Here is a 72,089-nt window from a genome sequence, read left to right as displayed (position 1 = left end):
TCTTTAGGCTTCACAGCTCCAGCTTTCTTTCATGTGGTTTCATGAAATTAGGAGCACTACAGCTGTCAGTAATGTTGAAATGCATGAAGAAAAAGAAGGAGTCAATAGATCATGTGAAGGTAATTGTAATTGAATCTCAAGACTTTCAATTTTACTCCCTTTGTTGATCCCCATCACAAGACATTTGGAAGTCTCCAGTGCAATTAATCTAGATTGAATTTGCTGCTGTATAAATGCCTCCCAGCTAGCTTTTTTGGTTGAAGTTAGGCCTTGATAGAGTAGGAATCTATGAAGTTTTATGACAGGTAATCAAAAGGATAATGTTAGATTTTATTAAAGTTCATTTTTATAGCTACAAGTTCCAGCATGGGAGAAAGAAAGAGAGGGAGAGGTAGAGGGAGTCCCATGAGGGAGTTGTAGGCTACAATTTCCAAGCATGGATTCTGTGGGAAACGGACAGAGTTCACCAGCACTGGCTAATCTCACTCACCTACAGCTTATTTTGAGGGGAGCCACATAAAGATGAAATCACCATGATATTCTCTGGATCATTCAGAATCTGTGAGTTCTCTCCGAGTTTCCCATCTTGACCACACCTCTTTGCCTGGGAGCCTGGATGAGCTGCACAGTAAAAAAAACCAAAAAAAAAAACAATTTGCATGATATGATCTGAAATAAGTGTAAACACAAGTAGAGTTTCAAAGTCCTTTTCACAGCAAATTCTCTTTTGTTGTGCTAAGGCAACATACTGCTTTTTAGCTGAAAATGTTGGCACTATGAGGTGCCAGATCCTTGCCTTCAAGGTAAATATATAAAATACAAGTACATTCCAGTGTCATAATCCTCTCCACAAGAACTTGTAATCTAGTATACCAAGACTAATATGGATCTGAAAACTCAGTTGTCTTGCCAGGGTATAAAAGTACAAAAAAGTTTGTACTTTTTACATGCTTTTTTGTTTTTTTGATCCAGACTTAGACATTCTTAGAAACTATCAATTGGAATGAGTTAGTCATGGCTCACTTAAGTCCTATTTGTTTAACACAAGAGGTGACATCCTAGTGGGGCAGCTGTAGTCCTGGGCAGTCTGGACAACAGCCATGGATTTAGTGTGTTTCTGCTGACTCCAGAGCTGCTCCAAGTCCAATTTACAACAGGCTAATCTATCCAATATAGATGATACCTCAATCATCCTTAATGCTGACCCATTCAAATCCATGGGATGTAAGGTAATAATGACTAACTCATTTCATAAGTACTTTCTAAGAGTGGCTAAGTCTGAATCCAACAAAAACAACACACATAAAATTATCAGCACAAGGAAAGGGTGAGTGGCAGTATTCATCTGAACAGGGAATAAGACCAAACAGGACCTGATCCAGCTGCCCAGATTGCCCAAAAGTGCCAGAATAGCCCAGAGTTTCAATCAAACTCTGGAGTATGCCATGACTTTGCCTAAAATGGGGCAAAATCAGAGTATAGCAAAAAACAAAAACCACCAAAACCCTGAGATACTTACAGGAATTGACTATGCATTGTGAAGATTACCAGTGTTCCATTCACTGTTTTTGAGTTTTGCCCATGTAGACAAGTCCCGAGTCTAGATCCAAATCATTCTTTTTTTCTCTCTCTTTCTCTCTGCATCAGAAGAATTGTTCTCTCTACTCTGTTTATACCAAAGCTGACATATATCTAAGTAGGGTTAAACCCTTGTGCCAGCTGAACTGCTGACTTGAAGGTTGGCGGTTTGAATCTGCAAGACAGGGTGAGCTCCCATCTGTCAGCCCTAGCTTCCCATGTGGGAATCTCCATGCAAGATGGTAACACATCCGGGAGTCCCCTGGACAACGACTTTGAAGACAGCCGATTCTCTCACACCAGAAGCGATTTGCCTCAATTTGCTTCTGACATGATAAAAAAAATACATCTAAATAAATACCCCATCAGCAAATTGAATGCATTGCACATTCATTCAAAGAATCATTCTAAAATAAGACACATAAAATTACTCATGTGTATATCATAGCAATAATCACTTTAGAAGACATGACTTATTTCTGTATATAAAAAATCCCTCTTTTAAGATGATGCCACTAGTAGTTTGATATTGTCAGGACCCAGGCTGCAGAACACCAATAACCATGCGCAGAGGCCAGACTCTATCTAATATCTTTATTAAAGAAATATATAAAAACAATAAAAACAAGTGAAGAATATAGTTCAGAAGCAGACCTTTCAGATGAGGTCAAATATAGTCCAGAAATGTATTGTCCAATATAAGATATTAGAGTTCAAAGTTTTAATCCACTTGACCGAAACACACACTTTGCCAAGCAATAGTGTGGGGAAATGACAGAGTCTTTAAAGTCCAATGTACCTTGACAACAAGGCTGGAAAATAAACTTGATTCTTGGCAAGATCAAAGACTTGAAACGAGGCAAACATGAAGCATGAAACAAGGTCCGTGGCAAAACGTGAAACAAGGCAGGCTTGAAACTTGATCCGGGAAGCAAGGAACTGGGGTTACGAAGTCCACACACGATCTCTCTCCTCAAGCTGATCAATTGACTCCGAAAAGTTCCCCTTGCGACAAACACCTATATTGGGTCTCGTTTTCCCGCCAACAGAACACTTTCCCTAGAGAACGAGAAGCGAAACCCAACTCTGTCCAGATGCATGCAACTCTGTCCAGATGCATGAAATCCTTAGAATTTCCCAAGGGAAGCAGACCTAATCAGCTAGTTGTTTGGCAGCGGTTCTCAGGCTCCAGCGATTAGCCTCTCTGACTCCTCTATCTCTAGTATAATTGTCCCTCCGGGAAAACGGGGGGGGAGTTCTGCCCAAGGCCTGTTTGGCTGAATTCTTGAGGGCAAACATCCTCCAGGTGGAGAGGCTCCGGCTCTGGCTGAACCGGCGAAAATCCCATGTTTTCCTCTTCGTCTGCCACAATAGTACTAGGAACAGGACTACAAGGCCCATGAGTCATCACAGATATGTTGCCGATATCTACAGAATTCCAGGATTCCAGATGAAATTCTTCTCAGTCCTACTTGGAGATGCCAGAAATTGGCTTTTCATGTTCTATGTAGACAGTCTATGGCGCCTCCTTGAGCTTATATTATCACTTTAGAAGTTGGTTTTTTCCCCAAAAAGCCACATGGCTGCTTGTCCCCACCCCATCCACTGTGTTGGCCATTCTTGCTGTTCTCTCCCAGTCTCCTCTTCATAGCAGCCAGTGGGCACAACATGGGTCCCTGTCAGTCACTTGTCATCTGGGGTGCCATAGTGATGGGGGGGGGGGGGGGAGAATTCACCCCTTTCTCTCTCCCCTCCCTTTCCCGATCTCATGGACTGATGTCACATCTGGAGCCCATTGCAAAATAGAGATCAAGAGTACAATAAGTGGCATCCCATGTCCCCAGCTACCTGAATCCAGAGAACATGGGATGACCAGTAAACAGTTGTGACCAATTCAATTTCAGAACTAGCCCATCTGTTTACATGGGCTAAAAATCACAGGTTGCTCTGACATCTGGGTGAAAATTCAGAGCAACCTAGGACTTTGATTAATGTGGGTCAAGACTGTGTTAAAGTGGCCTTGCCCTGCATAACCTTGAATCTGCTCCTTGTGTGATTTCACTACCACAGAGTTGATTTGGGGGCCCTTTGCCATGTACATGTGTCCATAGTCTGGTACTCAGATACACACAAACCCATTCAGCAATTGCTGGATGAATTCCATAATCATTTCCAGTGGTTAACTAGCTAAATCAAAATGTATTGGCTATGTATGTACATTGGTACTCAACCATTTTTATCATTTCAACTAAACCAGTTTGTTAGCATAGCACAGGAGTTTTCACCATCCACTGCACTGTATAACAATATTGTAGGACTGGTAGAATTTAAACTGGGTAGCTAAATTCAAATACAAGTATTTGGCCTTGATGCTAATAACAAAAATTTAAAATCTAGAAAGAGAAAGAAAATATTTGGCTTACTGGGAAATGTAACAAGAACACAAGTGGTCTGATGTAAAAGATCAAAGCATCATGAGAACACAGATATTGCAAGAGTTCATAATGGTGATTCAGAGCCAGCAGGGATTCCAACTAAGGAGGCTTGGATCGAGGCCCTTTCTCTCCATTACATAGATTGCAGTGCTTGGCTGGCTCAGAAATTGATTATCGTTTCAAACTGCCTGATAACAAAAGTTCTCTGAGAAATTTATGAAACATTTAAAAATATATCATCCAAACCACAAGTGATAACAGCACATCATGAAAGCAAGATAAAACAAGCAGAAAACATTAAAAACTCCACAACACATAAGGCCAAAGTAAAGCCAGAACCCAAGTAAAAGAGAGCTCTGATCTAATAGAACTGAAAACAGCTACTGAAATACCACTGGGAATAATATCAGCAAGGTTCTCCAAAGAGGGTGTTCTGGCAATGACATGGACGTTCAAAGCAAAGGTTCGGCTCCTTTCACATGATACTATTATAGTGCAATGATTTCACTCTAATGTCTATGGCTATTTCCAATGGAATCCTGAGATTAGTAATTTGGTGACTTTGAGCCCCCTAACTGAGAATTCTAAATGCTCTTACCTGAACTGCAAATCCCAAGATTCCATAGGATAAAGCCTTGAAAATTAAAGTAGAACCATAGTGCTACGTATATCTATATAGTATGAAAGGCAGGGCTGTGGAACTGAAATTGGACAGAGATGGACTGGATAGAAATATGCCAACTCTGATAAAATGGATAATATTAAATGCCTAATTTGTTGCATATTCATTGTTATAAGACATTCAAAAATGATGAACCTACCTGGAGGATAGGACTCAGTACCTTGGATAATGCCTTTCAAATTCAGATTAAAATCTGGTATAATTTATTGCCTCATTCACATGGAAGCCATCAGCCCACCATGCCAAACTTATTGACTATGCTAGCTAGGGTGGCATCCGACTGGCCACTTACTCTGGGGCCAGCCTGGAGCATTATGCTCAACTGTGATGGTAGTCACATGCACTGGACCAAACTTTCTGAAACCTCACTCGGTGTCAGCCGAGCCAAGCTGAGCTAACATTATTGTTTATGATCTACCCCGTTGTCCTCATGGCACTGCCATCACTCCTTACCAGTGAAGGAACTGAGGCCATAACGGATGCCTATGCAATGCACCAAGAGATGGTAAATCATCCCCTTCCTTCTTATTAATCACATGGGCACCCCATTCTGAGCTCAGCAGACATGACCTTGATGGTCAGGCAATTGTAGGGAGCCAGTGAGAACAAGCAGCAGCAACACAAGGATAACCCACTCCCTTCCCTGCACTGATCAGTACAGGGCAGTGGTTCTCAACTTGTGCCAGATATTTTTGCTTTCAACTCCCAGAAATCCTAACAGTTGGTAAAATAGCTGGGATTTCTGGGAGTAGTAGGCCAAAACACCTGGGGACCCACAGGTTGAGAACCACTGGTATCGGGAGTGGGTGATAGCAACTGTGGATAATGGATCAGTTTGAAATGGATGCAGTCTAGCCATCCGGGTGGCCACAAAACCTGGAGACAGTCTGGGATTCCCTGTAAATGTCAGAATATCCCATAGCTTCATGTCGTGTGGAACAAAAGCAATTCAAGAGCTAAGAACTCCAAATTCTAACAAGAAGTTGCAACGTGACAATTGCTAGCACCAGCTTTGGAGTGAGTATGGTGGTTTTTTATGCATGTAAACACATTCCTTGGTCTGATGGGAGTTGGTGTTTAATAAAATCTAAAGCATGACTAGTTTCCCCCCTATGGCATATCTTCTTGCCTATATTGATTCAAACCAATTGACAATTCAATGATAAACTGCATACAGAAGTAACCACCGCCCCTTTCAGCTTTTCCAGAGATTTAGCAGGCGATTCTACTGAGTCTCAATGTAGTCAATCACAATTACTCTCAGGAAAGAGGGAATTAATTGCTTAATCAAGCACTTAAACTAATTAAGGTTTCCAGCCTTAATTATGACCCAGCATTTAATGGGTGAATAAGTCTTCCTATGTTCTTATAAGCAAATAGTAACTTTAAAATCCCCATTGTAACAGACGTAGCTCATGCGTACACTTAACAGCTGGAAGCATAACCTGATTTTTTTAAAAACTAGTGCAGCACTTTGACATTATAAGGTCATCTGGATCAAGAATAGTTAGAGTTTACCTGAGGATAAAAGGAAGGCTATCTGCAACCTGGGGAAACATATGCACATTTACAATTTTGGTCTACAAGAGGGAATAGCACTCATCTTTCACCATGATTCACTGTGGAATTGCTCTAGCTCAGGCCAATCAAAGCTGGTGATTTATTTAAAATCGTTAAGATCCACTCTTGTTCTCATCTGTTTTTGCTTTCCCAGAGCTGCTTATCTAGGTATGCCCCACAGGATGCTTTATATCCTTCAATACACCACACATGACAATCAGAACTTGAATGGCCAAAGAATACTGGAACAGCTGGGAAAATCTGCAGTAGTTTGCTTTTGACTGGGCCTGTTAGGAAAGGAAATATTTCATCACTCCTCTCCCCACCGCAGCTAAATGGATTGTGTGCATTGTGCAAACTACTGCTGCATTTTGAACTCAGTTTGACACAAATAAAATAAGCATGGGATAAAGGGGGGAAATGGGATAAGAGAGAAACCAGGACAGTTTAAAAACAGTTGGAAAAAAAACCTGAGAGGACTGAGTATTAATCGGGTTTCTCTCTGCCAAATCAGGACATTTGGAAGGAATGCTACCGGTCTGCATAACTTGATTGTCTGGATAGCCCTATGTTAACTTCCATTTATTGTTTAGAATCTTAAGATGAGATGTTTCTGGTTTATTACATATTTTTCATGATATATATATATATATATATATATATATATATATATATATATATATCATGAAAAATATGTAATAAACCAGAAACATCTCATCTTAAGATTATATATATATATATCGTCTTTTATTATTCAATGAGTCATATTATTCAATGAATCTGTATTGGCATATCCATACTCAAGTGACTCAGAATGAATCTGGAAAGGATAAAGTAACAGGAATTCAGTTCAAATTCCATATCCATGAACTGCATAGTTTCTACCAGGGATCGACATTTGTCAGAGCTTGAAAATGTGAGCGGAGACCGTCCAGTCTAACTTTAGTAGAAATCTACTATAGTTAGTTACACAATAGTTGCATTGCACAGTCTTCTGCTGAATTCCTCAGTCAACTATGCAACCAACTGTATATTTTCCACTGTGTCTACTTATTATACCATTGGGCCACAGAGAATGCATAGTTGATGTTTTTGAAATCCCAGTGACTAAAGAAGGCATGGATAAATATTTATGCACTACCCAAAAATGTGCAACTGTGCAGTCCCAATTACAGTAGAATTACTGAATCAATTGGGCTCGGGCTGTGGCGCAGGCTGGAGAGCAAGCCAGCTGTAACCAGCTGCAATGAATCACTCTGACCAGGAGGTCATGAGTTCGAGGCCCGCTCGGAGCCTATGTTTGTCTTGTCTTTGTTCTATGTTAAAAGGCATTGAATGTTTGCCTATATGTGTAATGTGATCCGCCCTGAGTCCCATTCGGGGTGAGATGGGTGGAATATAAATGCTGTAAATAAATAAATAAATAAATAAATAAATAAATTACAGAATTATGGCTCAACACATATGTAAAAACAGTTGGTTCATTGGCTATACTCTAGAGTTAGGACTGCCAATAGGATTTAGACCCAGGTGAAATTATTACATTTATGGAGTTCTACTTTATATATTAATTGCCAAATGCCCAAAATATATAAAAGCACTTATAACTGCATATGATACCAGCCGCGTTACCAGAATTCCAACATCTTGCCTTTGTCCTGCTATCTATCTAGTCAGTTGGAACAAATGTTCCAAGTTATTATATTTACCAACCAATTCTGAGCCACTTGTGTCCAGGATGGCCCAATGTATACCCACCCTGTCACCAAGACACGGCAGTGAGCATCATCTTCCAAATGATGGCTTTCTGGATGCAACAACTATGATGGTCACAGTACTAGAGAGTAGAGACCAAGTGGCCGTTAGTGAGTCTCCTGTCAACAAGATGATGAAAACCGGGGGCCGGGCTGTGGCGCAGGCTGGTAAAAAGCTGCTGCAATAAATCACTCTGACCATGAGGTCATGAGTTCGAGGCCAGCCCGTGGCGGGGTGAGCACCCATCAATTAAAAATAAAATATAATAAAATAAAATATAGCCTCTGCTCGTTGCTGACCTAGCAACCCGAAAGATAGTTGCATCTATCAAGTAGGAAATAAGGTACCACTTATAAAAGTGGGGAGGCAAGTTTAACTAATTTACAACATTGGAATGAGGAAGTGAGGAAGTGCCATCAGAGTGGATGATGAAGCAGCTGCTCCCCCGTGGCCAGAATCGAACATCCCCTCAGGAGAAGGTTAAATTGCCTCTGCGTCTGTCTGTCTGTTGTCTCTGTCTTGGTTCAATGTGTTCATGGGCATTGAATGTTTTCCCTATATGTACATAATGTGATCCGCCCTGAGTCCCCTTCGGGGTGAGAAGGGCAGAATATAAATACTTTAAATAAATAAATAAATGAACTCTTTGTGTTAATCCACGCTTTAAAGGAGTTATCAAAGGCTATCAACCTATAGAGGGATACCAGATGACATCTTGCTAAAGGCACTTAATTTTTAGAATAGAATTCCTGCCAGCCTTCCTGATGAATATGAAAATGTGGAAAAGAGAGGAAGGTCCAGATGGTCTACCAGGCATATCTGATGACTATAAACAGTCTAAACACCTGCTACAAGAGTATGAATGTAGGCTCTATTCAGTATTTTAGATGAATGCATACACTTTGGGAGAACAATAAGCATGTGAAATCCCATTGGCCTACTATATTCAATTGTAGATTATACTGGCAATCTGATTCATAGAAGGGAATGTGTGGAGAACTTTCCTCCACACATTTCCTTCCATGAATCAAATTATCAGCATAATCTACTACTGAACATTACTCTGTTCTGATACTACAGCTGGTCGGACTATCCTGGAACATGTGACTCTATATGCTAGGAAAGGGGAAGGGACAATGATGGCTAAAAAGCAACCATACACCTTCCATTTCTCTTGATTTGACAGGGATAATCCCAGTTAATCCTCTGTCATTCCATTGTTCAGATGCTTTTAAAATGCCCCAGTGTCTCCCTCCTTCTCTTACTTTCCCACTTCATCATTGGCTTACTTTAACTACTGCAGATTAGTGCAAAATGTAAAAATGTTTAAACTGAAGTAGCTCAGTGACAGTGAGAGGAGAAGAGGAGTTGGAATCTCATCCTTTCCTCAGGAGAAAGCAATCTGCTGCAGCCTCTCCTAACTTGTATGTCCTTCCTCATTATTCATTTTGTCATTTTGGCCCCACTCCCATATTGCTTGGCCACACATGCCCCAGTTTTTATCTGTGAAATGAATGAGAATATGTTTGCCTTCCATAAATTGGAAATCACTTGAAGGCAAACAACAACAATGCAATAAAACTCTCTCATGTGAAGAGATCAGGCATTTTTTCTTTGCCACACACAATTTAGGTTGCCTGCATGAACTGGGCCCTAGATCCTGACTTCTGCAGTAAACCCAAATAGATGAGATCCACAAATCATAAACTCACAATTTGTCTCTCTGCTCAACAATTATTTGGTTTGTTCTACCAATACCAGTTTACAATGTCAATATGCTATAATAACCACATTCTTCTTCTATGGTTTTCTGTAGTCTACACAAAATCAAAAGGCTTGTTTTTTTATTTGAGGAATGAGGGAGAGAGTTGTACAGTGCAAATAAAGAAGTTGAAAGCCTGATTTAGCTGTCCTTGTAGTTGCTTTATGTAAGAGAAGCCCCTCTTTAGTATTGCATAATGCCACTTTCTCTTTATTTTCACAACTGCGTATCTATTATTCAATGAACAGAAGAGACTGGACGCACACTTTCCTCTGAATGAGTGAGCAATATACAAAGTGCAGTATCAACACTCAAATGTCAATGGTTGAAACTGCAGAGTTCTTTTTTTTTACCATCACAAATACAGTTTTTAAATAAGTGGTACTGTGTTTAGAGAGGGCCTGAGAAGTGATGGTGAAATTTACAAGGCTTGCCTCTTGGATGAGACTTCCTTGCATTGATAGTTGCCTTGGGCATAGATCCTCAGTGCTGCAGAGATGGGGTATATTAGCAATAGCTTCCTCGTTATTTGCTTCCACTGGACCTGCATCCATTTGTCCCAGTTTGGCAAGGACTGTCCCAATTAATCCTCTGTTGCCTCCTCATTTTTAGCTGCTTTTGGAATGTTCCAGTTTCCTTTACTTCCTCCCACTTTCCTTCTTTGTTCTTGGCTTACTTCAAACCATTTAAAGTGCAAAGCTCTGTGCTGTTTTGTATTAGCAACTTCTGTCATCTAGACTCATTCTGATGTTTCTGGGCAGGCATATCTCAATTTTTATCTGTGAAATTCTGTTGAGTATGGGACTGTCTTCTGCCCTGTACCATTTTGGCTTTCCTTCTGACTCTCAAATGAGTTGGATGATACTCCCCAACACCTGAAAAAAATGCTGGTTTGGTAGAATGTAGGATTAACATCTTGTTCATTGCCTCAAGCAGCAAATGACTTGGTCTGTCCTACCTGAAAGAAACTTGAAAAGCATTGGCCACAGTAGTCCACACTCTTGTTACATCCCGAATAGATTACTGCAACACGCTCTACGTGAGGTTGCCTTTGATGACTGTTCAGAAGCTTCATGTAGTCCAACGGAAGGCAGCCTGGTTCTTTACTGGAGGGAATGTATAGGGAATATACAACCCCGCCATCATGCCAGCTCCTCTGGCTGCCTGTCTTCTAATGAACACAATTCAAAGTGCTGGCCTTAGCCTACAAATCCCTAAACAGTTCCGGTCTAGCTTGCCCATCCAAACACATCTTCCATTATGAGCCAATTAGAGCATGAAGATCAGATGGGGAGGTCCTGCTCTCAGTCCCACCACCATCACAAGTGTGATTGGTGGGGACGAGAGACAGGGCCTTCTTGGTGGTGGTTCTTCAGCTGTGGAACTCCCTCCCCAGTGAAATCAGAGTGGCTCCTCCCTCCAGGTGTTTAGAAAACTACTAAAAACTTCAATGTGAGGCATTGAATTTTTGCCATTTATTTGATGTGCACCGCTTTGAGTTCCCCTAGCAGTGAGAAAAGTAGTATATACATGAAATAAATAAATAAATAAATAAATAAATAAATAAATAAATAACCTTTTATATAATTCTGGGACCATAACAAAATGATGTAGGGTAATATAAACAACAAAGTTACTTTTTGAACTATAGTCCTCATCCAGTATGGTCAGAATGATCATGGTGAGTTGTGAAAAGTACATTTTCCAAGCTTCAGCATGCACATCCTGAAACTGCTTTGCTGATGCAAAATTAATACATGCAGTGTATTAATCTGCTGTCCTGTTTCAGAAATTTTAAATTGTAAGTTGCCAACAAACTCAGGCATCTCCTCCAAGAATTTATGCCCCCAGATACATTTTATTGTATTTTCTCCCAAAACAGCTCCAATAACTGTTCCTCCATACTATGAATATAGTAGAAATTCAGATTCTTGCTTCTGGAGAGTCCTGTCCACTCGTTTTCTTTTTCTTACACAGACACCTTTCATTCTGTCTCAATTAGGGATGCCTCATCGTGTCACATAAATGTGGAGGCAAATCTGCTTTGGTTTTTCACTTAAACTTTAAAGAAACTATCCAAAATATCATTTGCCAACCTACAGGTTTAGTATCATGGTGATCCTCCTTTAAGTTTGGACTAAAATTTGACATGGTTTCAGCATCCTGATATTGCCATTGGCCACCATTGGTTTCATACTTTTATGTGACTCTGAACTATGATGTTCAGAGTCACATAAAAGATCTTGGAGTCCTTGTGGACAACAAGTTAAGCATGAGCCAACAATGTGATGCCAATGGGATTTCGGCCTGCATAAAGAGGAGTATAGCATCTTGATCCAGGGAAGTCATATTACCCCTCTATTCTGCCTTGGTCAGACCACACCTGGACACAATACTGTGTCCAGTTCTGTCCATTGCAATTGAAGGGAGATGTTGACAAGCTGGAATGTGTCCAGAGGAAGGCAACTAACATTATCAAGGGTCTGGAGAACAAGCCCTTAAAGAGCTGGGCATGTTTAGCCTGCAGAAGAGAAGGCTGAGAGGAGACATGATGGCCATGTATAAATATGTGAGGGGAAGTCACAGAGAGAAGGGAGCAGGCTTGTTTTCTGTTGCCCTGGAAACTAGGAGGCGGAACAACGACTTCAAGCTACAGGAAAGGAGATTCCACCTGAACATTAGGAAGAACTTCCTCACTGTGAAAGCTGTTTGGCAGTGGAACTCTCTGCCCTGGAGTTTGGTGGAGGCTCCTTCTTTGGAGGCTTTTAAGCAGAAGCTGGATGGCTATCTTTTTTTTTTGGGGGGGGGGTGACTTGAATGCGATTTTCCTGCTTCTTGGCAGGGGGTTGGACTGAATGTCCCATGAGGTCTCTTCCAACTTTATGATTCTATGATTTTCAGAGTTACTCTGACTGTTCATTTTAGCTTTGGCACAATATAAATTCTTAAATTCAGTAACAACTTAGGTAATGGACCTCATGAAAGCCTCTATCTGATCATTATTGTCCTGGTTTATTATGCTCAAATCTACACTAGGAAACCAACTTTCCATTGGATGTGTAATGCGTGTGCATTAAAGTCTGAGTCAGTCATGTAATCTGATGCATTCCTTTCCTATAAATCTCAGAAAATATGTCAAAGATGAATGCGCTGGCCAGGACTGCATTGGTCTGATATTGCATATTTTATTAAACTGTTATTTTAATATAATTAATGTTTTCCATGTGTTCCATGGAGGCTGGCAGCAGCTGACATTTGTGATATGTGTTTAGAAAAATATCTGCAATATTATGCAAGACTTCATTGCCTTTCTCAGTTTCCAAGTTCTTCTGCTCCTACCAGGCATATAAATCTTCGCTTAGTTTGGTCTTACATGCAAGAAGGGAAAATAACCTCTTTCCTCCCTGTTGGAAAAGATTACAAGAACAGTTGCATCTTTCTAATTTTGTCTATTTTCAGGTTTTGTAATGAAAATTTTGTCTTAACATTAACTCACTGTTTTCTGTTAAAAAAAATTCTTATGGCAGATTGTATTCAATCAGTGTTTTCTGCAAAAAATACAGCCTTCACAAAAAGTCTCAAAATGAGTGAAATTCTCATGGAATTGTGATAATTTTCTTGAGAGAGTGACTCAATGTGTCAAGGCACTCTTAATGGGCAACTATGGATGGGCAACCTTTCTCTTTATTTTATTTCATCTTAGTATTTTAATTGAATGTGTGTGCAATAGAGAGAAAAAGATAGAAGCCGCTTTTCTCTACTACATGTCCAAGTTTCTTATCAACCTTTAATGGAACGCAATCAGGTAAACTGGTTACAGGAACATCTACGAATGAGTATATTATACATAAACTAAATTCATCCCACTAGTTACTGGTTAGCTTGCAGGCGAAGTACAAAATGTTGGTTATTATCTTTAAAACCCTACATAGTTAGGGATCAGGTTACCCGGAGGACCATCTTCTCCTGTATAATCTGCTCCTTAGGACACTTTGGTCCTATAGGGAAATGTTACTTCAACTAGTCAGAAACCAACCTTTTCATCAAGAACTGTGGAATAACCTTCCAGAAGAAATTCAACAGCTAAAGACCTGTCTGAATGTAAACTTAAGACTTATGTTCTATCTATGTATTTTAACTGTGTTGAACCCCAGAACTGTGAGAAGAGATGGGGAATATTATTATTATTATTATTATTATTATTATTATTATTATTATTATTATTATTATTATTATTATTAAAGTAGGTGGTCAAATATGAGGAATAGGGGCCCTCTATGACCCTCCAGAGGCCTTTGGTAGACCACTCCCTACTGCTGTGTTAAAAACACACAAATGTCATCCAATGTCCACATTTTGAGGTGGTCTGAACCATGTGCCTTAATGAGGGCCTTTTCCCAATAGGAAATGTCCCAGAATTCAATGCATGAATCACTTCCTATGGTGGGGGGGGGGCTTACCCATGGTATTTATGATAACTGGGGTACATGCTACAGTGTAGATATCAATTCTTATTGATGGCTATTCAGATGAAATTATATAATTGTTATGCTGATGTAATTTCATAAATTCAGCTGTCAAGTCTCATTTTATAATCGACTGTAATCAGTGATTCCTTTATTGATTGATATTGTATTATTTTAAATAATTTTTCACATTTTAGATTATTATAAAGTACTAATTCACAATCAAAACAAATTTCTCTTCTTGGCTCTTTGATTGAATTTATATGGCAACCTACCAGCAACCTTTCTTTGGATAAGTTCAGTAGGGAGTTTTATATCATTAAAGCATCCTATTCACCATTAGAATAGTATAACTGCAGCAAGAAAACTGATCATATAGAAAATGTTGAGTTTTAATTTGTTAATTATGTGCTATATTTTGAACTTGGATTTCCTCTCTTTTTGAAACTGAATAAACATGTGCCCCCAATGGCTCAGCGGGTTAAACCGCTGAGCTGCTGAACTTGCTGACCGAAAAGTTGGCAGTTCGAATCCAGGGAGCAGGGTGAATTCCCACTGTTAGCCCCAGCTTCTGCCAACCTAGCAGTTTGAAAACATGCAAAAGTGAGTAGATCAATATGCACCGCTTTGGTGGGAAGGTAAGGGCGCTCCATGCAGTCATGCTGGCCACATGACCTTAGAGGCATCTACAAACAACGCTGGCTCTTCAGCTTAGAAATGGAGATGAGCACCAACCCCCAGATTCGGACACGGCTAGACTAATGTCAGGGGAAAACCCTTACCTTTACTTTAAACATACATATTGGGGTTGCCAAAGGAATTTGTCAAATACAGATATCTTTTCACAGCAGGCTTCATCACAACTATTTTGTATTATACTGATCAGAAATGTGCCATCCATTCATTCATCAGGACTATTTATTTACACCTTATTATTCTTGTAGCAGTGTACTGAAGAAGGAAAGGACACATTTGTTTTTCTTAGAAGGGTAGAAGAGCTATTATTCTAGAAAGATCCAGAGGTTAGAAAGTTCTTCTTTAAAAGCAGTTTGTTTATATTACTCATGATGGTGCTTAATGTTTCCCTTGCAATGGGGTATTCCTCATTCTGCATATCCTATTCCTCATTGCACTGTTTGTTCCTTTCTATCACCTTTTAAATGATCTACAGGCATAGGATTGAATATGTAAAATGCCTTTAAAATTTCATTTCTAAAAAAAAGAAAACATCTAAAAAGTAATTTTAAAATGTTGCTCGTTACACAAAATAACTTTGTTTCCATTCACATTAATGTAATTGGGGGGGGGGGGGGGAGAGAATCTCTGTTATGCTCTTATCAAACCGTAAAAAGTTAATACATTGATTGTAATTCACTACTTCAGTGATCTAGGAAAAACATAAATGTAAATAAACTTTCCAATGCAGCATTAGGATCAAAATCTAGTTGAAATATATGAAATTGCTTCAGTTCCTTGTCTCATTCATCCAGTTGGGCTTCCAAACATAGGGCATTCCAGAATTGAGAAGGGCATGAGCAATGTCAATAAATATTATAAGATGTTAACTTAATATGATATTCTTACACTTACTCTAGCCTTCATGAAATTGGAATTTTCACTGAGATCAGGAGCTGTGATGGCACAGTGGGTTGAACCTTTGTGCCGGCTGAACTGCTGAATTTAAGGTTGGTGGTTCGAATCCACGAGACAGGGTGAGCTCCCATCTGTCAGCCATAGCTTCATGTGGGGACATGAGAAAAGCACCCCCCCCCCCCAGGATCCCGGCATCCTCTGGGCAACATTTTTGAAGATGGCCGATGTTCTCACTTCAGAAGCAACTTGCCTCAATTCTCTGTCTCTGACACGATTAAAAGAAAAGGAAATAGCTCGCTACTCAGTCAATAGTTTTGCGGGGTTTTTTTAAAGTCTTGTTCATACAAATTAAATGCAAGAAGCATAGCCTTCAAAAGTTAATTCTGATTGATGCTGCAGTCCAATACAACCTTTAGAAATGTATTCCCCATGGAATGCAGTGAGATTTACTCTTGAGTAAACAGGGCTAGGGTTAAATTGCACAGCCTGGTAAAATTATGAGAAATGAGGCAAGGCTGAATCCTGCTTCGTTGTTTTCCATGGGGATTGTTCACAATGAAGGTTTGCTGAAATTCTGCCAGAAGCACTAAAGTAATTCACAGTGGGACTCTGTGGAAAGCCATAAAGATTGCTAGGTAAGATTTCATTTCCTCTCACACAGAGACGCCTCCTCTCCCTCTCCTTTTCTTTCCTTCTTGCCCACAGTCCTTAATTTCCATGAATAATCCGTGCTCACTGCACTGGTGAATCTTGACATTAAATACTCATCTATTCATTTGCAAGGCACCACCAATGTTTTTATTAAGTGTCTCTTGCTGCTTTATGTCACACAATCAAATTATGTGTACTTATGGGCATCTAGGCATAATTCACTCGTTCCACTTAGGAGAAAGTATATTTCAAATTGGTCAAATCATTCTTGAATTACACATCAACTCAAAATGATTTAATACGGCTGGTTCAATAAAGGCCTGTCAAAGCTGAGAAGGAATTAGTTCTTGGCTCTTGCTCAACACTAAAGAGTCTAGTCACTGTTCCACTTCATTGCATTGAACCCTTGGCTTTTTTTAAAAAAAAGTGTGGCTGATTTTAAGGACAAAAAAAAATGCATTGTGAAAATTGTAGAGTTTTTCTTGACTCAAGAATTCCAGTGTATCGAGAGTAAGGTTTGCGATGTTAGGGTTCAACATATCATGAAGATTTAGAGTTGGGTTTTAATATCAATGGCAATTCCAATTCCAATTTGACATTTCTAATTCACCCAAGTATAGCCAAACCAATTTACATCTAGCACTTCTCATTTATGTTTTGTAGCAACATAGTTTGTTAGTAACTAGTTTCCACCTTTTTTTGCCTCAATATATCATTTTGAATAGGGGAGGGAAAAAATACCTCACTGTCCAAAAACAAAAAGCAATGAGTTTATTGAGACCTTTTTTAGCCAAAGTGATTTTTGCTTTTACTTGTTTTGCTTTTTGCTTTTTTTGTTTTTGTTTAAAAAAAAAATACCCTGAACATGTCAAGTGGCTAAAGTCTGGGGAAACTACTAGCAGTTATATAACTAACAATGTTGCAGAATGCCTATTGCCAGTCTAAATTCTCTATGGTTGCTGTAATAAATAGAAAAGCAGTTGTGGTTGATGCCCAATCCATATTTGTCTCATGAACTCCCTTATATATTTTGTAGCAAAACTGAGATATTCTACATTGTTTTACCCTCACCCAAACAAAAGATTCTGTAGAACAAAACAGCAGCACTCAATGAGAATTGACACCGGAAGTAGATTAGAGGTGGGTACAGTTAGTTGACAGCACATACACGCCGTAGACATTTGGTTGACCCTCAGTGCCTTTAATCTCCTCAAATTGCCCTTTTCTAGAAACCCAAAGAGTATATTTCCTCCTTTGGAAGCAAACAAAGACTGGTAATTTACTCTTTATTAGAGTTGTCTATTTAGTAAGTTTTCTCTCAGTTGTAGCATTAAAGTTCACTGCTGCTCTGTATCTACTTTTCATCTGAAAGAAACTAGGGCCCCTTCTACACTTCCCTATATCCCAGGATCTGATCCTAGATTATCTGCTTTAAACTGGATTATGTGAGTCTACACTGCCAGATAATCTGCAATAAGCAGATATTCTTACATCAGATCCTGGAATATAGGGGCAGTGTGGAAGGGGCCTTAGATAGGTGAAATGTTCCTTTCCCATCTCCCTAAATAAATGAATGAATAATTCCCTCGTTTTACCTTGGTCTTGAAGCATTAGCAGGAGCTGTCCATAGGTCTCAGGTTTTGGCTCAGAAAAATCAGGGCCTAACTACCTCATCACATGGGTCGATTTGCCCGCCATATGCCACTTGTTCTCTACTTTCAGCACAGAGCCCATTAGATGACACACAAGGACTTTAAGCCGGGCTCCATGCCAAAGGAGGAGAGGAAGCAGCTCACACCACTGCTGCAGCAACTTGGGAAGCTTCCTGTGTTGCCTTACCTGAAATGGGGAGAAGCTGGGTGGTGATGTTCCCCCCCCCCCCATGGGATGAAGGATAAAACAAGTTGTGTGATGCGGGGCATAGAGTGATAGCTTCTGCACGCACCCCTGCCAGGAGCCCATGGATTTGCCACACATCGTAGCAAATCCATGGGCCTTTGTGATGAGGTCCTAAGACAATCCCAAACTAACACCCAACTCTTTCCACACACACACAGAGCGGGGGGGGGGGGGGGGGGGAGGAGGCAGAGACAGGCTGGATCCATACTGCCATATAATCAATTTTCAGAATGCAGATTAACTGCTTTAAACTGAATTCTATAGCTGCTATAGTTCAGTGCAGTTAATCTACATTCAGAAACGGAATTATATGACAGTGTAGATGGGGCCACAGACAGACAAAGCCTAATTTTAACCTATTTGTTACTATCATAGGTTGACTCATAAGCCTATATAAAACTAGTTGCATTTTGTTTCTTGAATTTTGGCAGTCCGTATCCACCATTACACCCAGAAAAAAATAGCTTCCAGATCTGCCACAGTTGCTTACTCCTGCAATAGATGCTCTCTGTGCTATACATAACTTAAAATGTGGCATGACATAACTGCTCCAAAATTATGCTTTTGACAGTAGCACAGGTGTCAGGAAGATCCTGTCACATGCCTGATCAGAGGAAAGGCTGTAGTACTTTGCCTGCCTAAAACCCAGCATGAACACATTCTGATGAATGAGTTGCAATTTACAGATGTAATGCTGCTGTGCAATTTGCCAGCATGTATTTTGTTTTGTTCTGCCTCTCTTTGAAGAGAAAAGGCAACTAGGGAATGCAGATAAGAAGGGAATTTGAATGAGTGAGTGAGAGAGAGAGAGAGAGAGGATATTTCGAAGAAACACTTGTTGAAACTACATTCCATGACCAAAAATGAATCTTCCTCCAGTTTCAGGGCTTTGGAAAACTCTATGACTTGTTTAGTAAAGGGAAAGCTTTTCTCCTGAAATTATGTCTAGTCGTGCCCGACTCTGGGGGGTGGTGTCCATCTCCATTTCTAGGCCAAAGAGCCGGCATTGTCCGTAGACACTCCAAGGTCATATGGCTGGCATGACTTCATGGAGTGCCGTTACCTTCTCACCAAAGCGGTGCATATTGATCTACTCACATTTGCATGTTTGTGAACTGCTAGGTTGGCAGAAGCTGGGGCTAACAGCGGGAGCTCACTCCTGCTCCTTGGATTCAAAGGTCAGCAAGCTCAGCAGCTCAGCGGTTTAACCTGCTGCTGCACCAGCTGATGTCAAATATTGGGTTTCTGCTCTCTAAAAACTCTTTAGAAGTGAAGAAATGAGGATTGAGCCTCCCAGTGGAAGGAACCATTCACCATTTCCCATATATCCCTGGACACTCCACAGAGACACGAGCTCCATTTAGTGCATTACTATAAACAATACATCTCTCCAGAAGTTAGTAATTCTCTATAACTTATGTTGTTGTTAGCTGTTGTTGTTGTTTGCCTCCAAGTAATTTCTGATTTATGACAGCCTAAAGATAACCCTACCACAGAGTTTCCTTGGCAGAATTTGTTCAAAGAGGGTATCCGTGTCTTCCTCTGAGACTGAAAGTATGTGACTTGCTTAAGGTCAGCCATTGAGTGGCCAAGCAACCCTCAAGTCCTGGTCTCCCAATGTCCTCCAATGTTTATAACACTACACGACACTGTCTCTCTCCCTACAGCTTATAGTAACAAGTAATTTGCCATTTCAGAAAGTGGTGAGCATTGTTATCAAGAAGATGCTCATGCCTTATTGTCTGTTGGTTGACAAGGAATACTGAGGTATCAGAACCAATATGTATGGAGTTTATGTAACATACTTGTTAACAACAGAAAATATGAGCTGCTTCAAGTTGTCGAGAAAAGCTAGATGCTACTATTTTCATCTGTAGTGTTTTTTCCTTGGCATTTCCTGGAAAAGCAAAATCACCAAAGTAAAAGGCTTTCTTTCTCCTGATATTTAACCATAGAGCATATTCTAGTTCTTCACAGATATAGGCAGATGCTTCAGTCGAGGGCATGGGTGAAGAATACGATACGGCAAAGGAAATAAGACTCTATAGAGAGATTGTTGACGCAAGAAAAGTCACAGCCATTGAAAGATCCATTGTAAGAACGTACTGCAAATATAACTTTTCAAAAAACAAAATGAGAAAGGAATAGGAATGTCAAGTATCATAGACTTGAAGTTGGCATACAAAGCTGTGATGAGAACTAGCTCTGACTGCTGTATTAAAAACAAAAATGTATGTAACAAGAAGTCAGTCATGATGATTCATCTTGCAATACGCGTGCGTGCGCGTGCGCACACACACACACACACACAGACACCACACAGAAATTTTCCGATGTGTCACTTTGCAACAGCTTTTGATGATGCAGGAATGGCCTGTTCAGCCAGAAAATTAAATGTGATGCTGCCATTAGGTGTGGGGAGGGGGAGGCTAATGGAAATGAATATTCAAGGTAAGGAAGTTTCCCACCCACTTACCTGGTTTCATACTGTAATAGTATCATTCTCTCTAGATTTTAATTTTCCCACTCTCAGCACGTGTCTGAAAATCCATGGGCTACACCAACAGCAATACTAAAGATACAACAGTCAAATACACCTGAATTTTCACATTATTATTATTATTATTATTATTATTATTATTATTATTATTATTATTATCATGATGATGACACAGAAAACAAGATAGATATGCTGGATTTCGTATCACAAAATCACAAGTTGAACACTTCCCAAGTGTCTAGGACTGCGTGATGTATTTTCAGATGATGCGCGCAGATCCCAGTAGGGTGGCCTTTTGCAGTTGGCAGATCGTAATTTTGTCAATATCTATTGTTTCCAAATGCTGGCTGAGATCTTTTGGCACGGCACCCAGTGTGCCCATCACCACTGGGACCACCTGCACTAGTTTCTGCCAGAGTCTTTGAAGTTCAATCTTGATGTCCTGATAGCAGCTGAGTTTTTCCTGTTGTTTTTCGTCAATGCGACTGTCACCCGGGATGGCAACATCAATGATCCAAACCTTTTTCCTTTCCACAACTGTGATGTCTGGTGTGTTGTGTTCCAGAACTTTGTCAGTCTGGATTCAGAAGTCCCACAGTATCTTTGCATGCTCATTCTCCAATACTTTTGCAATTCTTCTTCTTCTTCTTCTTCTTCTTCTTCTTCTTCTTATTATTATTATTATTATTATTATTATTATTATGTTTATTTATACTCCGCTTTTTCTCTCCACAAGGAGACTCAAAGTGGTTTACATTAAAAGCATGTGAATATAATTCAAAATCTGAAAATATACAAACATTAAAACAGAATTAAATATAATTAGTATTTTTAAAAAATTCAGTTAAAATCCATAAAATATTCAAAACTAAAAACACAGCACCCCCTTCTTCTATAAAAATCTGCCTGAACAGAGGGGTTTTAGCCTGCTGCTGGAAGGACAGCAGGAAGAAGGCCATTCTGGTTTCCCTAAGAAGAAGGGAGTTCCAAAGTTGAGTGCCAGCCACCAAAAGAGAAGGCCCACTCTCTCTTTGTCACCAACCAAGCATGAGATGGAGGTGGGACCGAGAGAAGGGCCTCTCCTAACAATCTTAGGGCCTGGGCAGCTTCATACAAGGAGATACAGTCAGTCAAATAGCCTGGACCTGAGCTACCTAGGGCTTTAAAGGTCATAACCAGCACCTTGAATTGTGCCTGCAAACAAACTGCTGCAACTGGGGGTTGTTCACTCCCTGTAGCCAGCCCCAGTTAGCAACCTGGCTGTAGTTGTATGAATTAGTTGAAGTTTCTGAGCACTTTTCAAAGGCAGCCCCATGTTGAGCCTTTTTACAATAAGCCAGATGAGATGTAACTAAGGCATGTACCATCGTTGCCAGATCCAATTTCTCAAGAAACGGGTGCAGTTGAGATACAAATTTTAATGATGGAAAGATAGTCCTGGTGACTGCATATACCTAGGCCTTCAGGTTCAATGCTGATTCCAGAAGGATCCCCATACTACAGACCTGTGTCTTCAGGGGGAATGTGATCCCATTTAGCACAGGCTGGATTCCTATTCCCTGATGTGCCTTGCAACTCACCTGGAACAACTCTGTCTTGTCTGAATTAATTTTCAATTTGTTGTCGAAGGCTTTCATGGCCGGGATCACAGGGTTGTTGTATGTCTTTCGGGCTGTGTGGCCATGTTCCAGAAGTATTCTCTCTGAGAATACTCACAACCTCTATCCTCACAACCTCTGAGGATGCCTGCCATAGATGTGGGCGAAACGTCAGGAGAGAGAATACTTCTGGAACATGGCCACACAGCCCGAAAGACATACAACAACCCAATTTTCAATTTGTTTGCCTTCATCCAGTCCATTACTAATGACAGGCACTGGTTTGGGATCAGGACAGTTTCCTTGGCATGAGGTGGGAAGAAGTAATAGAGTTGGGTGTCATCTGCACATAGGTGGCACTGCATTCCAGAACTCCAAATGTATATGTTAAACAGCATGGGGGACAAAATGGAACCCTGAGGAACACCACAGGTCAATGGCTAGGGGTTTGAACAAGAGTCCCCCAGTACCACCTTCGGGGTACAGCCCACGAAGAAATGGGGCCAATTTAAAACAGTGCCTCCCAGTCCCATCCCAGCAAGATGACCCAGAAGGATACCAAGAAGTCCAGGAGAACCAACAAGGATACGCTTCCCCTGTCTAGCTCTCTTCATAGGTGACTAAGGTAATCAAAGTTGTTTTTGTTCCATAGCCAGGCTTGAAACCAGATTTAAATGAAACTAGATAGTCTATTTCAACCAGAAATCTCTCGAGTTGGGAGGCTACCACAGACTCCAAAACCTTGCTCAAAAATGGAAGGTTGGACACAGGCCAATAGTTTTCCATTATGGGATGGCTTTTTAAAACATAGGCCTCACAATTGCCTCCTTTAGGCAAGATGGAATTTTGTCTTGTTCCAAGGAGGCATTGACCACCACCTTCACCCACTCTGCCAGTCCCCTTCTGGCCTGTTTGATTAACCAGGAAGGGCAAGGATCTAAGATACATGTGGTAGCTCTCAACTCTTCAAGGATCCTGTCCACATCCTCAGGCTTTCTCATAGATAAAGAATGAAAATATGGATTAAATCTGATTGTTACATCATAGGGAAAGCTAGATCTGAACTGCTTTAGAAGCAAAGGCATGACATTTTAAATAAAAAGTCCTTTATGCTTAGGACTTTTAGAATGCTTACAGCCTAATTTCCCTTTTCAAAAAGCATCATGTTGAGTTAATAACCAAGATGTCCTTTGCTCAACATAGAACCATCCTAGTCTTCTACAGTGAAGTTATTGTCCCCTGTTTCTACAGTGTGGAAAGTTCACATAGGCAGTGCTTATCTAACGAGTCTAACCTGACTCCCTTTCTCATTATAATACAAGCATAGCACTTTGGCACCACATTAACGCTCATGGTTGCTTCTTATGGAATTTGGAGACTTGTATTTGGTGAAGCAGTGGAGCTCTCAGATAAAGAATTTTAAATATTACAGATATTAAGATTCCAGAAAAAGAGACATTTAAAGAGGAATTATAGTGCTATAATAGGAAAGAAACCTGGATATAAAGCACCTTAGTATGTTCATGTGTTCTGTGTTCATGTATACAGACACACCCACACTCATCATTTCCTGACATTGGGAAAATCAATTTTAGTATTTTTCCAAAATAATTTTGAATATTTCATCAATCTCTACCTCACAACAAGCCTATTATGCTTAACATTATTTAACTATGGACCTCTTATTTATTTCCATGTCTCTACCAGAAGGTCCACATGAATAACTATATGGTCATTATGTAAATAGTTTTATCAGCCACTTGGTGATAGAGACTGTTGTTCTGAATAATATAGAATCTGTTCTTTGGAGTGAGGTTTACATGCACTGTCATGCTTCAGTGGTTCAATCCTCAAACAGATTATGGATCTCATCATAAAGGCCACCAGAATTGCCACGCATCATGACGATTCCGGCAATGTACATCGGGGGGCATGAGAAACCCATCACCCCATGCCCCACATCACCCAACTCACCCAGCTGAGCATCCTACAGGGGGAAGCATCAACCATCCAGCTTCTCCACATTGTTCCTGGTGAAACACGGGAAGCCTCCTGTGTTGTCGCTACCACAGTATGCTCCACTTTGCCACTCCTTTAAATCCCCACCAGAAGTAGTTGTCATTATGTAATGGGAGCTGGTGAGCACCATGCTTAAAGGAGCGGTGAAGTGGAACATACTGTTGATTCTTCCCCTGTCTGATGAGGTTGTAGGGCAGGAAAACAAAAACAACAACATGGTGGTAGCATACATAGTTCTAGTCACTGACCTGGTTTTCATACCTCAGTTCCACACTTTGACCTAAATCCAACTGTTATTTCTAGCTAGGAAAGATGCTTGTTTAATCTTATGTAAGCATTCACTTACTATGTTCCTATGGATTAAACGGGTGTACTCTAACTGCAACAAACAAATGGATTTAGACCATTTCTTCATGTAGATATAAAGGAAGAAGAAATGTTCACATTTCATAATAATGATATCCTTATACTAGAAAGAAACTGGCAACACTCATTATTTCTTCTGAAGCCTGAAGAAATCTTCTTAAACTATTCTGTCTTAATTCTCTCCCTTTTTTCCTGGGGAATAACAGACATCTCTATCATTCTAGAAATTAACTAACATGCCTGTTCTTTTTTACAATCAGTATGTCTAGACATAGATGCCCAAACAAGCATCTTTCTGCTACTGGACCAGTAAGTAAGGGTTGCTGCTTTTTTCAGAGCTGGGGGAAGGAGTGTAGAATTAAAAGGAGCATCTGCATTTTCTTTTTGACTTGTGGATGGCATCAGATTGAGCAAATTCTCTTGCTACTGTTTGTTTTGTTTATATGTGGTCTAAACTTCTTTGTGATGATTCCCAAGTTTAAATGCATACAATTTTTGAATAAAGATTAAAATCCAGGCCCTGTGGTGCCAATGGCAAATTACAGGGTGTTTCCTTCAGCTACAAGATCACTAGCTTTCACTATTGGTTTTGGGGCTTGATTTATCCATCCATACAAAAATGATCTGTCTCTTCTACCAGAAGCACATATTGTGTTTTCAACATGGATGAGGGAAAGGGCATGAAAGGGAAACACTCTCTCATACTCGCTCTTCATTCCATTACTTAGCTCAAAAAGTATAGGGTGATAATGGCTGAGGTTGCTCCAGAGCGTAGACACCTTTATGTGGTATCCCTCCATCCAGGAAAAGAATGCAGAATCCATTTTTGACTCTGCTCATCTGTGGCATATTTTATGTCTTTTGAAAACAACGTTCAAATATGTATGACTGTTTCTAAGATGAAAAAAATGAAATGCTCTCATCAAGGCTCAACCACCCTGGCAGAAATAAAGGCAGGTCCATGTTGAACAAAGAAAACTTCTGGCTTAGAGTTACTTAATACCGCAGCAAGTTCTGTCTCAGACACTATAAGTCAATCAAAATAGCAGTATGTATATCCATATATAGACATGAAATGACAAGAGGAACTATAACTGTTTTCTTCTGTGAGCTCTGGAAAAATATACCTCTTAAGCTTATGCTCTAAGTCAGTGGTTCTCAACCTGTGGGTCTCCAGGTGTTTTGGCCTTCAACTCCCAGAAATCCTAACAGCTGGTAAACTACCTGGGATTTCTCGGAGTTGTAGGCCAAAACACCTGGGGACCCAAAGGTTGAGAACAGCTACCCTAAGTAGATAACTAGAGAGCATCCAGAGTACATGTTCCATAATTTCTGACTGTTGGACTTGCACACTGGGTTCAAGAAGAACTACAGACCAAAAGTACTGGGATATACCAGGTTGCTAATCCTAGAGTAGTTTAGAACAAAAGAAAATAGGCCTCTTTTGGAAAATGTTTTATTACATGCAACTTGTAGAATAAATTTTGACTTTTCAGCAGCCAAGAGACCAGTCACCCATTGTAATAATCTTTGATATTTTATCATGCAATGGTGGCTACAGTGCTATGCTATTTTCCATGGTCTCATTGTGTCACTATGAAAGATAGTGGAGGCTGTCATCAAATGAGGCCAATTGGGCAGAGAGTAGGATCATCTTCCTGAAGCGAAGCCAAGGGGCCTACTACAGCCAGCCCTCCTCATTCACAGGAGATAAGAGACTCAGGACCCCTTAGACAGTGAAAAACCACATATAATGCAATGGCTATTTTTCCCCAAGAGAACACCTCTCTAGAAATTTCTAGGTTTTCCAGCATGACTCTATGATCAACTTCCACTGGATGCTGACCACAGAATCACATTTGAGGACCTAGAAGGGTGTTCTCATCTTTGGCTTCCACCATTTTGTTATAGCAATGCTGACCCTGCAGTTGTGAGGCTGATACTTGAATGAGACATTTGGTTCTACAAAAATTATATTTTTCAAAGTCTGTTTGAATGAAGAGAAGGAAGGTAAGAGAGCTGTGGGTAGGGAGTTGGTTTGGTTCAGCACATCCAGATGTTGTACCAAACCATCTCCCCACCCCCAGTTCCCTTACCTTCCCTGTGTTGTGAAAAAAGTATGTTATTACCCTATAATTTGTTGTTAGTCCAATCTCCAGTTGGGAACAGTCTCAGGGAAAAAAGAAAGAAAAAGAAAATACACATAGCAAAAACCACTGCAGTGCAAAGCTTCAGTCCTTTGCATATTTACATTATATACTCACTAAACAAAATTAGGGTTATTTCTGAATGAAATGGATAAGAGTGTAAAATTTCCGAGAAGAGAATCCAAAAAGCATCTACAGGAAAAATCTGTCAATGTTCCGCCAATGGGCATAGAGAAAAATATAGAATACTAGGAGATATGGAAGGTTATAGAAGGAAATATATTTACCTGGAAAAATGAAAGATGTGTCTAGTTTGCATCAATACTAAATAAAATTCGTGCTTCATGCATTAGTTCGCCCAATGTTAAAAATGAAAATAAATAAAACATTATGAGATGAAACAAATGCAACTCAGATACAGAAATGCTCCTTGATAGAAAGCATGATTGCAACAAGCCTGACCCCAACACCATACTAATGTACTCCACTGCAATCCAATTTGTCTGCTGTTTGTAGCAGTAACACATTACACAGAAAAGGTTACAGCAACTAATTGCGCCAATTGAAATGTAGGCACATTCTAGGCGTGATAATGCTTGCAAAGCTGTATGAGGAGAAGGAGGAGGGTGAAATCAGCACGTTGTAACACCAAAAACAGTTCTGAAACTCCAAAATGCATCTTTTAAGATCTTTACTGCAATCATCTTGACTGCTGAAAGTAATAATGAGAATCAGACCAGTACTAAAATATATATACAAGTCCACTCAAAAACAACAAAAGTTTAAGTTCTCAGATGTAAGCATGAACAATGACAAGCATTCATAATGTGGATATCTGTTTGTGCCTTCTAGTTGTCTGCTGGTTTAGGATGTCCTCTTGAATTTCATATGGTTTTCTTAGGCAAGGAATACTCCTAGGTGGTTTTACTCAGAGGTGGAAATACAGCCTACCTCTCTTTGCATCACGCCTCTCCATTCTTGCTGTGGTAAAAAAGTAACATATAATAATATCCAATTCATACTTAATTTATGAATTAGAGTTCTGGATAATGGTCTAGAAGTGAGCATGGGTAACAAGTTCTGAACATAAAAAAAATCATGTCTTTGCTGGTACGAACCATAAAATGGAATTCCAGCAGGTCCAAGGGTACCAATTTTGACAGAAAGGCAAAGTATTCTTTCCCAAAGCAGCATCTTCATCCCAAGATCTCTATCAGGAACATTTTGTAGATGTGACATAGCAACATGTGCACATAACATTCGTTTTGTAAAAAAAGAAGACACAGCAGTCTTGGGTTCTGGCTGAAAGGTAGCAGGGCACCACTGGCTACATCCCTCATCTATTTGTTGCTGTTGGGTGGAGGTTCAGAGTGAGAGTGGGAAACACCACTCTGATTAGTCCAAATATGTGAACTGCCCCTAGAGATAGGATCTGTCCAGAACATGAAAATGTGACACCCACTCCTCAATGATGGCACCTGCTAAGCATAACTAGATGGGATGACATTTCCAGCAGTGCCAGAGAAGTTTACAAGTAATCTATTAGTGAAAAGAGGTTTTCCCCCTTTGAGTTAACACTGTAGGGAAGACAGGATCCTTTCTTCTGTCATGTTTTAGAGACTTTGCTACATTATTCCTTTTTTGACTCTCTGTCCAAATTGGTCACTTTTGCTTCCTCTGTCAAGGCCAGATATGTTGCTATAGTGATATCAATGGTGAAAGGCCTCTTTTCTTTTGAAAAGCTTGTGGTGGGAAGATAAATCTTTATGTTTTTCATTGTAAGAATGAATAATTTAGAAAGTTTGTTATCTGAAGGGTGAGGATTTTTTGTACGTTTTTAGATAACTTAGCCCTTTGTAACTTTTGTGTGAAAACTTCCTTTGCACAAAAATATTGGTTTTATTCAAAATACAATTAATTGGTGCAGGAAAAAAGCATGTCTGTTGCATTAAAAGGCTGTTTTGGAATTAATATTAATTTTTACACAAAATAACTTTTTAAAACCAACAATTGTTTAAAGTAATAACATTGCCCTGAAATGTGGAAAATCTTACGGTACTTAGCCAATGTTCAGCAAGGCGTAGATATACTTTCTCATCAAGAATGAAACAACTTGCAAGTTTTCCTTACATCAGTAATTTTATAATTACAATCTTTCTACTGCAAACATAGAGAAGTAGAATTATATTTTTAAGCACACTGTTCTGGGACCATAGCTAAACAAAGGTCAGAATGTCACACTGTCTCCTTGAATACCCACCATTGTCTCTGTACCTGTCCCTCTCATGTCCTACCTGGGAGTAAAAAAACTTATCTCAAAATATGCAATAGCAGCTCACCCACACCATTTTAAAAAACCCTCTGGGGGAGTACTATTGCATTTTTTCTTGCCCTGACTTTTTTTCAGACCTATACAGGCTTTCTCACAAACTAGGAAGTGGTCAGATGTCCTCCTTTTTAAAAGTTTGAATAGGCATTGAGAAGGCACTATAGAACTAAAACTGTGGCTTTGCTTTTAATATTATGAGTCTCTTTATAATTCTAGTTATTTGAAAAGCTTTGTAACAATATAGACCAAGATTCTGCACCATACACACTTTATCTCCCAGTTTAGACCCATAAATCCACCTTAAAAGTCAGCCAGTCGTCCCAAGTGGCTGAGATATAGGATGCTGATAAGTGGGGTGATGCAGGATGATGTATTCAGTCCACTCCTGCCAGTGATGCTCTAAGGGACAGACGCAGAATCTCCAGTGGGGTCCTGTCATAACTCTTCATCACAGCTTCACTTGCTGGTGAGGAAGGTCTGGTCATGCCATCTTGCCAGCAGCATGAACCTGAGTCACTTGGTGGGTTTCAGGGCCATTTGAAGCTATGGCAATAGTGCCCAAGTTGGAAATAAGGACAGAAAGCTCTTATCTACCTCAGGGAGATAGGGCGGAATACAAATAAAGTATTATTATTATTATTATTATTATTATTATTATTATTACTATTATTAATGTCCTAAGACATAGTGGCGCAGCATGTTAAAGCGCTGAGCTGGTGACATTGAGGACCGAAAGGTTGCAGGTTTAAATCTGGGGAGCAGAGTGAGCACCCGCGGTTAGACTCGGCTTCTGCTAACCTAGCAGTTCGAAAACATGCAAATGTGAGTAGATCAATAGATACCGCTCTGGCAGGAAGGTAACGGCACTCCATGCAGTCATGCCAGCCACATGATCTTGGAGGTGTCTACGGACATCACCGGCTCTTTGGCTTAGACATTGAGATGAGCACCAACCCCCAGAGTCGGACACGACTGGACTTAATGTCAGGGGAAAACCTTTACCTTTTAACATGGTAAACAAGTAAATTGCTTATTTATGTCAGATTAAATGTGTACACTGCTAGATTATATCTTTATAATTTCTCAGATATTTATGGAGTTAGTCTCCTCATTCCTAACAAGATTTCCATTTACTATCCCAGCCCCTTGCAGCAAATATATGCTATATCTGCCATCCAGCATTCTATCCCTAGATTCCATAGCATTGACCTATTGAGTCAGTTTACAGTGTAGATGCACCCTCAGTCATGGCTCTTATCTAAAACCTGTGACAAACATAGCTGCCTTTAGTTGCTTACTGGATACTGAAGGGTAGCCATGCTAACTGGGAAATTATGATAACCATAGATTCAGGAAGTGATATTTCCAAGATATGATAAAGCATATTGAGCTTAAAAACAATTGGATGGATGGAAGTAGTCCTTCTTTTTGCAGAAATCTAGCAAGAGTGTCCCACAGATAGACCTCCCTGCAATAACTTCCACCAAGTCTTCTCTATTGCAGACATTCCTTCCTCCCACCTGACGTTCCAAAGGAAATTTTGAAAGCAGAAGAGGCTGTAGAAGGAAGTAGGAGAATCTTTAAATGACACCTGGTGAAAGGAACACAAACAAAAGGAATTGCAGCTAGCAAATATTCCCACCAGATCTTTCAGTCATAGGGTCCCTGTAAATTAAATATCTCTTCCTATTTTGTGGACAGTTTATTAACTTGCTAGTGGAGTCAATGGAACTCATCTTGGGGAAGATATAATTGCTGAATAATGCTTGTAGAACACGGTATACAATTCTGAATAGGATCATAAGGGCTATATTATAATAATTAAACAGATTTGAATGACAGCATATAACCCTATAAAGTTATAACAATCTCAATTTCAAGATGCAGAAATATAGAGAAGGGGAATTTAGTCAGTATGCCTGTGACAATTTCTAAAGGTTACAGTTTATTGCTGTCTGGTAAATTTCCCTTGAGCTTGTAGAAGCAACAGCAGGAATTAATTTAGCCTATTTTCTGTTAGGGAGTATTGAGCTACTATGGGTTATTTATAAGGAAGTCTGGGAAAGCTCCTTCTCAGTTATGTCAATACACCCTTTAGCTAACATTCTCATTTTGCAGAAATATTTTTCTGCTGTCATTTCACATTTAACTTCCCCTTTGCAGCCTAACACATAAAATAGATAGTAAACACATCCCTGTAGCTTCCTTACACACATTAAATCCATATTTAACAAGCCTTCATTGGCATATACCACAACAAAGCAGAAGCTATAATGGATGAAAGGAGTGAAAGAGGCAAAATATGTGTCTGAAAAGGAAGAGCCACATGTCAAGTTTGATGTGCCAAATTTTATTAAATAGCATGAGAAATGACAGGTGAAATGTAATAGGCCAATCTTAAAAACGGTGGCATAAAGCCAACCTTAAAAACGGTGGCATAAAGCCAACCTTAAAAACTGTGGCATAGACACTGAGAACTGGAAAGCCCTGACCCTTGAGCACTGTAGCTGGAGGTCAGCTGTGACCAGCAGTGCTGAAGAGTTCGAAGAGGCACGAATGGAGGGCTTAAGGGAGAAACGTGCCATGAGGAAGGAGCATCAAGCCAACCCTGACTAGGATCACCTTCCACCTGGAAACCAATGTCCTCACTGCGGGAGAACATGCGGGTCAAGAATAGATCTCTTCAGCCACCTACGGACACACTCCCAAGACACCAGAAGCGGAGAACCATCATCCTTGACCTACGAGGGATCGCCTAATAATAGGTCTTATGCCCAAAACGGCTATTCACATGAAAACAGAACCCACCCCCACCCCCCCACCCCCCACCCCCGGAATTCAGGTAGCAGAAACTGATCGAGGTCCAGCCAAAATGCTCAAGCCTAGTAAACAGTTTAGGACCTGGCCCTCTAAAGTGTCATTCATCTCTCTAGGAAAAAAGCCCAGTTAGCTCAATCTGTAAGAAAAGCCCTGGTTAGAACACTGCTCCTTTTGGAGTCTCCATCATAAACAGGGGTGAATGGGCTTTGCTACTCCCCAGTTGTGGAATTCCCACTGCTTCTTCCTTTAGAAAAGGTAGAAGATACACTACTAACCCAAACCTTGCTATTTTATTCTATTTCATTTCATTTATATCTCATTTTTCTCACAACCCAAGACAGGTTAGAACAAGGTTAGAATAAAGTTCAATTAAAATCTGATAACTCATTTTAAAAAAGATTAAAATAAACTATCCTATTAAAACCATGACTAATTTAAAACAGAGCGAAATCATAACAATAAAAACAAAAGACACAGCAAAACATTGCCACTAAAAGACCAAATTGTTTTTCAATGACTTTTATATTTGTCTTGTAAAGCTTGAGTTGTTTTTTTAACTGCTTTGACTGCCTTGGTATTTTTAATGGAAAGGTGCCATAAAAAAATATCCTAAATACGTACATACAGATACACATACGTGTATTATGTTACTGAAGAAAATAATCCATTTGAAAGTATTGTGTACAGACTGTTTTCAGTTTGGAAATATTCTATATTTGAAGGGCCATCCAATACAAGTCTAGATTAAAGAAATGAAAAAAGAGCCACAACCTTGAAGTTGCTGATATATAAGACAACTGGCCACAGTCTTCCCTGATATTATGAGATGCATCGTATTTCTCTTTTGTAGTTGCTGTCATTTGGCGTCAAGTCAACTTTGATTTACAGGGACCCTATGAATGAAAGATCTCCAAGATATCCTATTATTAACTGTCATACTCAAGTCTTGTACGCCAAGGGTCCATGGCTTAAAATCACAGTTATTAATTTAAAATATTATTTGTATACAACGTATACAAATTTAATTTTAATATGAATACAAATTGGCATCCTTTTGGTCTCTTGTTATAGCAATGCATAAGTCACAGGTTTGTATGTGTGGATGTAAAAGCTGGACAATGAAGAAAGCTGCCAGAAAGAAAATCAATGCATTTGAAATCAGGTGATAGGAAAGAGTTCTGCAGATACAAAGAACTGCAAAAAAGGTAGACGGGGTTGTTGTATGTTTTCCAGGCTGTATGGCCATGTTCTAGAAGTATTCTCTCCTGACGTTCTAGACGGTTCTAGCAGCAGGTCAAACGAACTCTAAACAGAAGGAAAGATATGAAATTGAGGATGGAGGACATCTAGGAGTGCTCTTATTCATAAGATCCCATAAACTGAAGCTGTCTTATCATGAAATTACTTGTATATAAGCAACTTCAAGACTGCATTCAATGTTTGTGTATTTTAGTTCTACAGGAAGTACCCAAGTTATAAACAAGGTTGTGCAGGTTTGTTCCTAAGTTGGATCTGCGTAGCCGTGTGTCCCACCCTCTCTCAGCAGGAGGACGGGGCAGGTGCGGTGTCCTCCTGTCAATAAGAGGGTGCTCCTAGTCACACACTGCCACACAGGGCTCTTAGAAGAGCTTTGAACAGCCACATGTGACGGCAGGGCCAAGAGCCCTGGGCATCCACATATCAAACCCTACATTTGGCAGGAGGACATGATGGACCGCCATGTCCTCCTGGCGAGAGGAGGGCCCTGAAGTCCCATGTTGAGGGAGGGCCCTGCAGCCCCTCTCCTAAGAGCTCTGAGTAGTCACACATCACACGCACACACTCTTTAGCAGAGAAGGCTAAAGATCTTGAAAGGCTACACCTTTCTGGATTCCATAGTGTTGACCCGTGGCTGATAAAGTGGTATCTAATACATGAATTCCCCCCCCCCATGCCCCAACCACCACTATACAACATTTCCCCTTCCCTCCCCCTCTCAACTCTGCCCAACGCATGCCCTCCATCTCGACTCTCAATGTAGACCCAATGTGAAATCGTTTGCCCATGCCTGATATATATACTAGTTTAGGTTACCAGCGATGCCCATGTTAGGCCTTTTGTAACAATAAAAATAAAAAGTAAACTACAACTTCCATCATCATCTGGCATTGTTCCAACCCTGCCTATATTCAAAGTTAGCCATGTCAAGTCTGTGTGCCAAGTTTGGTCCAGATCCATCATCGTGTGGGTTCATAGTGCTCTCTGTTTACAGGTGAGCTATAACTCCCAAAATGAGCTATAACCCCACCCCACCCTCCAGTTGTTTCTGTTGGTCATAGGGGTCCTGTGTGCAAAATCTGTAATAACTAGCATGAAATATTAGTTAGATGTTCGAGAATTGAATTGCAACTTTGGAGACCAGGGTTCAAAACCCGACTTAGCCATGGAAACCTACTGGGTGACCTTGGGCTAGTCACAATCTCTCAGCCTTAAAGTAAGACAAAAGCAACCCCCCCAAAACCATTTTGCCAATAAATTTATATGATTAAGCTCTTTGTAAGGTTGCCGTAAGTTGGAAATGACTTGCAGGTTCACAATAGCAACAATAGCCATTTAAACTCACTGAGGGGCCCTTTTTAACAGGAGAAAAACATTAACTAGCAGATGTGGAAATGCCAGCTCATAGTGAGAGATAGTTTATCACAACCCCAGAGTTTAACATATAAGATTGCAACACTCATAGTCTCTTCTGTGGGCTGCAGCAACTGACACTTTTACTTACCCAACTCTGAGGGATCATATCTGAAGCTCATAGCCTGGAGGCTGTTCATAAAGAGTGAACTGCAAAGACGTTATTTCATCACATTAAGAAACGGGAGGAGCAGCATGAAAAAAGATCCATGCTCTTGATGAGCCCACTGCTTATTCTGTAAATGAACAGAAACGTTTATTTTTCTCTTGTTCTCTTGAACAAAGTGGCTAGAAGTCAATCTAATTCCCATAAAGAAAAGTTGTCATGTTGTTGTCTCTTCTAGTCCTGTCTAGACCACACTTCTCATACAATACATTTGATTCTTATTAATTACAATGTTCATTGCTTAAGTCTCCCCCTTTTTTAACCTACATTTGACTCAGCCCACACAAACTTGGTATCAGTTCCACTGCTTATTACTGTACTTTATTGTTCCTCAGAAATGCTGAATCAGAAAACTGAGGTTATTCCAACCCCCAGCTCCCTAAAGACATGGTTAAATTTACTGATAAATTTGCTCCTTTAAGCTTTTTCGTAAACCACTAGGCATGTGGCCCTCAATAGAGTCAAAATATCAATAATACAAACTGTGAATGCTCACAAGTGTCAAGAAATTATTTGATGTCTTCAGTGTTGTAGTAATGTTTCTGAAGCTAAGAATGATGGGGTTTGGATTGTGCCATGATGAGTGTCTGTTTAAAATTTCTTTTCATGAAGTCTAGAATTTCACAGGCAGAAAGGAATAAAATAAAGGAGAAAAATAACCTCTAAAGCCTTTCCTTTTATTGGATGCAACTGTAGGTAGAGTTGACATCTGCATAGGTCTGGATCCAGTCATTAACCAATCCAATTGTTTGGTTGATGACCTACCAGAACCCTTGGTATTACAAGAAAGGTGGAAATAGCTTCCACCCCAGAGGTGGGCAAGACCATTCTGCCCAACAACACCAAGTCATAGAAGGGACCTCATACATGACGAATTTTATTTAGAGATACTGGCAATAGTCCCATATCCAGGATCCTTGCCACTGCTCTCCCACAACTATGTCACAGAGTTGTGACAAATGGCATGGAAACAAACACAGTAGTCCAAATGTCCATACACCTCAGAATTACCTTGCAGGAACCTGACATAAAAATGGGTATATGGGAAAACACTCATGAAAATAATGCTGTGTCCATGCAAGTAACATCTATCAATATTCCATCAACTGACTGGAGTGAAAATCACATCTAGGTTACTCCAGCAAATGGGTTCAAATGAAGGTTGAAACTCATTGGCTAGTCACTGGTTCCCTCATCCCCTCAAGACCACCAAGCCACACAGGATTCTAGGAAGAAGGAACTGGAGATCCGCCATTACAAGGAGGACTGTTGATGCTCCTATTTCCACTCCAAGCCACAAACAAGGCTCATGGTAAGTCATGCAGCTCTATTACCACCATTTGCTGGCCTCTAATTAAATCTCTCTTCACATAGAGTTTTCTCTTTTTAAAAAGCCCTTCCATATTTCTCTTGTGCTTACATCTGAGTCTGCCAAGGGATTAGTGTGTGGTCTGTTTGAGCTTCCAAGTGGGTGGACAGGTCAGCAAACAGGGTCAGGCCTGAAGGAGAGAATGTTTGCCTGTGTAGATTTGTACTGCATAAGTTGACAGGCAACTTGAAGACACACACACACACACACAAAGAGGCATCTGGAGATCTGTGCAAGAGATGCAATGAGCTTATAGTATATTAAAGAGATAAATGGGCAGGCAGAGAGACAGATGTTAGAACACTTTCACCTGCTGTCAGTCCAGGAGCACAGCCACCACAAAGAAGAATTCTGCTTCCCCCCCCCACCCGTCCCCCATGAATGTTTCCATAGGTCCCTAAACTTGTACTATTCCAGTAATTTAAAACTTGAGTATTCAAAATGCAGTTTAGATATCTCAAGAGAAAGAGAAAGCAGAATTATAGAGAGAATATGTTCTAGATGCCAGTTATTTGGAGTGACTCACACTCTGGAATACTAGATCTTAGAAGACTAAAGAAAAAATAATTTTGGGTTGCTGTGAGTTTTCCAGGCTGAATTGCCATGTTCCAGAAGCATTCTTTCCTGACGTTTTGCACACATCTATGGCAGGCATTCTCAGAGGTTGTGAGGACCTCACAATACCATAGATGTGAGCAAAACGTCAGGGGAGAAGGCTTCTGGAGCATGGCCATACAGCCCGGAAAACTCACAGCATCCCAGTGATTCCAGCCATGAAAGCTTTCGACAACACATCAAAGATAATTTTTCTTTAGTCCTCAAACCTCATTCAAGGGCCACCACCTTTCTTTTGTGATCTCTGCACAGCTGCACCCTGGTGCTTGTCTGTCATGGGGCTAATAATGAGAGGCTGTCTGGGACAATTTGGCAAACATTTGGGATGGGTTCTATACCTGCAGAGAACAAGGAGAAACTTAGTCTGTGCAGAAAAATACTAGGCTATGAAGATGTGTTTCCAAACTATTTTCATGGCCTGGAGATGTGAGATGTCACCATGCTATAATTTTGATTAAAGCAGAGCAATGTATCAGTCAAATTTTTAAGAAGATCCCATATATATATAATATGCTGATTGTGGAGGAACAGTGCCTGAAGGCAGTCATTTCCTGCTTTTGGTTACAGGAAGCCAAGTAATCAAAGAGGTATATAAATTTAATTGTCACTGTCTTGAGGTTATTCCTAAGTAACAGTCACAAACCTGAGAATAAGTGGACATCCTCAGGCTACCTATCCAGACTAAACACAAAAGGGTATCTTTCAAGCTGTAATTTTACACAAGGAAATGTCAAGCCAGCACTGCTCACAGAAAATTGTACATACCTATGGTTGTGCATATTTCTGGTGTCAAGGCAGAATTTCTTTTTCAAAAACAAAGGTTATACCTCAATATACCCATTCTTTTTTCACAGCAGTGACATAGAATTGAGTCACCTCTCATCAATATAACTTCTAGGCCTAGACTATCATGTCCATAGACCTCCATGACCTGTTTTCAAATAATTATTTGAGTCTTTGAAGAGGCCTAAAACCTGATCATTGAATGTCACAGGAAAGAAGATCTCTTGTGAAACATAGAGATGAGTAAGAGTATGACTCAAATTCTTACTTAAGAATTCTCCTCTTTGAAATGAATCAAAGCAGAGTATTAAAAAGTTACTTTTGGACTGAAATTTCCTGGATCCTCTAACAACCATGGCCTCTGGCAGATTCTGGCAGGTGTGTCTCAAAAAGTAAATTTCCTAAGCTCTGATGGAGGTAGAAAGAACATGAGATTAAAAACTGAATCACAGAGAAAGCAAAATCAATACACTCTTCCATCCAGGCAGAAAACCTTTAAGTATTGAATCAATAGAACCATAGAGTTGGAAAGGACCCTAGGGCCATTTAATCTAACTTCCTGCCAATGCAGGAATCTACCATTAAAGTTCTCTTGAGAGGTGGCCATCCAACATCTGTGTAACATCTTTATTTATTTATTTATTTATTTATTTGCAACATTTCTACCCCGCCTTTCTCACCTAAAGGGACTCAAGGCGGCTTACAAAACCGTCAAAATTCAATGCCCAGAACAAAATTCAATAGAAATCAAACAGCATATTTAAATCAATAACAATACTTAATAAAAAATTGTACAAAGTTTTAAAACATATAAATACTTAAGTCAATTCGTCCAGAACCTTGCACGTAAACCTTAATTCAGACCATGTCGAACCATAGTGCTTACTCATTAGATGCTTGTGCACATAACCATGTCTTTAAGCTTTTCCTAAAGCCTAAAAGAGTTGGGGCCTGTCGAATATTACTAGAGAGGGTGTTCCACAGCCGAGGGGCCACCAGTGAGAAGGCCCTGTCCCTCGTTCCCACCAGCCGCACTTGCGAGGCAGGTGGGACCGAGAGCAGGGCCTCCCCAGATGATCCTAAGGTTCTTGATGGCTCAAAGGAGGAGATATGTTCTGACAGGTAAGTTGGACCAGAACCGTTTAGGGCTTTATAGGTCAAAACCAGCACTTTGAATTGGGCTCGGTAGCATATTGGCAGCCAGTGGAGCTGGTGTAACAGAGGAATAGTACGCTCCCTGTATGCCGCCCCAGATATCAATCTGGCTGCCGTCCGTTGTACTAGTTGAAGCTTCTGGGCTGTCTGCAGTAATCCAAATGGGATGTAACCACCGTGGCCAAGTCAGGCTTCCCAAGGTACAGGCGCTGCTGGCTCACAAGTCTTAATTGTGCGAATGCTCCCCTGGCCACCACTGAGACCTAGGGTTTCAGGCTCAGCGATGAGTCCAGGAGAACACCCAGACTGCGAACCTGTGTCTTCAAGGGGAGTGCAACCCCATCCAACACAGGCTGTAACCCTATTCCCTGTTCGGCCTTATGACTGACCAGGAGGCCCTCTGTCTTGTCTGGATGCAATTTCAATTTGTTTGCGCTCATCCAGTCCGACACAGCGGCCAAGCTCCGCTTCAGGACCTGAACAGCCTCCTTAGTGACAGGTGGGAAGGAGCGACAGAGCTGGACATAATCTGGTTATAGATGACACCGTACCCCAAAACTCCGGATGATCTCTCCCAGCAGCTTCATGTATATGTTGAACAACATGAGGGACAGTACCAAACCCTGCAGGACCCCACAAGTCAATGGTTGTGGAGCTGAGCAGGTGTCCCCCAGTGACACCTTCTGGGTACGACCTTCCAGAAAGGACTGGAACCACTGTAAAACAGTACCTCCAAGCCCCATTCCAGCGAGGCGTCCCAGAAGGATTCTATGGTTGATGATATTGAAGGCTGCTGAGAGGTCCAGCAGAACCAGCAGGGACACACTCCCCCTTTCCAGTTCTCAGTGTAGATCATCTACTAAGGTGACCAAGGCTGTCTCGGTACCATGTCCCGGCCTAAAGCCAGACTGCGCCGGATCTAGACAATCAGTGTCTACCAAGAATGCCTGGAGTTGTGTGGCCACCACACGTTCCCCAAAAAGGGGAGATTGGAAATAGGCCGATAGTTGTCCAATTGAGTGGGGTCCAGTGATGGCTTCTTCAACAGCGGTTTGATCACAGCCAATTTGAGGCTTGCTGGAACAATGCCTTCCTGAAGGGAGGCATTCACCACCACCTTCACCCACTCGGCCAAACCCCCTCTGGCTTCTCTCACCAGCCAGGATGGGCAGGGGTCTAGGATGCATGTGGTAGCCCTCACCTCTCCAAGCATCTTGTCCACGTCCTCAGGATGCAGCAACTGAAAAGAAACCATCAAAATAGGACAAGCAGGTGCTCGTGTTACATCCTCAGAAGCTGCCGTTAATATAGTGTCAAAACCAGAGTGGATCAAAGCGACTTTGTCCACAAAGAGCCGATGAGACAGGTGCTTTCCAAGACATTATATTCCAGTGGCTCTTAAAGTGTGCTCCACAGAGCCCTTAGGGCTCGGCGAAGCATATTGAGGGACTTCGTGCTTCCCTGCCCCCTTCCCCCCTCCCCCCTCCAAGCTTTCCCTCCTCTTTCCTGCTCCGCCCCATTCCCTTGCTGCCAAAAGCCTTTTATCCTCACCTTCCTTGCCGCCCAGATCCTTTTCCCCTTACCTTGCTTGCTTCCAAAATCCTATTTCCCTACCACCATCCAGGAGGTGCTTTGATTATGCTTTACTTCTACTCTTGCCTAGATACTGGAATTGACTTCAGTCTTCTGGTTGTGGCATATCTTCTCATTTTTCTGTAAAGTTATTTATCAGTTTCTAGATGTTTTTACCCATTGATAAATTTAGACTAAGTGTTTGTGTTTGTATGGATTACTTAAGGGCTATCTTTGATTATTTTTGTTTGTTATTAAGTTTAAAGTTAAAGTGTATATTACTTGATGTGATCTGTTTTGTGGTAATAACTAATAATAATGACTCTGATAATACACACTACTTTTCTCCCTCCTCAGCTTCCTGCCTGGGGGGAATCCTTTGGGGTATTAGCTGGACCTGATTGTTTCCTGCCTGGAATTCCCCTGTTTTCAGAATGCTATTTTTTATTTACTGTCCTGATTTTAGAGATTATATTGTTCTATTTTATTATACCACAGCAATTTTATATATATTATATTTATAATCTTATATTATCTGCTTAGAACTGGATTATATGAGGACCCTTCTACACAACTGTATAAAATCCACATTGACCTGGATTATATGGCAGTGTAGACTCAAGATAATCCAGTTCAAAGCAGATACTGTGGATTATCTGCCTTTGCATTCTAGGTTATACAGCTTGAAGGGCCTTGAATCTACACTGCCATATAATCCAGTTCAAATCAGACAATTTGTATTTTATACAAGACAGTGTGGAAGAGGCCTAAGTGAACCCTCAGCCATTGTGGCTGAGGGGGCTGCTAGGACACGAAGTGAGTGAGGTCTAAAGGGGACGGGGCCTACCCTTCTATATAATATAATATAAAAACATTTCTTGGGGCTCCATAATAACCTTTTGCTTCAAAAAGGGCTCAGTGGTTGAAAAAGTTTGAGAACTATTCCAATGTCTAACAAGGGGGTTGACCCCACAGGGATGTTTACCCTTCCCTATGCTATCCAAAACCTGTGTGTGTGTGTGTGTGTGTGTGTGGCTAGAATTACATTTAAAATGCACCTGTTCTAACTTACAAACAAATTCAACTTAAGAACAAACCTACAGAATCTATATTGTTCATAACTTGGGGACTGCACAATGTGACCTTCCCAGCGAATAATTGACAGGTACGGGTTATGAGAAATTTGGTGAGTTTGTTCCTTGAGAAGAATTTACTAACATTTGCAAATTTCTTCCTAAACAGGATGGAAAAATCCAGCCTAAAACAATCCAGAAGAAGGAGATAGCAAAATGGAGAGTTCTGTCCATTCTTTGGAAATGACTCCCAAGAAGCGACAGCTGAACAACTGTTTTAGTGCTTATTATGTTCCTAGTTTTACTGTGGTTGTAACTATTTCATTGTTGTTATTGTCTGCTACAAGTTTTATTATGTACTCTTTTTAATCATTGTTTCAGTTTTTATGGTTTCAATTTTACCATCTATAGAACTCCAGTTATTGGGCAGTCTGTTAGTGTGCCAAAATAAATAAACAAGGACATTGCAATTCAAGGAGCCTAGGGAGTCAATAACTATTATAAGCATAGCTAGTTACTTCTCCATGTTTGAGTAAATGCAGGTCATGAGATAACCCTTGGTCCTCCTGACAAAATGGAAACAAGATTCAAAGTTTTATTCTCCATATACTGTGGAATGTCCATAGGTCTACAGGAGGAAGCAGATGAATTTTCTTAGCCCATTCATGTTCCATAAACTCCATTGGGAACCACCATTTGTCTTCCTCAAACTACTTCCACTGAAGAAAGGAGAAATAGAGTAGCCAGATGAATAATACTCTTCAGACTATCTGGATTAAAAGTAATGCTGTATTCAGATTTGTGAGACACAATTGTAGCAATAACAAGTGCAATAACCTTGTTATTGCTACAATTGTGTCTCAAAATTCTGAATACGGCATTACTTTTAATACAAATCTGTACAAAATCTCAAAACTGGATGATGGCTGTTAACATGGCATCAAACGAATGTAAATGTGTAATGTAGATGCACTATCATTTGGAAAGAGTACTCTTTGTCCAGTTTACATTACAAACCCATACATTAGCTCAGATTAGGGAAAGACTCTTTGACCAGAACATAAAGTATCTTTTCCCCAAATGAAACTTAATGGAAATTAGGGGACATTTTCCAAGGAACAATAGAATGGTGATAGTGATGCAGTAGCTACACTGCACTTTCACACACACACCCAGACACACACACACACACACAATCTGTGGGAGGTGGCTGTACAAAGGATGGGACAACAAACATCAAAAAGGAGAGATAAGCAGAAAGAAGAGTCTCGTAGTATATTACTTTGGTAAAGTGGAAAAGAATATGCATGAGAGAGATGAGATGATTCAAAGAAAAAGAGAAAAATTGTTTTTGACCATCAGGTCATAATCAATAGAATTAAAATAAACATTCCATTTCAATAAAAACATAATTGACCTAGAACTTTATTTTTAAAGGCTTTTTAGGGTAATGAAGATATCATAGTGGCACTTTCTAACAACTTTCTATTCCACTACAATAGTATTATCATAAATAACAGTTACCTTCTAGGTAAAACACCTTTGATGTCACATCCTTCTTTAATAGCAATGATTTGCCATTCCATGGTGTCACGATTGTACACCCACATACCTTCATAACCCCTTCTTCTGGCACTACTGTGATTTCTTAATTATTTAATTTTTAATTTTAATGCAATTGCACAATTTTAACATTAACATCCCCCACAAAGACAAAGGTAAAGGTAAAGGTTTCCCCTTGAGCGCTGTTACCTTCCTGCAGGATCGGTAGCTATTGGTCTACTCACATTTGCATGCTTTTGAACTGCTTGGTTGGCACTAGCTGGGGCTAACAGTGGAAGCTCACCCTGCTCCTGGATTCGAACTGCCAACCTTTTGGTCAGCAAGTTCAGCAGTTATGCCATCAGGGGTCCTATATCAAAGACAAAGATATGTATAAAATAAAAAGACAACAGCCAACCTGGAAACAGTGAGTGGGAGAGAGGGGGAGTCCTCCCCCTTCCCAACATCATGGTGGCGCAGGAAGGAGAGGTTATGAAGGTATACCGATGTATGATTGTGAGACCATGGAATGGAAAATCATTGCTATTGAAGAGAGATGTGATATCAAGTAGGCATGTTGGCAGAGAAGCAGAATGGATCTATCACACCAAGGCAGGCGATGGGACCGTTGTGCTAGGGATGGGAGAATCATGTTGGGCAGCAAACTGGTAACATGATGCACACAGCACTGTAATGCCCATTTGCCTGCCTTGTGTGATAGGCCTAAATATCCTAGTTTTGAAAAATAGCTCAGTAGGACACCATTAGCACAAATCTGAAGAGGCACGTATCCTTCCTCCTAGGGCAACATGTGTGTTGAGGTCATGTTCAAAGCCATTAAGGTAAAGGTTTTCCCCTGACATTAAGTCTAGTCGTGTCCGACTCTGGGGGTTGGCGCTCATCTCCATTTCTAAGCCAAAGAGCCGAAGTCGTCCATAGACACCTACAAGGTCATGGGGCCGGCATGACTACATGGAGCACCGTTACCTTCCCACCAGAGCAGTACCAGTACCTATTGATCTACTCACAATTGCATGTTTTCAAACTGCTAGTTTGGCAAAGCCATTACTCACAAGTTATTTAACCAAGTGTTTTCACCCTTTAAGTCCTGTCACCAATTCTACCCATTCCCACTCCTACTTTCCACCTTGTTCTGCACATTAGAGTACCCAGAACACTTTCTCTTCAGACTTCATTTTTGATTATCTACTTTCCAGAAAGCAAAAGTGGGGGATGAGGTAATATTACTGCAGGCTATGTTCAAGTTGGTGAGGGATAAGAAGAACGTGCTCTGCTTATAGAGAGATCTCTTAAAGCTGAGAAAATGATTTGAACATGAGGAAATGTTCATATGCCTAAGAAAGAGCAAGGCCTCTTCCTGCTGTAAGTTATGAGAGAATTCCTGTGCTACTGTTTACACGGCACACAGTGGCCATAACTCAATTTTATCCACTCCCAATAACTCACACATCCTTTTCCTGACTGGTTAGCAGATACAGGATTCACTGAGAGTAGAAGCTGTCCCTCTGAGAAAAATACTAGGAGAAACATCAGTCAATGTATTTATTTATTTATTTACAGCATTTATATTCCGCCCTTCTCACCCCGAAGGGGACTCAGATAACATTGCACACATAAAGGCTAACATGCAATGCCATAACATAGAACAGAGACAGAGACAAGACGCAGGCACGGGCTGGTCTCGAACTCATGGTCAGAGTGATTTGTTGCAGCTGGCTGCTAACCAGCCTGTGCCACAGCCTGGCACAGAAAGAGCAATCCTCGGCTTCTTATCTTCCCTTCAATGAATAGGGAGAACTATTTAAAAGAGACTTTTCCCTTCCAGACGACTGTATAATTCTGAAAAAGATTGCTACCTAAAAGTGATATGCAGAAAAGCTGTTGATGGGATATATATGGTTTTTCTAAGCAATCTTTGCAGGATAGAATGCCATATGCTTCATACCATTGCAATCTACAGATATAGTTAGAGAGTGCCTAATTAATGCAGTTTGACACCCCTTCAGCTGCCATGGCTCAATGCCACAGAACCATGAGAGGTGCAGTTTTACAAGGTCCTTAGTCTTCTCTGCCAACACCCAGGATTCCCTAGCATTGAGCCATGACCATTGAAGTAGTGACAAACTGCTTTAATTCTATAGTCATAGTGACAGGAACAGTTTGCTGAAACATAGAAAATAATATAAGTTCCTAGTGATTTCAAGTTCAGTTACACATTCAGAGCCATGATCTAAAAACATTTTGAAGTGTTCTACAGCTAGGACAGAGGACTAAGGCCCCTTCCACACAGCTGAATAAAAATCCTCATTTTCTTCTTTGAACTGGAAAATATGTCAGTGTGGACTCAGATAACCCAGTTCAAAGCATTTATTGTGGGATTTTCTGCCTTGATATTCTGGGTTATAAGGCTGTGTGGAAGGGCCCTGAAATGCAAGGATGATGTGCATAGCATAGTTTGGAATAGTGCTTTCTTCTTATTTGTGAGTTTACGTTTATACCACAGCCTTCTGCTACTCAGTTGCTGCCACTACATGCTTTAACTATGCTACTAAAATTGGTTACATTGCTTTTTGGGGAGAGCAACCATTGGCTCTTAAGCCAGTGTTCACCTTCATTAAGTCATTAAATATATTGCTAAATTCAATCTTGTATCAGACTCCATTCATAAACCTTAAAGAGTTAAAAAGATCCACTTCAGCCCCACTCACTCACTCACTCATTGCCTTTAACCGTTACTTTGAAGGCAGGTCGTCTTCTAATAAAATGGCCAAACCTGTTGAATTTGGATTCTACAGATGCATAAATATCTTGTGCATAAATATTTCATAACGTTCACTAAAAATGACAGGAAGCAATTTAATTAAAGCACTTTGGGAACTAAAACTAATTTATTTGGTGACCCCTAAATTTGATCCATCCAGCTTGCTTTGATCAGCATCCTTGCCAATTGCCACATCCAGAAGTTGTATCTGGGTTTCTTTTAATGTGAAGGTCTCAAACAGTGTACTTGTGCACATCTGAACTTTCCTCGATATTTTAAGATAAGCTACAAAGTTGTTTTTTAACTGCACTAACAAAAGCATAGGTGCTGAGGACTGCTTTATACATGTCAATTTCCTTTATGGCGTTTCATCTCTGTGTAGCAAATTGTAATGCCTGAAGCTTCCCTTCAAGGCTGAAATTCCATGCCAGATTCCAGACCCTACTGGATCACATCATGCATACGGATATATGGAGTATACCCAACCCTGAGAGTAACACAACAGGTGAACGGGCTTCACCACTTCAAAGAGTTCATCATCTCCTCTTCCGCCTCTTTGCCTTTGTTTCTGACTGTTCCACCATCTGTTAGCAGTTATTGATTTTATTACTTTCAGGAACCTCTCAGCATTTTTCCTTTTCATCATCTCCTTTCTATGGAATGACATCCCACCCTTGTGCATGCCAAGAGTTAATCTGATTCTGTTGGAAGGCATTAAGCGACCCACTTTTCTACTGCAATTGCTATTAAATGCATTATTTAATTAATTTATAATGGTGATTAAGATGGTTTTGCAACAAAACTCTTTTCTGAGAACATTCTTATGATCGTTTTATTCATATCAGCTAATATGAAGTAATAATTACTTTTGAATACTCTCTGACATACATATTAATAAATGTTAAAGAAATCTTTAAAAACTATGCCCCTTTTAATAGATGAGCCAGCTGGTTGACCTGTCCAACATAGGCCTTTGTGCATGGATGATTTGCTATATCAAAGTATATATTCTAGTCTAGTTTTGAAGGACAGGAGGAGAAAAAACAAAAAGAAATGCATTTTATCTATTTATTTCTGTGACATTTTTACTCCTCCCCACCCAACATTGGATACCAGACTGGTATGCAAAACATAATTTTGAAAACAAAATATTAAAACAATACCTTTCTTTAAAAGAAGAATTTTAAGTCTAAAATCAGAGACTTTTTGGTTCCTCACCCAGGAACCTTTAAAACTGTGCTAGAAGATGAAACTCCCAGGTGGGATGACATTCAACATGTTACTAGGAAAGAGCAGAGTAGTGCTGTGGCTAATGAGGCAGCTGGACTCAAGCCAAAAGGACACTGTTGTTGATATGTTCAGAGGTGAAAGGACAATCTGAAGCTGCATAAGACATATTATAGGAACACAGAATGAGAGAAGCATGAATTAGAGCAAGCTAGAAACAGTAAAATAAGAAATGGAATGCACAGTAGAAACATTACAATACTCGAGGTGAGAAAGCGAAAGTGGACAGGAATTGGCCATTTTGAGTCAGTGTGTTACAGAGGATATAAAAATCAATAGTGTGAAGAAATGTAGCAAAAGCAGTCAAAAGATATAATGCAAAATCTGACCAAATCATTGTTGTGGTAATCTCTGAGCGGTTAGACTCAATTTAACCCTCTCTGGGGGAGATTCCACCAAAATCAGCAGAGTAGCAAAAGCAAAGCTTTCAAATGCAACAGTTACTTACACTGGCGAGCAAGAGAAGCCTTTTTAGGATTGCAATGGACTGCAGAGTCTCAATAAAAGTTCAAAAAGTATTTATTCAGGTAAAAAGAACATTGTAGATAGAAAGCCTTGGGAGCTGTCTAGATTACTATAGACTGGATTCTAAGGAAAAATAAGTAAGGAAAAATAACAAACATCTACATAGTTACATCTTGCCAGGAGAGATGGCAGGATGCTGCTTGTTAGTTTGAAGAACAAAGGGAGAAGAGAGAACCAAAATGGTCCCAACCGCATGGTCCAGTTTATTGGGGCCATAAAAGACACTCTGACCAATTGGGAGTTAGTGTCCCTAAAGATTCACATTTCTACCAACTTCAAAGTAAGGGATGTGACGTAAACAGGATAGAGTGAAACACAGTAAAGCCTGTCTAGGCATGCTTTGGAAACAGGGAAAGGATTCCCTCAATCTAACTCTATCATCTATCTAACTACATTTGGACTTGAGTAGTCCAGGATGATTTCCCAACAATCATATCAGGGAAAACCCATCAACATAACCATAGTAAAGGTTTTTGCTCCAACTACAAAGGCAGAAGAATGAGAAACTGAAAGATTCTATGCTGTAGTCTAGGAGGAAATGGATCATACACCAAAAAAGTGCATCTTAATAATCACCAGGTGATTGGGATGAAAAAGCAAGAAACAGAGGAGAAACATCCATTATAGGAAATATTGACTTAGGATCAAGAAATGAAGCAAGAGAGTAGCTAACTGAATTTTGTAAGGCCAGCAGTTTATTCATCACAAACATAGTCTTCACTTGAAGACCAATATAAAAATCAAATATACTACATAGCTGGAAGCAGATTAACAAATTATGGCACAGACTATGAACTGCTAATATCAAACATTAGAGTAAATCTAAAGAAGGATGCAAAACTAAACATTGTTGCAAAATACAACTCAAAGAAGATCCTTATGGAATGTAACGCACTATTTGCACTATTAAGCTTATTGGGAGCCAGAAAGGGGGACATTTTCAGAGAGGAATGCAAAAAAAAAGAAAACCTATCTGCAACAGAAAAGAAACTCTTTAAGCGATTAAGAAGAGACTGAGAAGAAAAAGTAAAAGATAACAGAAACAGAACTCTTGGTGCAGAAACAAGAAGTACTATAAAAACCAAGAAAAAAGAATATGACAACAAAGATTCCTGCCCGGAGGAAGCAGGAAGGGGAAGCCAGGCTCCTGGTTCTGCTGCTGCTGCCTTTGCCGCCCTCCCTCCCTCCCTCCCTCCCTCCCTCCCTCCCTCATTCACTCACTCACTCACTCACCGGGCCGGGTCCCGGTTGCGGCAGCAGTGGCATGGTGCATCTAGTGGACCTGCTGTGCTCGATTTTTGCATCGCAGTGCCTCGCCACCAGGAACAGCAGGGAAGGTTTCTGTGTGCTTGGGGGGGGGGGGGTAGGGGTGTTGGATAATACAGAGTGTCAGATGAGTGAAGGATGGATAACCAAGACTCTACTGTACTTTTTTGACTATCCCTTACTTAGAAATCTGAAATCCAAAATAATCTAAAATCCAAAATTATCAACCTGCATATGCAAAAACAAGAAACTACAGGTTGTTTAAACTCTAATTGAGGAATAATCAGTATTCTTTGATACTGCTTTGTTCTCACTAATGGGGTTTAGAGAGATTATAATTCTCTGAGTTTGTGACCTCATTAGACAGCCGTTGGCATGGCCCCGCTTCATAGAGGGGCATAGAGAATCCAGCGTCCTGCATCACCCAGCTCCAGCCAAGAGCAATCAGATGAGGGGAAGTGTGAGCGCATGTGGTGCATGTGGCTTCTCCCAAGTATTCCAATAGCAACATGGATGCCCTCCTTCACCCACGGAGCTGCACCGGCATCATGTGATAGGAGCTGGCAGGCTTGGTGAGTGACCAGGCCTAAATTTGAGCATCTATCTCATTTAGCCCCACATGTAGAGATCATTGGACATCATAAGTGATATCTGCTTTGACCACTTAGGTCAGTGTGAAACTAGAAAAGGAGAAACCGATTTTACTGTGTGGTTGATTACATGGAACATCTTGGAACAAGTTTAAGGCCTGGATTTTGCTCATATTCTCTGCAGAGACTGGTGTTGAACTGGTTCCAGGATCTACCGTATTCATAGCTGCCACAGAGAGTGCATTATTTTTCAACTCCCCACACCATAATGCGCATGTGCTTCCAGACCACTCCATCCCTTAATTGCTTTTACTGGGCAATGTGATTTACACTAAAGTATGCTGATACACATTAAGGGTTTTATTTCAGAGTATTCCCTGACTTTCTTTTTATTGAAGGTTCTCAAAGTGCACAGCAGAATGCTCACGCAGCATATGTTGTATGAATGCCACACTCTCAAGCTGCCTTTAAACACATTAAATGGTCAGTGTATATGAGCCACAGAGAACTGTGGAAGTTGGAATTGTATTGCTCTGCCACACAGAAAAAAAAGAAATTGTGAAAAAAGGCAACCATGAGAGAAAGAGATCTTGAAAAACGACACATGAAGTGGGCACATTTGTATAGCAGGAAGCATTGGTTTCCTTTTATATCTGAATGGGTTACCTCAAACACAATATGAACCAGCATGGCCTCCAGGCTCGTAGGCAGTGTGTTTTCTAGGTTGTTGGAGTATAGCTTACTGCTATTATGAATGTCCTGCAGATAGAATGTGTGTCCATAAGAAATGATGTTATCAATGGAGAAATACTGGAGGTACACATCTGTATTCATAACACTTTGGCCATCAATGTCACAGAACCTGGATTTCATTTATGCTCTACAACTTGCACACACATGAGTGTTTAAAGAAAGAATTTTAGTCACCAAATTAATGTGCTTGGGACACATTGTGTCATCAATCCTCATACCCAGAGTGTGTGTTTTCATTTTGGCATGTAAAAAAGTTTACAGTCTGACAAATGTGTACGTACACAAATCCTTCCGTGTAACTGGAGTGAAGTCAATAGATTAGGAGTGAAGAATATTATCCATGTCTCATCTATACAGTTAGCAGTTCTACATGATAGCAATGTTTTAAAGGGCTTCTGGCACTCATTCACTTCTCCTAACACTCATTTATGAAGGAAGGGGAAACCTTCAACTAAATGTTCTGGTTGAATAGGTAAGCAGCAATTTGCAACTGATGTTGTGTTAAGGGACATTACAACCTTCCTCTCCTTTTCTCTGCTTCTTATGCTTCTGTAAACAAAAATAAATTCTTACAGACAACATGTTGCCATGGTTGCAAAGCAAACCACAGAAATGTGAATTGGAAAGAAATCAACGTAATAATGCCTCCCAATATTGTTACAGAGCCCAGATGTCTCCCAGGCATTTAAGGATTGTTCCACATGTATTATGTGTTTGATGTGTGGGATCCAAACATTTTCCATGGATGCATAGAACAGGAACTTTAGCACTTTTTGTATTGTACTTACAAGGCTGACATTGATTTTGTACAGGAGGAGGAGGCAGAGCTGGCAAACTCTCCTAAATATAGTCTCCAGTGTCTGTCTCAGTCCAACACAACCTGTTCCTACACTTCTTGGGACTCATGAACTTTGGGAGCAATAAGCAACAACATCTTACAATAAAACTGTAACAAGAGACCTCTTGAACAATGTAGAATCAAGCACAGGGGAAGAGATCAGTGAATTGGACTTATATCCTAATATAGCCTAAGCGGAGGAGTATAGGAAGAGGAAGACGTGACTAACCTCTTTGTGCTGATGCCTAACCCGATCTTTTTTCATAAAGGGTGGGAAAAAACCCATTCCCACTGAAATGTAAGATATAATTGCATGAGACTTGTGACCCATATTGGAGGCTCCTTAGCCACAAATGAAAAGGTTTACCATCACATGAAGTCACTGCAAAGCAATCTTCAGTTTGTGTTGAAGCAGTCTTTTTTAAAATAAAAGAAACCCAATTTTGGGGCTGCTTAATGTGCATTCAATAAGTTTTCAGAAATGTTTTCAGTCATGCAGTAATTTGAAGCTGCTTGTGCAGCAACTTTGGAGCAAGTGGCATCTATTCTGGACGTGTTATAGGTTTCCTTCTATCTCAGAGGTTCTCAACCTGTGGGTCCCCAGATGTTTTGACCTTCAACTTCCAGAAATTTTAACAGCTGGCAAACTGGCTGGGATTTCTGGAAGTTGTAGACAAAAACACCTGGGGACCCACAAGTTGAGAACCACTGTTCTATCTGCTGGAGTTCCCTGTTCTCAATCTGCTGCCATCTCCACTTTAAATAGGGAGACAAAGAAGATGCCTGGCTGCAAAACCATAATTTTCCCCTTTCTCCCCAATCACTTTTTAAAATTATTTTATTTTTAACTATTTTTATTTTTAAGTAATTGTGCGGCTCTGTAACTACTAGTATGATTTTCCCATGTTACACCAAAGCATGGATATGGGTTTCCCAGGTTAATTAAACACTTTCTTTCCCTGCAAAACTGTTCTGTACAACTTCCCACTTATGCATGGCTTGTCTTTTCTAAACAAGGTTTCAAAGTCAAAACTACACCTCCCTCTTGCAGACTGTACAAAAATGGAAAATACTTTTAATTGCAAAATACTTGTTTCTTTTTAATTAATATTTAAAGTGTTTATAGGGACAGTGCTTCAGAACACTGTTCAGAGGTGCACAGCCGCAAACCTCTCACAAAACAAAAAGACGGTTTCATAAGCTTGTGAACACTCAGAGTTGCACAATTCTTACAGAAAAAAGTGGGGACATGGGCAAAGATGGAGAGAGCATGGTTTGGGAGGAGTTACATCCTTGCAGCTGTGGTAAGCTAAACACACTTTAAACTTTCCCAAAGGACTTTCAATAAGGTTAGGTGCAACAACAAGAGGTGGTAGATAGGCAGCCATACTCTTGTCTCAAACAAAATGGATTTGTGACTGTTGAACACTTCTGTGATAATGTCCAATGTTGGAGGAAGGGGACAGTGCTGAAAGAATCAAGAGTCCTTAAGTCAGTGGTTCTCAACTTGTGGGTCCCCAGATGTTTTGTGCTTCAACTCCCAGAAATCCTAACAGCTGGTAAACTGGCTAGGATTTCTGGGAATTGTAGGCCAAAACACCTGGGGACCCACAGGATGAGAACCACACTTTAAGTGAAGTTAACAGAAGTACATTTAGAAAGAAGAAATTTGCATTGCTAGATTTGGCAGATACATAAACCATGAAGTGACCAATGACAAGCATTTGAACTGAAGTTTTGGTCAACCTTTTTGTTTCACAGTTGAATCCAGTGCCATAAAATGCATAGTACTTGTTGTCAACTCTTACTAAGAGGAAACAAGCCACATTTCTGTATCAGTTTTACATCTGTAGCTTAACGGACTTCTGTAGCTGCAATGTGTGGCATCCAAAGGTCATAGTGATATTATCATTATTATCTCCCAAACAAATGCAAATTACCATTTCAGGACTTCATTTTCCACTCTCACAAGCCAGAAAGATAAGGATTCTAAAAACATTTTCCTCCAACAAGCAAAGTATTCTCAGCTGCTCAAATTTCCAAGGAAACCTATTGCTAGAAGATTAATTGTTCTTTTTTACATTGCCTTCCACAATGTTCAGCTTCAATATTATCCTCATAGAGTCTATTTTATATGCGTTTTTAACTATTATTTATTTCTTATTTTATTGTGCTGTGTTTTTATGATTGTATATGGCATTGAATATTTGCTTTTGTATTTGGAAGCCGCCCTGAGTCCCTTCAGGGAGAGAGGGCAGGTTAGAAATAAATAAATAAATAAATAAATAATATTTGTTCAAGCAGTTATTTCTTCAAGCAGAAAGAAATAAATACAATCAGAACATGGCTTGGAAAATGTAGTCCCCAGATGTCTATGAGGTTTTTTAAAAAACTTTTTCTGAGTTTTGATTCATAACTGATGAATTTGATGGATTTGATGTTTTTGTCATTGTCTCACTCATTCAGTCGTTTTCAACTCTTCATGACCTCATGGACCAGTCCATGCCAGAGCTCCCTGTCGGCCGTTGCCACCCCCAGTTCCTTCAAGGTCGAGCCAGTCACTTCAAGGATACCGTCCATCCATCTCGCCCTTGGTCAGCCTCTCTTTCTTTTTCCTTCCATTTTCCCCGGCATCATGATCTTCTCCAAGCTTTCCTGTCTCCTCATGATGTGGCCAAAATACTTCAACTTTGCCTCTAATATCCTTCCCTCCAGTGAGCAGTCGGGCATTATTTCCTGGAGGATGGACTGGTTGGATCTTCTTGCGGTCCAAGGCACTCTCAGGATTTTCCTCCAGCACCAAAGTTCAAAAGCATCTATCTTCCTTCGCTCAGCCTTCCTTATGGTCCAGCTCTCGCAGCCATAGGTTACTATGGGGAATACCATTGCTTTGACTATGCGGACCTTCATTGCCAGTGTGATGTCTCTGCTCTTCACTATTTTGTCCAGGTTGGCCATTGCTCTCCTCCCAAGAAGTAGACGTCTTCTGATTTCCTGGCTGCAGTCTGCATCTACAGTGATCTTCGCACCTAGAAATATAAAGTCGGTCACTGCCTCCATGTTTTCTCCCTCTATTTGCCAGTTGTCAATTGGTCTGGTTGCCATGATCTTGGTTTTCTTGATGTTTAACTGCAGCTTTTGCACTTTCTTCTTTCACCTTGGTGACAAGGTGAAAGGCTCCTCAGGCTCCTCAGCTCTTCCTCACTTTCAGCCATCAGAGTGGTATCATCTGCATACCTAAGGTTGTTAATGTCTCTTCCCAAAATTTTAACTCCAGCCTTGGATTTGTCAAGCCCCGCACATCACATGATGTATTCTGTGAACAAGTTAAATAGGTAGGGCAATAGTATACAGCCCTGCCGTACTTCTTTCCCAATCTTGAACCAGTCTGTTGTTCCGTGGTCTGTTCTTACTGTGGCTACTTGGTCTTTATACAGATTTCTCAGGAGACAGACAAGGTGACTTGGTATCCTCATATCATCAAGCACATGCCACAGTTTGTTATGGTCCACACAGTCAAAGGCTTTAGAATAGTAAATAAAGCAGAAGTAGATGTTTTTCTGAAACTCCCTGGCTTCCTCCATTATCCAGCGGATATTGGCAATTTGGTCTCTTGTTCCTCTGCCTTTTCTAAACCCAGCTGGGACATCTGGCAGCTCTTGCTCTATGTATTGCTGGAGTCTGCCTTGCAGGATCTTGAGCATTACCTTACTGGCATGGGAAATAAGTGCCACTGTACGGAAGTTTGAACATTCTTTAGCATTTCCCTTTTTTGGTATGGGGATGTAAATTGATTTTTTCCAATCTGATGGCCATTCTTGTGTTTTCCATATTTGCTGGCATATTGCATGCATCACTTTGACAGCATCATCTTTCAAGATTTTAAATAGTTCAGCTGGGATCCCATCATCTCCTGCTGCCTTGTTGTTAGCAATGCTTCTTAAGGCCCATTCAACCTCACTCCTCAGGATGTCTGATTCTAATTCACTCACCACACCATCAAAGCTATCTTCTATATTTTTATCCCTCCTATACAGATCTTCTGTATATTCAGGCACCTTTTCTTGATTTCTTCAGCTTCTGTTAGATCCTTGCCATCTTTGTTTTTGATCATACCCATTTTTGCCTGAAATTTGCCTCCGATGTTTCTGATTTTCTGGAAGAGGTCTCTTGTCCTTCCTATTCTATTGTCTTCTTCCACTTCCATGCATTGCTTGTTTAAATATAGTTCCTTGTCTCTCCTGGCTAACCTCTGGAATTGTGCATTTAGTTGGGCATATCTCCCCCTATCGCTGTTTCCTTTCGCCTTCCTTCTTTTTTGGGCTACTTCCAGCAGCTGACAAGGAGTCACCCTTCTGTTCCAATTACACCTGGTGGATCTAATTCTTTCCTAATTGCCACTCCCTTTTCCTTGTATGTCATGTCTTAATATGATTGTAAAACAGGTACATATGCCAGGCCCAATCCAGCTGAAAGAGAATGCTGTCAGGTGGAGCAGGTTCAATGAGAGTTACTTCTCAAGATCATATGGAAGCTAAGTATTAATACCGGGAACTCTCATCCCGGTCCAAGAGTCTTTAGTCTCAGCTCAAGAATGGAAAATGGAGTGATGGCAAAAAGCAAAGAGATTGGCTTAAAACAAACTTTAAAACATGTTGCATAAACAACTGGGACATCCTGGCCCTTAAGTGCTCTAATTAGAGGTCAGCTCTTACCAGTGGTGCTATGGACTGAAGAGGCAAGGATAGAGGGCAAAAGGGAGAAATGTGCCAAGAGGAAGGCATGTCAAGCAAACACCATTTTCAATTTGGAAATCAATGTCCTCATTGTGAAAGACTATGTGAATCCAGAATAGGTTTCCACAGTCACTTAGGGACCCAATACCACAACTCTACCCTTGGAAAACAATCAGACTCGGCCATGAGGGATTGCCTATGATGACACTGATGGAATTCACAGGATATTACTATGAGGACAATTGAGGGGGGAAAGCCAGAAAGAAGACAGACATCTCATCCATTTCAGACTCGCATATACTTGCTGGCTAATAAATCATCTTTGCTGACATCAACAAATTAAGCCAGAGTGACTAGAAAACAGTGGTGGGATGGCAAATGGTAAAGCATGGAGACTTATTATGGGAGACTGTGTACCCACATACAAAAACAGCACCAAGAAATAGAGACAGCTGAGCCTCTTTTTGTATACAGCAAGACCTCTGTAACTATAGAACCCTTATCCACGATTTCATTTATGTCTGCTTGGGGGGAAATAATTTCTCTAGGAATTTGCTAGTGATTCTATGGTATGCTTTTCCTGGAAGCTACCATAGCGTTTAGAAACTTTCTAGGAAACTCTAGGTCCTTTAATAATATTCTGGGACTAGAAGTCAGGTAATTGAATGGTGTTCCATTGCTTTCACAATTTCAGGTAACTATGGCTTGGCTGGAAATGTAGATACTGTACTAGGTATGTGCGATCCAGGAAAAAAATGGTTCTAAACTCTCTTTGAAAGTAGGGGGTGCTGGTGCTTCATTTCTAAAGTAATTTCTAAATTTTGAAGGCAAAAAGTTCAAAACTTCCCAAAACTTCCAAATCTTCATATGTACCTCGTTAATGGAGAATGCACATGTCAGAGTAATTACGCAGCGCAGCAGCAGTTGGATGGAGTCAGTGGAACGCAGAATAAAGAGACACCCAGAGACATTGGTAAAACTATATACAAAGTTTTACTGTACAAGACAAACAGACTTGCAGACAATAGACACAGGACTTGACTTTCACTCTAGGCAGACAGCACTCGACACAACTCAGAACTGAACTGAACTGATGCAATCAGCAATGCATACACACTTGTGTCTGGACACTCCCCAGTTCCAGCCACACATCAAGGACATCACAGCCTCTCAGTAATTAACTCTTTCTAGACTATAGTACACTCTGGATGATGCAGTCAGTATGCAATACAAGCAAGACACAAATTTCATTTAAACACTATCAATACACAAATCCCACATTAACAGCACATGCACATAAAGGAAAACATTACTGTCAATGGGGAAACTTGAGGGGCTTTTCTCTCCCTCATTTTTTGAGCTATCCTAATGAAACATGCAACAGGAGTAAAAGACATTAACCACTGTTAGCTCACCAAATCTAAGAATGTTTGACTCATCCTCAGATTTTTGGCAAATTTTCAAAGTTTTTATTTAAAAAAACATTTTTAATAGTAACAAAAATCTGTTTTGAAATCTGGTTTGAAATTGTTATTTTCTTGCTTCATTGGGTTGTCTGGAGCTGAGAGTGTGTGACTTGCCCAAGATCACCCAGTGGGTTTCCATGGCTGAGTGGGGAGTCAAGCCACAATTGTAGTCCAACTCTCAAACCACTACACTACACCATGCTTTCTCAAAACGGCCTCACTGCTGGCCAGGAGGGAAACCGCTCCGGGCTTGGTTTCTATGGGGCTCTTAAGCCCCGCTGCTAGCCAGGAGGGAAAACGCTCTGGGTTTGGTTTCTATGGGGCTCTTAAGTCCCGATGCTAGCCAGGAGATTGGTTGAATTCAAACACTTTCTCATATATCTGAAAGTATTCCAAGGCCATTTAATAAATGGGCTCCAACTCTTCGAATTAGAAGGTTAAATCCAAACCGCCGAACCACCTCAGAACCCCATTCGGAAACCAAAATAGATACGATTTCATTCCGATTAACGAGGATGCCGATTAATTCACACATGCCTAGTAGATACAAAGGTCTTACTGGATATAACTCTTTCCCTTAGCTCATTTGAGAAAAATACAGATCTGTTCTAGTATTTATTTTTCTTACATTCCCCCATTCTGTTTATTTTAATTTTATTTCCATTTCATAGATTTTACTTCTGAATACATGATTGCAAACAATAAAATCTGCTGTACATTTAAGCTCTAATTTTAGACTCACAAAATACACCAAGGCATATAAACCTTTCTGTTTGCAAGATATGGAGTTGTGTCAGTAGGAAGTGAAGGAGGTAAAGAGAAAGAAACCAGGGAAGAGTAAGAGGAGTGCAGACAAAAATGGTGTAAGTGTGGAGCAGAAATAAATTGGATGGGGGAAGAGCATGACACAGTAACTTGCCTTCCCCACCCCCATACTACTTCATGCATCCATTTTGCAGGACCTTTGTGTATATTGCTTAAAGTCAAGGTATTGTTACAGTTAAAGCCAGACTTACCTAACATAGTGAGTGTAGCTTGTATACAAAACTAACCACTGGGTTTCCTAATTAACTGACTCTTGGTTTAATAGTCTTCCATTGTTTTGAACTCAAAGGAAGTGGCCCACCCAATGCCACCACACCATGTTGCAAAAACTAAAACAGTAAGAGCAAAAAGGAAAAGAAAAGAAAGAAAAATGGGGAGGGAAGGAGGATGCCTGTGCAGTTAAGCAGAAAAGAAGACCTACAAGTTTTACAGAAACCAATTCTGGGTGCAAACATAATGCCAATTTTCACACTTGTTGAGATATGCAGTGTTGTTGGTCCTGTGTGCCTTCAAGTCATTTCCAACTTATGGAAATCAAGGTGAACTGATCATGATGTTTTCTTAGCAGAATTTATTCAGAGAGGATTCTCTTGCTCTGAGGCAAAAGGAATGTGGCATGCCCGATGTCATACAGTAGGTTTCTATGGCCCAGTAGGGATTCAAATGCTTGTTTCCCAGTATCCTGGTCCAACAAGCAAGCCATTTCACAACTTTGGCTCTCAGTAAAATTGGCTGGTATTCTGCACTGAAATTATAGATTTTTAATCAAGAGTTACAAGTCATAAATGTCTGTATTCAACTATGCTGCAGGAGCATCTCTACAGCCGGTGTGATAATTCATGGCACTGCCCCACAGCTCCAGTAATTTGAAGCCGCTTGTAGAAGGAGGAATCTGATTTTGGTTGCCTCCACCCTGCTCTTGAGGAAGACTAGGTGGGAAAGTCCCCAACAGGTCCAGATCTACAACTGCTGTTGACACTGCCTCACTTTCCAGACCCAGCTAGTAATTCTGCCAGTGCCAGAAGGGGTTGTCACATGACAGCAGGAGCTCATTCCCACCAGCAGTTGAAGCTATGACAATGCAGAGATGCTCTGGATGGTGGAAGGGGGTGACTGGGGGAATTGTAATACAGCTCATGAGTGATCATCCAGCCATGCCCCCCCCCCCCCGATGATATCATCCGGTGCACACTGTACCACTCACATCACACATCATGCTTCATATTTGTGATCGCTGGGTGCACTTTGGCAAGCCACGCTGTCTCAGCTTCAGAAGGAGTGAAAGGCACCACACTCTGAATAATTCCTTCCAAGAAAACATCATTATATATTTGCCTTTGATGTTGTTATGTGCCTTTGAGTCACTTTCAACTCATTGCAACCATAAGGAGAAAAAAACATTTGTGTTTTCTTGGCAAGATTTATTCAGAGGGAAGCTACCTTTGCCTTTCTTGAAGCTGAAAAAGTGTGATTTACTTTAGGCTTTCCATATCTGAGCACAAATTCGAACTCTAGTCTCCAGAGTTCTGATCCAGCATTCAAACAAGTACCATGGTGACTCATGCAGGATATTACAGCTTACATATAATGCATATGGATGTAAATAACATCCATGTCTCCATGCTCTTATTGCATGATTGCATACCACCCTACTAACTGAGTTGATGCAAAAAACAGTAATTATAAGAAAATTCAACTGGGACATAAAGTTTGCCATTATGCAAGAAGATAGACATGTTACAGTGGTTCTCAACCTGGGGTCCCCAGACGTTTTTGGCCTAAAACTCCCAGAAATCCCAGCCAGTTTACCAGCTGTTAGGATTTCTGATAGCTGAAGGCCAAAAACACCTGGGGACCCCAGGTTGAAAACCACTGTGCTAGAAACTGCTGAAAATGTAGACATAAAACTATGCTATGGAAAGGTATCATTTCCTACCTTTGCCATTCAGAATAAAAGGTTCTACTGGTAGCAAGAACATTTGCTCACTTGATTTCTCTGAACCAAAATATAATTCCACTCTAAAATTTAGTTTTCAAAATTGTGTAATGCACATACACATGTATATATTCCAGTATCCAAATGAATGATATTTCAGAAAAAAAACATTGCAAAAGGTACATGAAGTAAGAAAAGTTCATAGAATATATATTTTAGAAGAAATACATGCAACAAAATTCCCAACTTGTCTTGGAAATTAGCTGAACTGAGCATTAACAATGGACAGAGTCACCTTTTTCAGCTTCTCAATTGATCACATCTAGTACCTCTATGTTAAAGCTATTGCTCACAGGTCTGCAAAAGTAATCGCAAGAAACTGAATGCAATTTATTCAACAGTAACACGTTTACAGTATAATCTTGTTATCATGCAGGTGCCTCCATGTAGTTCTGTTTTTTGGTTGTTTTTGCTGTGGGTTCACGTAACCAGTTTGCATGGTTAAGCTAGAATGAAGGAGCTCTTTATCTCTTAAAGTGATCACATGAATGCCTTCCTTTAAACAGAGGATATAAGGTGACAATGAGGAATATCAGTATTCCTTTTCTGAAAGGCACAGATTATTATTCAACATCTCTATTATAACTGTTCATGACAACAGAATTATAAAATGCATTACCAATTATATGCAATTACAGTATGCACTGTCACTGTCATAGAATTTCATGAGTTCCACCACGGGAGTCAAAGGAATTACATATATTTTTGAAGGTGTGGATTCAACCTCAGTCTCTTCTTCTTCAGGCTAAACATGCTTAGCTACTTATACTGTTCCAGAACTTTGACCATCTTGATCATCCCTTCTTTGAACACATTCCAGCTTGTCAATATGGAACTCAGAACTGAATATAGTGGAATCAATATAATTTTTATTAGAATTCTTAGAGATGCTTTGCCAACTGTTCAAAAAGATAAAAGATCTGTCTATTATGAGTTTCTGCATAAATTATGAGTTTCCTCTAAACTGGAGATTGGGTGGTAAAAATGTAGCCCTAAAGATGCCTTTGCAGCTTTCCAGAACTGGGACCCAAGCCAGCTTCAATATGTAATTCTGACTTTGTTATTGTTGTTAATAGCTGTTAAGTCACCCATGAATGAGAGATTTCCAAAGGCATCCTGTCATCAATAACCCTACTCAGGTTTTGCAATTTTGAGGTGATAGCTTCCACCATCATAAATTTATTTATTTATTTATTTATTTCCAACATTTATATCCCGCCCTTCTCACCCGAAGGGACTCAGGGCGGCGTACAAAATTGGCAACAATTCGATGCCTATACATAATTAAAACAGCTATAAAAATCCAATCACTTTTTTGTTAAGTGTAAAACAGTGGTTCTCAACCTGTGGGTCTCCAGGTTTTTTGGCCTATAACTCTCAGAAATCCCAGCCAGTTCACCAACTGCTGTAGAGGTTAGAATTCTACAGAGGTTAAGGATACCTTATCTGGAATTCCAAAATTCCAAATATTCCAAAATCATCAACATGGGTGCTTGAGATAGTAGTACCTTGACTTTGTACACAGACTGTGTGTCATACAAATATTGTATATTTGTAAATATTGTATAAAGTTGTCATCTGGCTATCAAATGATATCCAAGGGATCCTGGAAAGTGAATCTACCAGAGATGTTTTATGACAAAAAAGAATAGGTATTTTTATCATGAAAAAGACAATAGAAACAGGATAGGAAGTTTTAGGGCTTTTCCTTTTCAACATCACATAATTTTTTTTGTATTGGATAACAATGGAAAAAGACAAAGATGTAAGATATTAAAAATGCCCCTGTTCTGCATCCACTCTTGTACCCTTCCTCATTCCTTATAAATTTTGCAATTACAATTATATTGGGGGGGGGGGGGATTATAGGCCTTTGTTGCTTCTCCAATAGAGCAATACAGGGTCAACCAAGGATCCTGGCAGCCAAAACAGAAATCACAATGCAACCCTGTAAACAGATTAGAAGGCATGAAAGAGGGACTACTGGATGGTCAGACTGAAACACCAATATCTTTAGGGGGGTTCAAATTTGACTTAAAATGAGAAATTGTGAAAAAAATCTACCAAATTATCTACCATGTTTGGGGCCCACTTGGGCCAATTTAGCCCCAAGATAAGTTGTTTTGAAAAGACAGTGAAAATCTTTTAAACTCCACTTAGGAACTTGGTATCTCAAAGCAGCATATTCATTTAATGCCTAAAACATGTCTTCTTTAAAAGGAGGAAAATGTTTTGAAATTGGAAGTTTGGGCTCCAATCACTGCAACCATCTCTGACTTTCAACTGGTGATATAACTTACCCTACCTGGCACAGTAGGTAACATTTTACACAATGGGCACAGAGTTTATCTTTAGAGAACAGTTGTCTCTAATCTCTGAAGATAAGGAAAAAAAGATAAAAGAAAAAAAGAAATACAGGCAGGCATAGAACAATCAGTTCATGTCTCTATGCAGTAGATATAAGAAGTCTCCTTTGTTCTGAACTGTTCAAGAAATTCAGGGAGTAGTTTGAACTGCTGTATCAAAGATAAGGCAATTGTCCATGCTGAAAAACAGACAAATGTCATATATAAACTTTCCTATAGCACACACACAAGGACATGGACGTATAAAATGCCAATATAGGCAATCTATAGTACATTCAGGTGTGCTGTGTGAAACTCATGCCTTCCCTGCCTTCACACCCACCGTTCAATCTATTTAGAGAAGGGAAGGTTTGAATATTTTGATCCTTTTCAGAGACACTACACAATGGCTCAATCTACATTACCAGAAAATACAGTGTAGGAACCGTATTAGCCTGGGGCATCCAAAGAACACACACAGGCTGATGCATTTTAACACAGGGTTAGATATTTAATCTATATTGACCCCAAGTTAAAAAAGAACCCGGGAAAGTTGCAAATTTTCCAGGAAGATTTGTACCTTCCCCTTTTGGGGGATTGTGGAAGCTGCCATTTCAAATGTCCATGCTGGATCAAAAATCACGACCCCAGAGCCATCCCGTATTTCCCAGGCTCAGGCAGCCCAGGGAGGTGAGATGTCAATGCCTCCCAAGCCTTCCTACACCCTATTTCCCTTGTCAAAATGCAGAGGAAGCCTTCTTGCCATTGCTAAAGATTCTCCTCTTCCTGGATTTCCCTCCCTGATGATGTAATAGAAGTTTGGAGATGAGAGGGGGTTTCAATCAATGCTGAGAAGATACACAAATAGTGAAGTAACTTTAACACATGTTAAAGTTGCACATGTGTCTTGTGGTCTAAGCAGGACAGAATGAAGTTCCTCTCCTACTTGAACACCACTCCATGTACATATATCATGGGCGGGGTGGGGGGGGGGTGAATATTGCAGTCATGGCATCCCAGTTGTGAAATAGTTTGTACCCTGTTGGTACCAATATTGGTCTCACTTTAGTTTCTTGTTATTTGCCGTCAAGTTGACTTTTGGGTTATGGTAACCCTATGAATGAGAAACCTCCATGTGCTCCTGTCATCAAATGCCCTATTCAGATCTTGCAAATTTGAGTTATGATTCAGTCAGTCCACCTGTCATGTGATTTCCTTCATTTCTACTGCTTTCTACTTTGCTGACTGTTTTCATCTTTTTCCAGTTAGTCACATCATTTGCCAGCAGAGAAAGGTCTTCAAACTTTAACCATTTCTTGTAACATGTTTTGATGAATCCTGTAAGGGATTTACATATCTGTAAGCACCATAGTTATTTTAATTACTCAGTGTGTTCTAGTCTTATTTCCCTCACACTACTGGTCCCAACACTGCTGCCCAAGCAGCAGCTATTATGATCAATGGGAGCCTGTTTCCTGTTGCTCAGAAAGCAGCTGATTGCCATGACCACCATTTCCTATTAGCATTTTAACTTTAATCCAGATCTCTTTACATCTGATTTTAATCAAACATGTTCTTAATGCTTTATATGAACCATGTTGACTCTCAATTGTGGAGAAAAGAAGAGGTTGGAAAGAGGGAGGAAGGGAGGAAGGTCGATCCCTTAAGGCAAACTTGGAGTTTGCAAGGAGGTGGACCTTTAGTATCTGATATGGTTCCTTGAGTGCCCAAATCTCATTATTAAATAAGTACCCAGCGATGCCTGAAAAAAGGCATTTTTTATTTTACAAAATGCATAAGGTTGTGGGTGAACTACAACTCCAATCATGCCAGATTAATCTCATCAAACTCCTTACTTAAAATGGGTCATGTTAGGCATGTGTGGTATTTTTGCTTGAGATGCATCATTGGTGGGATTTAGTGGCTGCAGAATGAACAATTCAGTCCCCTCAAACCCCTCCAGTAGGTCAGTGGGTCATGGGGGTTCTGTGTGCCAAGTTTGGTCCTGGTCTATTGTCAGTGGGGGTCAAAGTGTCTCCAGATGTAGGTGAACTACAACTCAGAGAAATCAAGGTCAGTCCCTCCCAAACCTATCCAGTATTCAGTATGTTCAGTAGCTGATCAATTCCATTCTGTTTGCAGTGTGCCGTAATAAAGAGCAGAAAAGAGTTATAGGAAAAACTATGTGTGTGTGCGTGTGTGTGCGTGTGGGGGGGGGGATAATGCAAATTTCACACCAATGGAGTGAATAAGATACACCAAAACATCTGGGGTGGAGCTAACACATAAAATCTAGGATGAAATTGTCCCATATGAAAGCATTCACTTGGGTGGTGGTTACTATTGTGTTTGTGGAGAACATTGACGGGTTGGCAGCTGTTGTTTACGGCACTCTCTATAACTTGCAATGTCATTGGAGGAAGGGCTTTTGATGGCTCCTGATCATGGCTGTTTGTGGATGTAAGAGCCTCTCTATGTAAGTGGGACTAGCCACACACCTAGATATTATATTTTCACTTTTAGTGTGTGTGTGTGTGTGTGTGTGTATACACACACACACACACACATGCACATGCACACATATATACATAGCTAGCCATGGGTGGTTGAATCCTTGGGTACCGCATTCATGAAAACAGAAAGAAGTAGATTGTTATTTAATTGCATTTTAGAAAATGTATACATTACAAATTATTTCAACTACTTTGTGTTAACATACAGTGTAAACTGCTTTGTGCTGCATATGGGGAAAATCATGACATAAATTAAACAAATAAAGTAAGAAGATCTCCCAAGCCCGCACTTAATTGCTAAAGTTTTCTTTCATCATAATGTTTGGAAAGAGTACTGGCACAAAAAGTAGAAGTGGGGAAGTATTTTTTTTTCAGTTTGCATTTTAATGAGCCATTTCCAGACTTCACTTTCCAAATAAAAGGGAAATACAAGTATAATACAGCTGCCTTTTTCATGTTTGAACTTCTCAGAATTTTTGCAACATACTCTTCTGTTCAAAAGAGAGAAGAAAAATGCATGTATCAGCACAATATGGTTAAAAATCATGTACTGGTGAGACACATACTAAATAGCATCATACAAAGGGAAATTGCTTTCAAATGTGTATCTTGGGGAAAATTTTATACAAAATTGCAGATAGTAGTAGAAATTTACATGAAAATGCCTACAGATTTAGAGAGAATATTTTTAAGAAGGATGCAATAGAAAAACAAAAAAGAGAACATTAAAGAGACTAAAAGTTTCATTTTGGATGTTACACATGACAAGAGTGTGCTTCCTAAAAATGGATATGGAAATAACACCCAAAGTTCAGGCGAAATAAAAATGTGAACTTCTCTGCAATCTGGGAGACAGACAAAGAAAGCTCTAAGGAACAAAAAACCATTTACAAAGTTGAGTCGCAGCTCTAAAGTCAAGAGTTGGGAAGGGAGGTGAAACTCGTATACTGTTGCTATCCGTTTATGAGAAAGACCAATGCCAGATGGAAAACAAATGAAAGGGAGAAGAATAAGAACTGAGAGATGTTGAAGGAGAAGCAGAATCATTTTTTTCTATTTTTCTTTCAACTAGTAGAAATGAACAAAGCTCAATGGAAAGTACTGAGATGTGATGCATGTTCCCAAATTTGGGCAACAGAGAGCTCCTCTAGTACCAAACTACATATCCCAGGATTCCAAGGTGTGGAGCCATGGCAATCAGTGGATGCATAGTTCTATAACCATGTAATGTGAAAATCAGAATGTGACAGTAACTTGTAAGAACTAAACTGATAATTAGTTCCAGTTGCCAATTGAGATCAAAACTGAAATGAGTATTTTGATTTCCTACAAGGTATAAGCCAACTATGATGGGATCAAGAAGTCAATTGTCCTCACTAGAAGTCCTGTTGATCTAGCTTAGCTATTCCATACCATTTTGAAGACCTGTACATTCCTCCAGTTGCCCTTGGGACAGTAAACCATAAGTATTTATTTCTGTTAATGAGGAGTGTTTTATATTCAAGAAGGATTTTCATGATGGATCTGGATAGGTTTACACAGCTGGGAATTTAAGTTGGAGGTTTTATAAGGGGACCAGGAGGTGAAAACATTATTCTTCACACTTGAATTCTCCTCCCCACCTTTGAGCTTAAGTGGTTTCACATATTTCATTTAAATGCTATATGTACATAATCACCTCTCTTTTGAAAGAAGCCAGTTTCAAATGGAATTCATTAGGGAAAACACAACGTCTTAAAGTGAGGAAGGGAATTGGAAAAATAGTTAGAAATCCACATTAACTTTAATCAGCTTTGCTAGTGGCCATTATAACTCTCTGAGAAAAATCTCTGGAGCCAAGAGACTTACTTGAGTGAGGCATCTTCCTATAAATTATTGACCAAGAGAATTTCTCTGGTTTTCAGTTTGTAGGAAAGGCTTCTCCACAGAGCATCCTGTCAACCAAATAAAGTTGCAATTACAGTAGAGTCTCACTTATCCAACATAAACAGGCCGGCAGAATGTTGGATAAGCAAATATGTTGGATAATAAGGAGAGATTAAGGAAAAGCCTATTAAACATTTAATTAGGTTATGATTTTACAAATTAAGCACCAAAACATCATGTTATACAACAAATTTGACAGAAAAAGTAGTTCATTATGCAGTAATGCTACGTAGTAATTACTGTATTTACAAATTTAGCACCAAAATATCACAATGTAGTAAAAGCATTGACTACAAAAATGCGTTGGATAATCCAGAACGTTGGATAAGCGAGTGTTGGATAAGTGAGACTCTACTGTACTTGAATTAAAACTATGCTTAGATCAAAATAAAATCAAAAGTAACTGGCATCTTCATTTTGTGGCTAACAGCTGTAGCAATACAAGATATGCCCTGTACCCAAACAGTTAGTGCAGTATCTGATCATAGATGGTGGATAGACTATAGCCTTCTGAGACAGAAACTTTTCTTGAATATGTGTTGGGTATAGAAACAATCCTAAAGGCAAAGAGTTTTGCTATTGATACATTGCCGAGGAAGAGGTTTTTAATTGGTGGTGCTGCACTTTATATTGCTTTAATTTAAGTGTGGTTTAATCATCACAAGGAATGTATAAATTATATAAGGTACTGTTCAATTATCCGGGCGGACGCCAAAAGGGGGCCTAGGCAGAGGGGGATAGTCCATTTTATGGGGAGAGGAGTTGAAGGAGGAAAACTATTTCCCCATTCTGGCTCGTTATTCCCTCTCCCCACTTCCCATTTAATAAACTATGGCTGTTTCGACTGCGGTGACATGGGTGGGGGGAATAACAGGAAAAACAGGGGGAAATGGTTTAACTCCTTAAACTCCCTTCTCTGTTTAGCGCCTTCTTGTGGCCTTCGCCTGGATAATGAAACTATAATTATCTTATTTCCATTTTTTTCCTGATTTTATCTGTATTTCTTCATCTTCTTGTGAGCTAATTCAGGTCCCAATATTGGGAAAAAAGTAGCATGTAAATCCATCACTCAAACAACAGCCCTAGCAGCACTATATAAATATTTGACACCAGTGTGTAAAACTAACTGGCCACCTGATTTTCCACATGTATAACCCTAAGCAGTGCAGCCCTCTGGTGGAATGCTTAAAATTCAGCCATTGTTGTGCCTGAAGGAACAGAGGAGATGAGGTTGGAGGGGATGGTGAAGTTTGAAAGAGATGTAGACAAAGAAAGAAAATTAAGAATAGACAAGGAAGAAGGGTGGCAAAAGCAATATTATTATCCCAGAAATGCTGCTCCATTGTTCTACAGCTGGCTCTGAGCTCTGCAGTCAGAAAGAAAAGTTACCAGCACATATTTGGATGCCTCTAATGTAATGATCCCAACCTTACATTACAGTTCTTATTCATCCCAATGTTATTTTTTCCTTCTTCCCACGAATAAATGAATCCTAGTTATATACAGTTAGTCCTCCATATCCACAGATTTAGTATCCAAGGATTCGATCATCCATGGCTTCAAAATGTTTTTTTTTTAATCCAAAACAACAATAATTGATTTTGCCATTTTATCTAAGGGATATGATTTTACTACAGAACTGTATATAATGGATTTTGGTAATCATGGAACCAAATCTTAACAGATACCACAGACCCGATGTATTTTAATTCATATTTAATCAAGTTGTTTACTTCTTTCCCCCTACTCCACCCAGAAAGCAGTAAGCTTGGTGGGTTGGAAGCAGTAGCATATGTTTTTTCAGATCCAACTACAGCGGAATGTCAAGATCCATGGTCTTACCATCATTATACAGGAGTGCTGGTAGGATACGTACAATTATCCTTATGTCCTTAGAATTAAATCCTACTAAGCTCACTCCTGCTAACTCCCAGACAAAAGGGAATGCAGTTTTATAACTGGTCTTTTTGATATAGTGGGGTTTTTCCTTTGCTTCTCAAATAATAATAGTGAGGGCTTGTTACACACTAGCAATCACTCCTGAAATTCCACACAATATCCAGGAACTCTAGTTCTTAACACAGGGTAAACCAGGGTGAACCGATTTAGCCCTGTGCCAAGAAACATTGAGGAATGCTCCAGGGACTGAATCCTTCCTTCTTCCTGCTCATGTGGGCAGCTTTGTGATGTCTGTAAAGGTACATACAATGGCTAGTAAGCTTCTTGGAACTCGGTAGCTGTCCAGCAACAGCAGCAATGACAACAGGAAAGCTAAGATTGACAGTCCAGCTGGGCTAGACCATGTAGGCTCCATTCTGCTGCTAATGTGGGTTGTGGACAAAGCATCTGAACACCTCTGGGTAGTCCAGATTAGAACCAATATAATTGGCAGGTGCAGATAAGCCCTAAGTTCTTTTATGTTTTTTCAACATAAAAACACCACAATTTCATAGTGAAGAAAGTGTGTTTGAAACAAATCATAACTTCCACCTCTTTAAAGGTAAGAGGATAAGTCTGTATTGTGCTGTTGTGTATTTTCTTGGTCTTTAAACTTATAAAGATTGCTCTATGTACTATGACCCTTGGTTTGTTTGGGCTCCTCCACCTATAGCTGAAGAAAATGGTGCACAGTCATCGGAGCCTCCGGTTTCACATGTCTCAGGAATATAATTTCCTCAAGTAAAAGAAAAAAAGTTGCCCTTCGTATCAAAATCCACTCAGCCCTTTCTAATTTTAGCTCTCTCGCCAAGCCAAGTTGTATAATTAAAACACTGGCAGTTAAAAAAGTATATTATGGGTTCCGCTCTAGCAAGGACTATTGTTTAACCTGAAAATGTTGTGTCTGCTAGTTATCCAAAGTCTGGTGCTACATGGTGAAATCATTGTGATAATGGTGTAACTGCCAGAATAAAATGGCATCTGTAAAATATCTCTTCTCAGTCTAAGCAATCTAATCCTGGGTTTCTTCATCCCTTTTTAAATGCCTTGGCCTCTTTAGGCTCAAGCCCAAAGCAACAGATATTATCAATCATTTTAAATCACACCAGAAATGAGGTTTTTTTTTCTCCTGATCTTTTGAGGGAGATCGTAATTTTTAAGGGACAGTTTCACATTTCTCAGAGCACTATGATTCCACTTTAACTGCCATAATGATGATGATGATGAAGATGATGATTCTTTTTAACCTACCCTCCCTCCCTTAAGGGACTCAGGGTGGCTTCCAACCACAAAACATAAAACTGGTAAACATTCAATGCCATCAAAAACATTAATACATTTATACTTATAATTACAAGATAAAAGATATTGGCTAAAAGAATGAGTCAAACAGTCAAGCATCAAGGAACATACAGTCAGACAGTTAAAACTGTATAAGATGTGAAATATATAGCTCTTGAATAAATTGCAATAAAACAATCATTGTCAGTTTCATCCATAAATGAGTCAGTTATGTTAATTCTCCTCCTCTCTGTAACCAAGCAAGCAGAGAAGGCTTTTTAGCTCTTTCTTGAAGGAGAGGAGAATGGGGGCTGTTTTAATTTCTTTTGGGAAGCAGTTCCAGAGGGAAGGGGCAACCACGGGAAAGGCCCCTCTCTCGTCCCCACAAGCCGTGCTTGAGACGGAGGTGGGACCGAGAGGAACTGGGCTCCAATGATTACAGACTGCAAACAGGTTTATAAACAGGGATGCGGGATGTTAAATGGTCTGGACTCAAACCATTTAGAGCTTTAAAGGTAATGACCAGCAATTTCTATTTAGCCCAGAAGCAGATCGTCAGCCAGTGGAACTGCCATAACATGCGAATTGTTCGCTCCCTGTATAGCACTCCAGTTAGTAACCTGGCTACCGTTCTCAGGACCAGTTGAAGCTTCTGAACTATCTTCAAAGGCAGCCCCATGTAGAGAGTGTTGCAGTAATCCAAGCAGGATGTGACTAAAGTATGGACAACCATGGCCAAATCTGGCGTCTCAAGATACAGGTGCAGCTGGCACACAAGTTTTAATTGTGTAAAGGCGCTCCTGCCACCACCTGAGGTTCAAGTGTCTGCAATGAGTCCAAGAGTGAGTACCCCCAGACCACAAACCTTTGTTTTCAAGGGGAGTGTGACCCCGTCCAACACAGGCTGTAATCATGTACCTTAGTCCACCTTACGACTGAAAAGGAGTACCTCTGTCTTGTCTGGATTTGTCTAGCAACAACTCTTGGAACCCTCAGCCAAGGTAGTCATCTGCTGCCTGTGACCAAACTACAAATCCCAGGACTCCACCGGATGCAGTCATTACAATTAAAGTAGAATATACAGCAAACCCCTGTATCTATGAATGATACATTCCTACGTGGACCCTTGTTTCTTGAAACTGTGGCGATGACTGCACACCATTAAATTACCTGACTTCTGGTCCCAAGTATACCATAAAGTTGTGCTGGAGGATTTAGAGATTCCTAAAATTGTAATCTAATTGGCTGAGTATGCAATATAAATACATGTGCCATAGTTTGAGTGGCCAGATGTTATTGAATGACAACTCCCAACTCTTTTGATTATCTGCCATGCAGACTTAGGGAAAGGAGAACTGCAACACAACAGCACTTGTGGCTCTGAGATGGGGAAAGGTTGAAGGACATTTTAAGGTTAAACATATTGACAAGTCTTATATCTAAGTTCAAACCCCACTATCCTGGCTAAACAGAAAAAAACTGCAGCTTTCCAGCTGTAACTTTATCACATTTCCCATAAACTCTAGTTATGATGTCTAATAATGAGCAATAGAGGTGTTGTAGTTCAGCGTCTGGAGGACCACATAAAATAACAAGGAGGGCAAGGAGGACCAGATTTGGATCACAGGCCTTGAGTTTAACACATGTGACCTAAAGATAGAAGAAATGCAAGATGCTTGCTATATCTTTTTGTATTAGAAAAGAAATACGATACAAGATCTATGTAAATAAGAACCAGCAAGTAAATTTGTTTCTACACACACATACACACTTACTTCCCATCCAATTTCCTTTTGTGCTGTCTATTAGATTGTAAACCTCAGGATACACACTTTAATTCTTCTAAGCCACTGATATGCTTTATTGCTCAAGGAAGGGAAAATAATGGAGATGGGGTCAAATACATGATACACATAG

General features: G+C 40.1%; 1 long non-coding RNA gene across 2 annotated transcripts; it reads right to left on the bottom strand.

Moving 5' to 3' along the window:
* Window positions 1–27,685: 27,685 nt before the first annotated feature.
* Window positions 27,686–43,559, bottom strand: LOC134299208 (uncharacterized). Of its 2 annotated transcripts, XR_010006377.1 has the most exons (3): window positions 43,351–43,559; window positions 34,922–35,066; window positions 27,686–33,465 (listed from the first exon to the last, which is right to left on the bottom strand). It is a non-coding gene; the product is annotated as an uncharacterized LOC134299208 (long non-coding RNA). The 2 variants fall into 2 exon arrangements; XR_010006375.1 differs by lacking the exon at window positions 43,351–43,559 and having other exon boundaries at window positions 34,922–35,924.
* Between the last annotated feature and the right edge of the window lie 28,530 nt (window positions 43,560–72,089).

Source organism: Anolis carolinensis, chromosome 1 (assembly GCF_035594765.1).
Source record: "Anolis carolinensis isolate JA03-04 chromosome 1, rAnoCar3.1.pri, whole genome shotgun sequence".
NCBI classification, from domain to species: domain Eukaryota; kingdom Metazoa; phylum Chordata; class Lepidosauria; order Squamata; family Dactyloidae; genus Anolis; species Anolis carolinensis.
Note: the sequence above shows the minus strand (reverse complement) of the source record. Positions and strands in the feature narration are given on the sequence as shown.